Below are 72,089 nucleotides of genomic sequence, written 5' to 3' on the forward strand. Positions count from 1 at the left end.
AATAATATGTGTCGTTTAGGAAGAAAACTTTTGTCCAGAATAATTTTGTGTGGTATGGAGTTCCAAACTTTTCTAGTGTATTTTCTAAAACATTTGTTTTCTTCAGCATCAGGATATCTTCTACCTATAAAGGAGAAATTTCAGCACATGAAAGAGTGAAACTTTGGCCATTCATATGAATTTGCAACCATTATGCTAATCAGCAAGTAAAGACAACATAATCCCTTGATCCATATTAAACAAGTGTTCTCAGCAAGCAAAGACTTTTCATCTCAGAAAATGGACACATTTCTGAGGCTTAGAGTGTACAAATGTCCTTTCCTGGTCTTCATGAAAAGCAATATTTTTTTTTAGTAAGCACTTCTTATTTGCTATTAAAACATTCTTTTGTTTAAAAATATTTCAATTTAATTTTAAAAATAGGACAATCCTTGCAACGTGTTGCATTTTGAAAATTTTGTCATCATATTCCAATTTCTGATAATTGATATGAATAATTTAAATCAGTCACTAAGACTATTTGTTTCCTTCCAAAAGGGAAAAAAATCCTTTATGTATATTTATGACTATATTTGAACTTGCTTTGTGAAATTTTTTTACGTGAATGCCTAATTCTTTCTGGATTATGCAGGCCAGTAGTTAGAAAAGAAATCAGATTTTAAGAGGCTGTAACACTTGTGCTAAGTTTCATTAGAACACCTGCACTGTCTGTGAAGAAGAGTAGTCAATAAAATCAATGACATCTATCTTTAAATAAAATAGAAAGGCAAAATGAATTCATGATGTACCAGATAAAGGTCATGTGTTAGGGACGTTCAATATTTTAAAACCATAGAATAAGAGGAGAAAGTCAGTCTCAGAAGAAAAATCAAGATCTGTTTCTTCTTCTATACCATAGCTTCCTTTCTCTGCTTTTACTGACCTTGATGTTATTTTTTGTTATGTTACATGTAGTTTGCTGTGTTCAAAGAGTTTTCTGCACAGCATCACAACCATGCAAGTTTTGTAGATGCCATTTTTTTTGTCTCTAAAAGACAAACATGCACTTGCTTTTGATACTGAGGCTTATTTGTTTTCAATAACTCTGCTTTGCACTCAAAACCAAAGTTGGAGTCTATTAATCAAGTTAGTAAGAGGAAGAAGAATTGAGAAGGAAAGGAGAAGGCAATATGAGCCTGTATAATTTTGTGCAAATACTTGTTCTTCTTTTGTACAAGAGGATTTTTTCACAAGTGGGAAGTAGTGGGATCCAATAATCTTCAAGATGAACACAGCACATTACTTTCTATTTACGTGGCAAAAGACAGCAACCTTTGGATCAGCAAATACTGCAGGAACAATGTATTACCTTCTACCCATCAGAGCTTCCTGTTGGAGGTGCAGAAACCAGTGTATTTGGCAGCTGCTGCTTGTGAGAAGGAAGGGAGCACTATTGTGCTGGAGACAGGTAGAGCAGTCCCAAACCCCAGGTGTAACCTCATTTACTGTTTTGCTTGGATCACCCATGCTTTGGTGGCATGATGCCAATTTCTCACAGTGCAAGACAAATACAATCCTTGTTGAAATAGCTCAGAGTACAGTGAAATCAAATTAATCTGTGTATTTGGGGAACAAGTACAGAAGGAAATGTCTTCCTAATCCTCAGTGGAAAGTTAACCTAAAACACTACTTACATATACTGGCACAAGAAGAATGTTTCCAATAATATAAAATCTGAGGTCTGGCAAAATAAAGACTTATTTTTAATGATAAGGCAGCTGTACCTGCCCAAATTAATTGTAGCATCAAAGTTAGTCAACTACATCAAGGCATAAAGTATCTTGGTTTCACTTGTAACATATGTTCTGCCAAGATATTACAGTATAATATACGTAGACTTCTGTTTGTGATTACATTGCCTTAGTATTGTACAGTGCTGTCTTTTGGGGCATTTTTCAAGAGGTAGTTACTATGAACAGTAGTCCATACTGGAATGCATTAGGGATATGGTTTAGTGGTGGACTTGGCAATGCTAAGTTGAACTCCTTGATCTTAGAGGTTGTTTCTAATCTAAATGATTCTATGATCCAATATTGGGCAAAACTGCTAAGCTGTTAGGAGTGAAGAGCCAACTGGTAGTTATGAAATTAAAGTGCTCTCCAGCTCAATATTTTTGCAGATAAATATATGTAAATCACTTTTTTTGAAGTTATAGAATTACAAGATCACAGAATCATTCAAGCTGGAAGTGACCTTCAGCAATGTCTATTTCCATGTCCTACTCAAAACAGGGTCAGCTGCCCAGGTAGCTCAGGATTTCATCCAGAGTGATTTTGAACAGCCCTGAGGGTGGGGAATACAAAATCTGTTCCACTGCTTGACTGTTGTCATGGTGAAAAGGTTTTCTGACATCCGGTCAAGCCTGTTTTTTCAACTCCAGTCTGTTGTCTCTTACCCTCCAACCAAGCCCCACTGTAAAGGGCTCAACACTGTCTTCTTGCTGAATCTCCCTCCCAAGCCCCTCCCAGATGTTGAGGGTTGCTGTAAGGTCCTTCTGAAACTGTCTCTGCCCCAGACTGAGCCACCTCTGGTGCCTCAGCCCTTCCTCGACAGCTGCATGCTCCATCCCCGACCATCTTGGTAAACCTTGCTTTAGTTTACCAATGTACCAATCCTTTACCAGGGTACCTAAAACTGGACCAGTCTTCCAGATGCAGTTTAACTGTGCTAAGTAGAGAGGGATGTAATAGAAAACAAACATTTGCCAAGCTGTGGTTACAAGCACTGTGCCAAGGCTATCCCTATTTCTGACTGGTCAGCATGCAGATAAGATTATAAAGTTAATAAAATTTTGACTCACTTTGTAAAACTGATACTTTCACTCTTAAAACATCTACTTTCATATTTTTTCTGGACAATCAAGCACTTCACTTTTGCTTTGCTACAAGTACAGATTCTGAAAACAATTCTGTAAAAAATATCAAATGAAAACTTTACAATGATGCCATAACTGAGAGAGAAACAAAGCATCATTGTTACTATTAAGAGAGAACTGACCATGCTGAAGGTGTAGGTCTTTCTTTCTACAAGACCCACCCAATCCTTGGAAGCACATCTACAAATACTGTTTTAATAAACCTTTGTTCCTGAACAACTGTGCCATTATATAATATCTTCAGTTAAAAAGAGAAAGTAGAGTGACCTAAAACATGAACACTTTCAAGTTTATATAAATGTACAATATTTATACAACAAGAAGTTAGATAAGCACTTAGTTTAGACCCTGATATTTTTGTGAAGTAGCCTCCTGCACTTAGGAGCAGAGGCACATACAGATATTATAGCTTTTGGGAAAAATTATACAATGCACAAAATTCCTGCGGATCTCTAAGTACTGTAAATATTCCCATCTAGTGATCAAATTTGATTAAATTTTATTTCGATTTGATTCCAGTTAGTACCTCTGCTGCAGACAATAAATGAGGAAATAATTTTAGTTATGAAGAAAGTAGGAAATTCTCTGACTTGTGGATATGCAACCATTTTTGGTGGGGAGTGTCTAGTTATTGAACAGAGGACAGAAGTTCTTATACAAAACTCTTTTCAGTGTTGAAAAAGGCTCTAACAATTCACAGGCTTTAACAATTGTCTTTCACACTTGGTCTTAAAACGACTGAGGGCATTTCTGCAGCTTCAAAATTTGATAAAATTAATTTATGATTAAGGAAACTAAATTATTTTGGTGCTCATATTCCACTTTTTCACTTACAAATTTATCTCAATTGTCATTTGATACAATCTAAATAATATTCTATAGAGATTTAGCTTCTGAGTTTGTAGTAAGACATGCTTATATTGAAAATTAGCTATATTTAGAAATAGTAGAGCATATCATACTCAGACACCAGACAGAAAAAAGGGTTAATTTGGTCAGCTTTAAAATATATGTGTGCTTGTGTTTTTCAGGCAGTTTTGTCACACCACAACTAAATAAGAATTTAATTTCTTATTAAACATATGAAATGTGACAAACAAAACTTCAATGAGCAATAACAACAAATGGTGACAAATGAAAAATGACAGCCTCCTCCAGAAGGTTCCTCCAAACTGATTTCCCAAAAGAATCTGTATCTAACTCCTCTTTGGACACTCTTTGTTTATGGAGTGTTTATGATATGTTGTTCTTAGGATTGGAAAAAACTGCCTCCAGAAGGTATCAAATAACAGAATGCAAGGTTTTCATTTTCCTCATTTTCCAAACATGGCAACACACCTTACTCTGGATGTTGCCAAAGATTAAGGTGACACCTTGATAATGAAGGTGATTTTTGGCCTACCAGTTTGGGCAACACATATGTGTAGAATAGCAGGAGAGGGGCCACGACTAAAGGCTCCTTTTTATAGCTACAGATAAAGTTCTTCTACAGATAAAGGATTCAGATTGCAGAAAGACTCCTCTCTTAGTCAAACTTCTGATTCCAATGTCTGCAATGTACTTATGATCTCTCTATAAAATGATGGTGATCCTCTGAGAGTGCATCATGCAGAAAGTAAAATAGATGTCATTGACTGCTTGTGAACAAGAAAAGTAAAAATGCTGGAGAACCTCAGGACTGCCTCACCAGTCCAAGCAATAGCCCAAGGTAGTTTTGGCCTGTGTGAACTACCACTCACCAAAACTCTTCCTGGGCACATTTGGGAGTGAGCATGGGCCAGCAACTGCTCCCAGCAGGCATCAGACTTGAGGGCTGCAAGAGGTTTCAATGGTTTGGGCATGGGCTGATCCCTGACAGCTGGTCCCTGTGGGTGAGGTCATGGTCCTGGGAACATTTGGTGGACAAGTTTCACTTCTACTGCTCTGCCTATGCAGTAGTTGCAGGTCAGCATGCCCTGGTCCAAACTTGGGGAGCAAGGCCAGCACATATGGCCTGACTTTCACAAAAGCTTTGTAATGTGAGCTCAGCCCTGCCATGATACAGCCATGGCTTTGGGTTGTTTCCTAGAATGTTCAGGATATACAGCCCAGGACTGCATACAGGATATACAGGATACAGTCCAGGACTGTTTTTGTCATGCCATGTGTACAGCTTAGTTCACTTCCCAGGCAGCAGGATCACCTAAAAATACTTAAGTATGTTTGATAATTATCAAAATTGAAATCAGAGATGTGCTTTGCTTATGCTATGTCTGATGGCTTTTCCTAAACTCTGACCCTTTAGAAGCTATTAGTTTCTCTACAGAAACATATGCTTTGAATTTGTGCTAGTGTGTGTTCAAGTGACTTACTGTAGACTGATTAGATAATTTAATTGACACAATTAGCAGCAATATTTGGGGAAACAGCACATAATGCCTCACTTCTTGTGTCCTTGTTTTTGTCATGCCAATTATCCTCTGCTTTTCTAATCAAATGATTTTATAGGAGACTCAGAATGAGATACAGAGTGTGACATGAGACATTTTCTTTATCATTAAAGATGAAAATTCAACTCCTTGCTTTTCAAGGAGGTATTTCAGGACTAATCACTCTTTCTTATGCAAATCATTTACTACACCATCCTGGCACATAGAACCACTTGCAAGTCTTTTTGGTTTAAAAGAAAATGCTTAGCATTCATCAGAAAGGGAGGTGCTCATAGTACTGAATAGAGAGAACAATAGTGCAGCAGGTACTCTGGAAGATTCCCCACTGGGCTCTGCTGATAGAGTTGAAGTTTGACCTGCAGTGCCCTCTGCTATTTTATAGTCACTGGATGCCAATTAAGTTCATCACTAAAACTGCAGCAACCTGTTCACCACAGTTTGATATCTCTGTTGAGCAAACCATCTCATTCCCATGCAGTAGTTAATGAATGAGTGGACCAATATTCACCTGTTCAGCACACAATAAGATTGATTTTGAAATCAAGTAGCTGTATCTTTTATCAGCAAAGTCCATTTCTTCTATAAATGGAAACTAATACATCTGCTTAAACTGATGTGACAGTCAGAACATGATGCCATCCCAAAATATCTGTGCTCTGAACAGGTTTCTTAGGATAGAAATAGACATCTTGAGGCAGGAGCAGCCCATTTTTTGTGGGTAAGCTGGTGCTTGTTGCTGTTGTATGTGGTTTTCAGAGTTCTCCTCTGCAATAAGCCTACACATCTGGCAATGACACTGGGAGGGGTGAGTATACACACAGCTGGTCATGCAATAATTCAAGCATTTATGGATTTGGAAAATATAATGAGAGGGAAGGTGTTGTATATCTACTCATGATGTTTCTGTAATGCACATGTGTACACCAGATCATGAGGCAAGGGTATGACAAATTGCTGGGGAGAAGTTACAGCATGAGATACTGACATGGTCCCATCCCAGACTCTGTGGCTAGCACTGCCTGAAAGATTAGACATCTCTGTTTGCAGTTGATTCTCATAAGGAAGCAGAGCAGTGAATATACAATACACAAATTCTTCCCTTACCACAAAGATTTTATTCTTATGGGAAAATAATTGAGATGATGAAACTAAATACATCTTATTTTGTACTAGTGATTTTGTAACATAGCACTAACTCATCATGTGCACCACATAACACAACTATAGAATAGCAATTAGAAATTCCGTAACACCCTTCAAGTAAAAGAACTAAAATATTTTAGTTTTGTTTAAAAGTAACCAAATTTCTTTTATGTCCACAAGTTTTCTTTTCAACATCTGGACCTCAATTAAGAAGAAAAAACAATGTGTTTATAAGTCTGCAGAGTTTTCTCTATGTTTTTTTTTTCCTGTGCTGTTGCAGTATTTTTCAGTTGTAGCAGCTATTTTATGAACTCATGAGCTAAGCAGTTCCAAATTGGAAATGTACCAACCACTCCTACTATTCAACAAAATGTTTTCAAGAGCAGTTAAAAATACCAAGGAAAAAAAAAAATCCAACCCTCATTCTACATCAGATTCCAGCTTAGTAGTAACAAAAATAATCCTTTTGGGATCTAAGTTATCAAATAATAAGTTTAGCATTCTAAATCCACAGTCAGTTCTTGTTTAAACTGAGAATTTCTAAGAAATAAATTCTGATGGCTCTCCTCTCCTGGTATTGTCATTTGTGAGGGAGCACATGTAGGCAAGAGTCCACTGTCCTCATCTATTTTTACCATTATGTTTCTCCTTTCTATACATCTTGATCTGGTGGTAAAACCAGATTTGTTGGAAGGACTCTAGGCCTCAACATAGTTAATTTTCAAGCAAGTATAGAGGTTGACTAAACTAGTCCAAGCAGTTAACTACCTTTTTATGATTTCCACATCAAACACAAGAACAACAATTTTTAGATGAAGTCTCCAGCTGTTGCTGGAGATTGAAGACTGTAATGACACTGGTCAAAGTGATCTTTCCCATACCTGACCAAGTCTTTTGGCAATTAAGTTTTTTGCCGTGATGCTACTAGCTGTTTGATGGTGAAACACACAAAAATGAAATCAATTTGGTAGCCTCTTAGAGAAAGCCTGTAGGTCTGCACTGGTCTTTAGTTTGATTTTCTCTGAGACAGGCACTTACAGTTCATTCCTGTGTAGTAAGAAGTACATGAGAAATAAAGGTGGTGGGAATTAGTATTTTAACACTTTTAACTCTTCCAAAGCTTTTTCCACCTGAAGATTTGAACTATGTGTCTAATATTACCACAATCTTTCAAGCCCACAACATTTTTGTGCTGTGGTAACTAAGATTCCCACCGCAGAATATCCACCTACACCTCAGAGAGAATGGCATTATAGATACCAGAACTATATTGTACCTTTCCCTCTTGTCTGAAACTTATTCAAAACTCTGAAATTCAAAGCAGCATCTATATGCTAATGTAGTTGGTGTCCTACTTAAATTCATTAACTGCAATAAACAACGAAGTTATAGCCCTAGGTCCAATAGAGGACTTCAGCATCTCTAAAGACAAAGTCAGCAATGTCTTTCAGGCACTGCTATCCAATTTGGTATCTACAAGGATTTCAGCAGTATACAGTACAATGTGATCTCTCCCAAAATTACCAGGTATCACTGAAAAACACTGTGCAAGGGAAATCTCAGCTCCCATACTTCTTTTGAACAAAGGAAACCTGAGTCCATGAAATATTTGCTTTCATGTACCCTTGGAAGCTCAGAGCTCACTGCATTGCTTTTAGAAGCCAGATGATTTATAAGACTTGTGCCCACCATTTAGAGAGCAGTTTAGTTGTCAGAGAATTCACCTGCAAACTCAGAGACCTGCTCAGGCTAGGGTAACAAAAGGTGGAAAGGGGGCTGAGGTTCTCCTCACTAAAATGCCCTAAACTGTAGGCTGATACCTACTAGTTCTGTGTAGAAAGGGGATTAAAAGCAAAACTCTGTATAAAACTAGGTATCTCACCCACTCAAAGGAGGGATTTAGAGCTCCTCTTTTCTAAGGGAATCTTCAGTTAAGACAGGAATGTCCAACCTACTTAGCTGTACATAAAAAAATAATCTTCATTTGGTCAAAAGCCATATGATAACTTAGAGAGCCAAGGAAGCCACTGCAGGAGTGGTTATGTACAGAAGGTGACAAGTACTCTACAGGGGAGACACTGTCCCACTGCAGATCAGACCTGGTTCTAGCAGTTCCCACTGGCCAGAACTGAGATATACCAAATATCCTCATCCACACTTAATCTGATGCCACTGAAATTGTCCTCTCACTTTGGATCTTTGGGATATTATATTAACTGGCCACAGGCATAATCCCATACTGTGTTTAAAACAAAACCTGAAGTAAGTAAAAGTGCATTTTTAAAACCAGATCCTGTCAAAGTAAGTTGTCCACACTTAAATAAATTGAACAAATTGTGAATTTCTGCAGCATTCTACCTATCTTAAATTCCCACTGGGTTTTAAGCAAGGATTGTTTACCTAGGCCCCCAAGCTAAAACAGTGCAAGAAAGCACCTGGAGAACGAAATAGATCTTTCAGGGTTCCTGCTCTTAGGATACATTTGCAGTATCATGTTTAACCATTTTAGGTCTAGGCAGAATTTCATATTCAGCCTAAATCATGTCTTAGCACATATAATGTTGTTTGTTTTCTTGATATTTTTATGCTGTTCCTTTCGGCTAAGTCATCTCCTTTCTAAAGTCTATTATTCTCCCTGAACGTTTAGGGGTAGAAAGCCAAGAGAGGAAGAGGATCATTTCTGTCCTCTGTCTTCGTCTTCTTGAAAACTCCTCTGTAATGTCTTTTGGGAAGTCAGATGTTGCACTGAGGGCAAAATCTGATCTTAGTCAAATCAAAGGGAGGTTTGCATTGACTTCTCTGGAAATAGTATCGAGTCCTTAACCTACAAAGAACAGCTTTCTGAATCTGATTAAGCACACTCTGTAATAATTGTTCTGACAACTTTTACCTTCCTTTCCATGAGCTGACACTGAGCTCTGGGGTAATGTGGCTCCCAGTTAGATGGAGATTAAGTGATGCAGGAGATGTTATCTCATCTTTGACCTTCAGTACCACCTCCAGAGTGAGATACATTACTCTGATCTCTGGAAGGGGAAATCAGTCATATTTTGCTGACTAAAACTGGCTTTTTCTTAGCAAAATTACAAAAATACCTCAAGGAAAAAAAAGCGTACGTTATTGCTTTGCACCAGAGTTGGCAAAACTGCACATTTTGCCTGTTTGGATTTGAGATTTAACACACAACTCTGCACAGCCCTCCCCCTCCTCAGTGTTCTTCTGAACAGAATATCAATGTCACCAGAGAGGAGTCATCTTTCCCTTTTTTTTATTTCTTCTTTTCTGCTGTTACTCCTCACTGAGTTTAAATTTCATTTACTTTGGCAAGAGGTTTTTTTTTTTTTTTTTTCATTTAAAAGTTTTAATCCACCTTGTAACACCACCCAAAAAGAAGCGAAATTAAGCTGCAGTGTGTACTAGGAGAGAAAACCTACTTTATTTATCACCCAGTCCTACTTCACCATGCACTGACCTAATTACAGCCCACACCACGCAGGGTAGGAGGAGTAGCAGAAGGAGCGCTTCTGCCACCTAGTGATTCCTGTCCTCCCGCAGTCCCCAGCAGAATCCCTTTGTGGGATTGGCATTTTCCTGGCCCTGGCACTCGACAGCAAATGACCTTCCCCAGCCTGCCTGCCTGGATATCGGGCTTATCTGCATACTGCTCTCTTCTCCTCTTTTACTGCTCCAAAACAGCGCTCACGGATGAATACTGACCTACAGCTGGCAACACTCAGTAAGGCAGGTGGGGGCTTAAAAAATCACTTGGAATGATGTAAAGTACAGCAAAAAAAACCCAGAATGTTCAAACAGTGCTAATACATGTCTGAAAACAGAAAATATTTTGTATGCAAAGATGTAGGCTGGGGTTTTCAAAGGGAGCACAGAGAGCTGGGTGCCACTTTGACTGTCACAAACTGGATGCACAAATTATTATAGACTTAAGCACTTGTACAAGATTTTGCTTCTCCCTCTCCTGCAATTATATTTTTAGTACTCTTAATCCTGTAAAATGACAGGTGATCATGCACCAATTAGCCTATTTATTTATGATAACCTTTTCAGCATTACAATCTTGGACTGAAAATGGAAAAAATATTTTCCTATTGCTGGAGACATAAAAATATTACAGAGCAGAACGAAATTTGACTGTTGGAAAATTAAGGTATTTTTTCCATTATTTTTCTTTCAAAGCATGTCAATATTTTTGTTCAGAACTGCTCTGAAGGTCATTTTTCACAACTGGGATGTTAGTGTTGAATTAAACGTACACTATTGACACCACTTGCTATGCAAATGAGTGTATGTGAGCTCTTAAGGATTCCTGTAAGTAGATTTGAACATTTTTCCCCAACATATGCAGCTCAAGGGAAACATGAGGTATTATTTTAAACTCTGTTTATATAAAAAACTTTCATCCTTTTTTCAATTGTCCTTGTGAAGGGGTCCAATACAACCAATTTTTATACTATTTTTGATTTTACTTTTCATGTAAATTCTAGTGAATGAAAATTAAAGTTTCAGGATGCAGCATTATACAATCAAAAAATACCCTGACAATTGCCTTCCCAATTTCCAGCTGTTTCCAGTCATGTTTTTTTGGCACCCAAGACAGTATGTCCAGGGGTATTTTTAAAAAATGTGAAATGTATTCTGCAAATTTGCCTTCTTATTGTAAGGAATATTATCACTACCTTTCACAAAGATTTCATAATGAGACACTGATGTTAAACAGGGGATTAATAACATTCACTCTGCTCTCATAAATGCTCAGGTCATCCAGAAGGGTGCCTGGTTTGAATGTGACATGGTTTCCTTCCAGACCATATTCTTCTGCTGCCTCCCCAGAGCAGCCATGGTTCTGAGGCAAGGAGGGAAAGAAGGCTCTTGCCACAGAGCCAAAGTACAGCCAAAGGGCTCGTGTCCTCACAGGCACAGACATACTTTTTGCCTGTCTTCTCTCTATCCATCTCCACCTTGGGATCTGCTTTGCAGAAATATTGAGCACTCTTGTTTGTAGCTAAAGCTGGTCTTCACATTTAAATAGACTCCTCTGTCATACCTTAAGATGCAAATAATCACATGTTAAACATCTCAGATTAGCCACTCCACATTCAAGTACACTTTTCATGTTTACCTCTCTATTCCTCAGTTCTCTGTGCATAAGAAAGAGGCAATACTCTCAACAGAGGTGCTGTGATGATAAAGGAATTGTTTATGAAGCACTGATATATATCAGTATAGCACTGTAGAAAAAATAATACAAGGAACAGGTCAAAATTGTGTGCAGTAGATAACTTGCAGGAGTATCCACTGAACAGGAACATAAAGGTGCTGAAAAATGTTGGCTATGGGAGCATTCTGCATTCTGTACTTTGACTGGAACAGGAACACTATAGAAATATATAATGTAAATAATACATCTGTACACTATATAATATTCAGACCATAGGAAACCTACCCAAAATGAGTAAAACTGAAGAAATCGTTTCACTTCTGTCCCACATAGTTACAGATCTTATTAACATTCTAGGACCTTAAACATGTTTCAGGTTGTCTCCTTTGTTGCTTGTCATACCATAACCACTGTTGTGATCTTACAGGTCCAATTGAATCAGAAACTTCTTGCTCTTTCTATAGAAATTGATGGCTAGAAATTATTTGATAATGTAATCTAGAAATCTTCATTTGGTACATTTTTGAGTGCCTTAATATGCATAATTTTGACCCTGTTTATTTCCCTGGAATCTTAATTCTTTTTAGAACACATTTTTGATATGTGCCTTGGATTATATGATATGACAGGGTTAGGCACCATCTGATCTGTCAATGATGCCAGACATTTTATAAATATATCAGAAAATAAATAAAACCTCTCCTCTCACCCATAGAAGTTAGATCAAGAATATTTCCACTTGGGTTCTGAGTGTCCTGTATTAAGGAAAGGTAATATGGTAAAAGTTGAAAGGGGTGATATTTATGAGAGCAGCAAAATTATTTGAGAATCATCTGTGGCTCTTAGTCTGCTCCTGGGAAGGGCTCATTCTTGGTTTGGTTTACATGACTATTCAGTGCAAATCCTGAAATGGATCTAGGTTGAAAATAACATTCTCAGCACAAATTATTTTACCCGACTTGCTATTTTAGACAGCTACCAACTACCTGCCCATACAATTCTTATTGGTTTTGATATTATTCCTTGAGTGGGAAAAAATATGTATAATTTTCCAAGTATATAGAGGTGTTTTTGGAAAAATCAAGAAAGGCTTCAAACCAAATTTGATATTCAACTTAAAAAAAAAAAAGGGAAGGAACAAAATGAAATTAATTTTTAAATAATGGGATGAAGCAAACATTTGAGAGGGAAATTAAAACCTGTCTCTCACAGAAATTCAAATTTAACTGGAATTTGAGCCTCAAAGATTCAAATATTAGTGCCTAATTTCTTTCCATATTACCTAAAGTGTTCTGATTTATGTTGGGGTCATCACTTTTTTACAAAATATGTATTAAGTATATATATATATATATATTTAATGTACTATTTATATTTATAATTATTAATATTAATAATTTATAATTTTAATTATATTTATAATTATATTTCTATTTTTACAGATGTGTATATATCATCTGTATGTGTATAGATATATATGTGTGTGTGGGTGTGTGTGGTTGTATGCTGATATATTCATATCAATTATTTGGGAAAAACAATTTTTCTTATCCCAAAGTGTCATAGGTATAATCAATAAAAGACTTCAGTGCTTATAAATTAGTCGCAGTGAAGTCTTTCAGAACACCTGCTGGTGACCATCAGCAAATGTGTATATCTTGCCAAAACACAGAAATACAACAACAGCATCCTCAGCAAAAGCAGTTTTCTCTAGGTCCACTACAGGGAACTCACTTTAGGGAGTAACAAAAGTCCATAGACCAAAAAAAAAAAAAAAAAAAAAAAAAAGGCAGGTAGCTGTGCTAAGTGTCTGAAAGCACAACAGCTGAGAGGGGGAGCTTGTCAGTAAATTCATTGGACACTGTGTCTTGTGTAGGAAGAGGTCTGCTGATTGCTGGCCCAGATGTGCAAAGGGATGTTGCCTTCAGACAGGAAACGATATGTAAAGCAAAGGTCGTAATCTAATTACTGCTTTAAAAAAAAAAGCGTGCACTACTAGCTACTATTTTTAAGAAGTTTGCTTCTATCTCAGTGACTGAGTGAATGAATGAGAAAAAAACCATCAGTAGAAGCTTACTGGTTTTACTCTTACTCTTTTCTGGGTTATCCAAACAGAAGAGATGTCGGTTTAGAAGTATCTTGAAAAGTTTGCATGTCCTTTCTTCAGATGACATGCACTCACACAGTCTGGAGTCCCAAACTATCAGAGAATAAAAAGCATGTGGTCCTTTTCATAGAGTTTTAAGTTATACTTGAGTGCTAAAACTATCTGCTCTGACCTCAATACCAGGTGTCACGATCCAAGAAAGAACCAAGCTAAGTTTTTTAAGGATGCAGAGGGACCTCTAGGGGACTCTGAGTTGTTTTTATAGCTAGTGATCCATTTCCATAAAGTGATAGCAGACAAAGTTCCTCTGCCCTGGAAGCACATTCTGCATGCTGGAGCCAAAGAATTTGGTAAGAGCCTTGTAAAACCTAGAGGAACTTAGTGAAACCAGATGGGCTTGGCATATCAGTGTAAACGTTAAGGTTGGGATTACTCCAGGAGGAGCGCATTGGGACAATGCTCCATGGGGTAAGAGTTTGGGTTGCATTTTTTTCCTGAAGACTGCTCTGCAGAAACCTCTGGGGAAATTGTCCCAACACAGTGAGCAGTTAGGCAGACCGGATTTCCGTGCTTTAATTGGCAGATCTGATGGCTAGCCTAGTTGTGAGAAATCATTCCTACCTTTAAAACCACTTATTCCTGAAACTCATAAAGTAAAGAGAGCAACTCTTGTCTCCACTCAGATCAGGTCTAACATGACTGGTACTGTACAAACAGGCCAATCACTATTCATAATGAAACAGACTTCACACATAGTATCAGATAGCTATAGGAAAAGCAATCTCAATGAAAAGCCTCCCTAGATACAGTTAGAAGCTCTTAATTATGTCATCATTAGAACCAACCACACAAACATCTTCTAAATAATATAATTTGAAAACTATGATGTGTGATGATGTGTGATGAAAACTATGATGTGTGAATTCAGTGTATTTCTGGAGCAAAGCATAAGCATTTCCACCTGAGAGTAGTTGCTATAAATTATGTTGCCAAGTGATAATGAATATTAGCTTACTTAGCTTATAAGAAAGTGTTTATGTTTATATGGAAAAAGACAACACTTTTCTCACACCTTCTCTGCTGCAGTTTTACAAAAACGGTAGATGGTAGATGTAGCAGTGGTTCTGCTTTGTTGCAAAATTTGTTTTAGTATATCTTGCCTCTAAAATATTATGTGAAGCTTCATTATATTTTAAACTGCAGGTGGATTAGATAAAGGATGACCCATGGAAACAGATTTTTTTTTCCTTCTGATCTTTGAGTGGGAAAATGGTTTGAGGAAAAGTTCCTGCAACTGAGGAAACTTGCTTAAATATGTCACAATCACTAAGCCAGAATGATGCACAGATTTTGTGTAAATCCCATGATCACCAAATGAATCCACTTCTTGCTCACAGCATCTGTGACCTGCTGCTCTTCACCATTCTCATTTACAGAGAGACTCTACTGTCTTCGGTTTTGTCCCTCCATACGCTGTGTCCTTTAGCTGCTCCTGCAATGGGTGGCAAGTATATATGTAGAAAAGAAACCGTGGAAAAGTATTTAGACAGAATATAATTTCTGTTACAGAAACTATGCTACAGACTCAGAAGAAAAAGAAAGAAGCTGAGGAGGTATCTGATAATTTTAAATTTGGCTGACAGACAATCAAATTCAAACAATACTGTGGTATGTTATAGTTGTATTACATGCTACATTTAAAAGGAACTTTAAATTTTTCATAGTATGCCAAAAGATACTTCCCTTAATTTTGTGTTTGGTCATTCTTGATCTTTAGAGAATATTTTTGTTATATACATGACTCTTCTAAAGTGCCAAGTAACATGCCACATCCACTTTTCCTTTATCATATCCAGTTGGGGATTCTGGATTTCCCCTTTTGGAAAGATGCTATTTGATATCTCACCATCTCTGTGCAATTCATTGACTGAAGATACAGCCTGATGCATAGATAATTAAACATCTTTGTAATGTTTCCAATTTCAGGAAAATGTGGAAGTGAGGAGGCTTCTTCTCTTTTTCTCTACCAGCTTAAAATATTTTATGGGTAATTTGGCTTATATTTTGATCTGAAAGGTCTTTCTACAAAATGCATAAAATTCTGTGATCTAAAGACTGCAGAATACATACTTTTAGAATGTTTTCAGATCTAAATAGTGCTGAATGTTGCATCTATTTTAATGCTTTATCATTTTTGAATGACAATGACACATAATGATTTATTTTAAAGAATGCCTGCAATTAAACAGAAGTCTACATTGGCAATATACAGCTGGACAACTGAAACAAACATCTCACTTAGGTACTAGCTTTCTGACATTCAAATTACACCACAACTGCACTTTATAAATATATGATTCTTTTTTCTTTTTTCCTTTTGTTTTTTTTTACAGATGAAGGATGAAAAATATAAAAATATCTTCACTACAGACATATGCTAATCTTTCTCACACACTTCCTCTTTTGAAAGGTTTCTTCAGAGCACCAAAAATAATGCTTAAGCTACTGAGAACAACTGGAATGATTTGTGCTTGTTTCCAGTGTTGGAATGGGATTATCTTATTTTGATATTTCTGTTCCAGTGTGTTGGAGGTGTCTGAAATATCCTTGTAAGTGTATAATTTCTGAGTTGGTGCTATATTGACCCATGTCATACCCTAGGGATAGTGAGCTCTCTAAGCCACTCCTTTTCCAAGCATGATACACTTAATTAACCTTTCCAGCTTTCCTGTGAGTCGCAATTTTATTGTGTCCCCATACAACACACATTTTGTTATTCTGCAAACTGAAAAAAAATTTGCATTGTAATTCACCTTGGTCTAAATGATTCCAAGTCATGTGCATCCTCATGAAGGGCAGCTTTCTCAATTTGGTGGAGTGGTCAAATAATTTTTACTGAGAACAATCTTCCAACTGTTCTACTGCCATAATCTTGTAGCAGCCTGAGAGGACATCAAAAACAGGACTAAAACCCCATGGTCAGGATAAACGTTATGAATGAATGAATGAATGAATGAATGAATGAATGATTGATAAAGTTACTCAAGAGACATTATTAGAAATTACTGTCATAGAAGTCTGTTTCAGGAAAATATACTATATTCAAATGATATTGTTTATTTTTGCATCATAGCATTGCATTGTTGCAAAATTATGAGGGTTTGAGTATAATTTTTTTTTATTATTCTCTATATTTATATTTTATACTAACATTTTCACCTCGTACCATGTCATACATTATTACTTCAAAACTTAACATGGAAGTGTCAGAGTTCTTAAGATTTTTTTGAGTTATGAGGCAAAGCTGCTGTTTAGTACTGTTGCAGACATCTTTTCTTTTATCAACATGTTTTATAGCAAAATAAACAAAATACAATAGGTAATTAAGAATGCTTTCTGCTTTGAAGGAAATACTCTCTTGTTTATCTAGAATGAAGAAAAAAAAAACAGTCTGTCTTAAGCCTGGTCTTTATATTAATAGTATCTCAGGATTTCATTTAGTTTCAAATCTTTCCCTCACAAGGACTGTGGAGAACAGAACTGGGGAACAAACACACCTACAGTCTTTCCCTTGTTTAGATATTCCATCATTTTGACTGCCATTTGCCAATGAGGTAAAAAAATAGCTATTCCCAGGAAGTTGGATATTTTTACAGATATGGAATAAGGAGGAGAAGGTCTCAGACCAAGGCACTCCTTTTTCTTGGTAGAAGTGGTATCCCAGACTCAAGCAGACAAATATGATTTTTGCCTAAGTGGAAAACAAAAAATCCCTATGGGTTCAAAACCCAAACAGAACAAATAAAAACAGTACAAGATCAGTACAATAAATCAGCCAGCCAGGACAATGAAAGTAGCAAAAACATATTAAGGGAAATCACATCAAGGCAGAAAAAAAAAGTAATAAAAGGAGCATTCAGCTCCACGGAGAGAGACATAGTTAAATTAGCATGGAATCATTAAGAGAGAATAGGAAAAATACATTTTAAGACACCAGAAATGGAACAATATTATATTCTCACAGGTAAATTTACAAGGTTAGAAAGGAATGAGTAAAGTGCAGAGCTCAGTTCAAAATTTTATTATCATTGTGTCTATGATTATAATGTATTTACATCTAACATTCTTAATAAAGCAACAAAGTCAAAATATGCTCTGCAATAGTTTTTGCTACAAAGAGAGAACAAAATGAAAAAGTGAAAAAAACTTTTTAAGAAGAAATTAAAAGATGAGTGAAATCCATACAGGCAGCATTTAGAGGGTTAAAGTATGTAAGTATTGGTGTCTCAGATAAAATATATGAAATCTTAACAAAAAGACAAGGAAAGCTGAAAAAAAATCAGCTTTAGAAGGGAGTGAAATGGAGTCTATTCAGTTGAAAATGTATTCTTCAGAAAACTGAAGATGTGGCCATGTAGGAAAAAGAAAAATAAGATCCACTGATAGCAGAACAAGAAGGCTGATTCCAGTGTCATTGAAACACCTTAGGAGCAGGAAGACTGAGAGAGAGTTAACAATGTCAAAGTACAGAAGCATTTAGAAAGCATAGAGCTGCAGTGGAAAACTTGAAACATATTGGTCTTGTGTTCACCCCTTTGGGAACTGTTTTGCTTTTTTTTTTTTTTTCCCTGAGAGATAATGCAGATGAGGAAGAAATGCCTTTTGCAGTGAAGTAGCAAAGTCTTTAGGAATGAACACCATGGGGCCAAGTAACATTCTTGTAAGACTTCTTAGGGAGATTGAGATTAAATTTTACTTTAGTAAAGCCTTTGATACAAATTGCCATTGTATTCTCCTGGAAAAGCTGGCAGCCCATGGCTTGAACAGGTGCAGTCTTTGAGCTAAAAACTGACTGGATAACCAGGCCCAAAAGTGAGATGAATGATGCTGGTTAACAGCATCTAATTAGTAGATTCTCCAAGACTCAGTACTGGGACCAATCCAGATCATCTTTGTTGATGATCTGGACAAGGGGAGCAAGTACGTCCTCAGTAAGTTCATGGATGACACTTTGGGCAGGAGTGTTGATCTGCTGGAGGGCAGGAAGGCTCTGCAGAGGAAGCTGGACAGGCTGGACCGATGGACTGAGGCCAATGGTTTGGGGTACAATGAGGCCAAGTGTCAGGTCCTGTAGTTGGGTCACAATAGCCCCATGCAGGGCCACTGCCTGGGGAAGGGTGGCAGGAACGCTGCCCAGCAGAAAAGGACCTGGGGGTGCTGGTCAACAGCAGCTGAGTAAGACCAATGGCATCCTGGCCAGTATCAGCACTAGAGTGGCCAGCAGGACCAGGGCATTGATTGTTTATCATGAGTTTTCAATATTGATCTTTATTGATTAATTCTTCTGGCGTCACATTTCCTTGACCCTATCCTATTAGCATGAGCATTTAGAGCTGCCTTTCTTTCACCTTCAACATTAGGTGCTTATGTGGTATGGGAGATGTAGATTTAAGAAATAAAGATTTAATATAATTACAAAATTTTCCAGTGAGAATGCCACCATTTGTACAGTCTGGCTCTGAGACTGTGGAGACGGAATGATTTCAGATCTCAGGCATATCCTCTTCTTGACCATGGCAGTTTTTGACTATGACTTTTGTAATATGCAAAGAAACAAAATTACAAGTGACACACAATAAGGAAGTCACAGCATTGCTCTCTTTCCACCTTTAATAAAGTATATTAATTATTGTGTACAGTATTTTTAATCTAAATGCATTTCTAAAACATATTACATATTAAAATAATACTTTAAATGCATTATAACCCACTTATTCACACTTAATAACAAAATCTAAATACAAATAATAATTAAACTACCTCTACATGTTAAATTTAATAATTATATTTTGATTTGTGAGACAATTAATAAATCTCAAGAAATTACTTATAAATTTGAACATGAGCATAAGGAAATGGTAACAAAATACTTTTCTATCAGCATTTAAGATCACAGCAGAGGCAGTCTCATAGAAATTTGTTTTCATAAAATATTTTGTTTTGCTTCTTGAACAAAAGGGTATTTCAATATTTTGAGGTTGATAAATATAATTATACTTTGAGCATTTATTCATTCTTTTGCTATCAAGAGAAATAGCATTTTGAATTAAAAGACACCTCCCACTGGGTTTGAACTTCCTATCTCTAAATCATATGGTGTTATCAGTACCATTTTCTCATTTGATCTAAACCATTACAATAAGACTCAATACTTTTCAAGTATCTATAATTGCTTAAGGGAAAGAGAACACTTTAAAACATAATTTGAAATAAGCAGTTTTAAATAATGACTCTTATTTGTCAGAAAGTGATGATAATTGGAAGACAAGCTACAGCAGATAAATCTGTTTCTCTTCTTGTGCAACAAGAGGGAAGGGATATCTTGAATTATGGTTGTGGGTTAAGAGGGGGATAGAGCTCTTTTCTAATAGCTCCACAGAAAGATACTATCTTAAATGCCTTTGGTCTGATTTTGACTGCCTTAAAGTGTCCATGTACCATCGGGTCTCCCTCCCTCTGAAACATCTGGTCAGTGACAACTTTCCAGAATAAATGGATAACAACTCTGATCCGAGGCTGCAATTTCTCTCTTCTAATCCCCAGCAGCCTACTTGATTGATCCTTTATGCAGCTATGCTGCATGAAGATTAATATTCTATTTGTTGAGTATGAAACAGCAGTAGCTGATATCCAGCAGGCATCGCAGATGATTTCAGGAGCATCCTCAATCTTGGGTTGTCAAGTTGTGCATGCAATTCTTCTACAGAATAGTGAGAGGAAAAAACTGCAGGAGAAGAGAAGGGAAGACATACAGCCCAAGAGAACTGAGGCCTTGTGTAAAGGGCAGTCCTGTGGGATAGGCAGACACTCAAAATGGCTCTCATTTCCAAACCACATTTACAAAATCCCAGGCTGGGAAATCTGACTCACACTATTGTCACATGTCTAAACCCTCCAAACACTTTTTAACCTAGTGCTCCTTATTTGTTGCTCTGTACCCACTAGCCTCCCTCAGAGAAATAAAGATTTAAAATCTATTGCATTCTAATTAGGGCTGTCTCTGCAGATGTACTCGAAGAAAGTTACTCACCCTCAGTACTGTATGTTGGGCTGCTTCATTTTGGAGTAAAGTAATACATTGTTAATGATAACAGGTTATTTTGTGTTATAGCTGTATAAGCAGAACTAACAAATATCAAAATTGAAAGCTAACAGCAAGGTCTTTATATCTGAAGATTCTACATAGTTTTGATCAGTGGATTTCTTATAAGTGGTAAACAGCTTGTCATGTCACAGTGACTGAGCAGCCTATTATATTCTGGATTCAGTTCTGATTTCTTTGTAGATGAAAGTGATCTGAATTGTGCTTTTGTTGGTGTAGGATAGAGTTTCACTGTAATAGACACTTTTATAGCACTCATAGATAAACTCCTCCTGGCACTAGATGCATTAATACCTATTAATTTTAATGATTCCCTACAGTAATGTCTATTAAAGAAATTAAAATACTAATGTGTAACCTAAAACAAAGTTTCAGTGGGGAAGCAGACTACCCAAAAATGTAGTTAGCCTCATTTATTTCAATATCTGAAAAACTACATTTCCTCTCTCAAGGAAAAGGAATAAATGTTTCTAATCCTGAAAAATTGAGAAAGTTTGAAGATAGAAGTTTGAATGTCTCTTTTCCGTTCAAGCTGGGCATTCAGGTTATTAATGTGAAGCAACTGTTTGGCATCCTTTTATTAGCTGCCCCTGGAGTTCCTTGTGGCACTGGTGGTCTCCCCCTTTGCTCAAAGCCATGAGATTACTATTTCTTTTGGTAGTCTGACTTTATTCTTTCTTACCCACATCCACTTCTTCCTTGAATAGCCATGAAATATCTGATCATTTGGTAATTCTTGGCTGAAACTGAGAAATAACTGTGAGCTAGCTGTTTAAAATACAGAATTGATATTTCATGGAGATAAAAGGATGCCTGTGCCATAGCTAGATTTTGCCAGTATTCTTCATACTCTCATAGAAAAAAATTTGATGTTGTTATGTGACTGTAACCTTTTCTTTGGGTCAGGCTAAGTACTTGATCTTTCCAACACAGAATCCTAGAATCATAGAAAAATAGCTACTAGCAATTTTTGCTGTATTTTCACAGTGAGTACTTCACCTTGACATTTGCACCACACACTGGTGTCTCTCTCAGAAGTTGCCATCCCACTCAGCTTTGCAGCAGAAATATATATGTACTTATTTCTGCCCTGCTTCTTAAAGGTATTTCTGCCACCCTATTGTCTCAAACTCTGCTCTGTCCCTATGGCTCTTGCTCGTGTGAACTGTTGAATAATGATCTTTTCAGCATATTACACGTGGCAATATTACTTCAAGATCCGAACGGTATAGGAATGGAAGAGGGAAAATGTGATGCTGATGTTTAAACAGGGACTCCAGAGTTATCTGGGAAATGTGAGATATTATTTAATATGGTTAAAAGTGGTAAAACTGAAATTGCAAATCATTCATAGTTAAGCATAATATACCAATGAAGAGTTAAAGAGTTTTCTGTAAACATAAGTAATCCCTCCAAAATATGGGATTTTTTTATCTCAAAAAACTCCCAGCATATTAGATTTTTTAGAGGCATCAGTGAACCTCTGGGTTATTGTTACTTTAGTATTAACAGCTTTCAATATATTTTTAAAGTTTTCCACATTATTTGTAGAATTTACTAGGGGTAAAATGATACAGACTATAGAAATTCAAAAATCACACTAAAGTTCAAAATTGAGGAAGGTTTGTAAAATACCTATGTGAGAACTTGCACTATTCCATCATATTTTAAACAAGCTCATAAAGAAACATTAATAAATGGAATGATAAAGTTTGAAGACAATATATAGTTAATTTCGATTGCTAAAACTAAAGCAGACATTGAAAATTCAGACAGACATCATTAATGACTAAGTAATAAAATGAAACATGAGATTCAGGTCTTAATTTTTTTTTCCTTTATACTGTCCACTGTGGCTCTCTACATCTAAGCTAAAGCCACCTGAAGAACAGAACTGTGATGTCAGCTTGAGTCTTTTTCTATTTCACAGGGTCCAGTGTCCAAAAGCAATTGGAAAATCAGATAAAACAATATCAATAAGAACTAGTCCAAAGTCCAATGCAAAATAATATTAAAGAAATAATGTTCACTCACTGAAATTATCCTGTAGAAGTTTTAAAACCAAAGTTTTCATTGAAAGCATAGCTTTAAGTCCAGAATTGATTGATAGATGGTAGAGGTAAAAACTGTAAATTGTTTTGGAATACTACGCGATAATATTTGGGAGTATGATTAATGCACCAGTCTAAGTCTGTCAAACACAATGATCCCTCTTAGTTCAACAAGTCCTGAAAATGTGCATTGCTGGAAGGAAAAGACTATGCAAACCTCTTACATCTTCTGCCCAGGATTTGTTACTGACTACTGACACCGATACACAGCATACAGCTCCAAGTGGCCATTTTTATTCCAATTTTTATATAAGGCCACAGATTTTCCCTGAAGCTATCCCTCAAATAGATCCACAAAGCAAATGCTGTTGTAGCACCCAGCATCTCACTGTGCAAGCAGACTGTTGAAATGGAAGAACTTGGTGCTCTGAAGTGCACACTACATTTCTGCCTGCAGATGGTTTACATGGACACAAATATCCTTGAAGATGTTGTAGACTCCTTTAAGCTCTGCAGCTGCTGAACATGAAGGTCTTTAGCTGAAACTAGCTCAGAATGAAATAGAGAGAAAACACAGTGCTCTCTAAGGTATGTATTTCTGAGGGGTTTGACCTTAGCAGACACACACCAGCACACACATAAGCACACACACACACATGTGCACACATACACTTTTGTTCATCTGAAACCATCTGATTCTGTCAGTCCCTGGACACACTGTAAGGCTTTCAGGATGGAAAGCTGATGGAGCAGTTGAGTAATTGACATGTAAACTAGAGTAGACTGAAAAGTACTGATGATTTAATCCTGAATTACGTTATGTTTGATACAGTTCAGGGAACAAAACCTTCAGGGTTTCTGGGTCTGCTTAGTTAATAGAAAATAGTGCTTCTCTAAAGAATTAAACTGTTCCATTCAAAATGCAGTCTTCTTGTGCAGATAAGAGCTTGGTTAAACTTCAGCCCCTGTTACCCAGCAGTTTTTAATTGTGTGAGGTTTCTGCTGCATATTCACTCCTTCTAGGGAGTATTCTCAGGATACATCTATCCCTTTTCTAAGTCTTCCCTTCTTTGAAGTATGCCTTCTTTGTTATGATGATGGAAACACATATGCATTTGCTCAGACAAGTCTCCCTTTGCAGAGCAGACATGTGGTTTCCTTTTTTCCTTCTGTGGCAGTATATTTGTAGATTTGACTTTTAATATTTTCCCTTCCAACATGGATAGATATGTATATATCTTAAGAACAACTGCTCTAAATTAATTCATTTTCTCTAGATGAAAATTGCTTTTTAACACTTTCCTGAATGAGCCATCAATTAATATGCAGATCAGAATTGATCACTATTTCCTTGGAGTACAGCTCTCTTACTTGGTTAGTGATTAATTCACACTGGTGACCTCCCTGAGCTCTTGGGGATACAGATTTTAATTTTACCTTATTGGAGAATAAATGTTATGCAAATAATATATACAGATATATGAAGTATAGCAAGATTAATAGAGTAGAGGATGATCATCTGTGCTACATGGCATGCATTTGAAACAATCTCTTTTTTGCAAATTATCTCTGCTTATTAACTTTGTTTTTAAAAAACGTAACACCTGGTAAAGGAAATACCCCTTAACTTTTCACATTCTACTATTACTACTTCAGATAGTAACATGAATCAGTAAAATAACTGAAATGTAAGAACAGAGGCAGTTCGTTGGATTGTTTTTGGTTTTTTCCTGGATGATGAAGATGGTGCTGTCTTTGAACCCAGTTTTCCTAGGATATCTACTGTTCTTCCACCTGCATTATATTTTTCCACTGGCTCTCTCTTGGGTCAGAATCCCTAGTCTAATATTTTATTTTTCCTGGACAGAGGTGAGTGATGTCATTGAGCAAGAGCTATGACTTCAATGTTGCTCATTCAGTCTTTATACTGGATCCTCAGTTACTGAACATTTCAGTTTGGATTTCTCATATTGCACTCTGCTCTAAATACTCAAGCTGGTGCATCACTCACATATTTCACCGTGTGCCAGAATTTTCTTTTCATCTAAAGGATGTGCTACATTCCCAGATTTTCACCTAGCTGAACTGGCAAGAGTTTCACATGGCACATCTGATAGCAATTAACCAGGGTAGCAGCATCTGAAATGACTCTGCAATAACTGAGGCTTTGAGAAAGCAGCAGGGTTTCATGTGAACTGTAACCAACACGTGTGTGGGTTTCAGCAGATGAGATATGAATCACATATTTTCATTACCATTAAATATTTGCCTCAAGCTCCACCTCTGGTGTTTTTTCACCCCTCAGACAGGCACTTCCATTCACCTGCTCACAGTAGGTGTTACCACTGTAGGAAAGCTATTCACCACATTTTTAATCCTTCTATACCTGAACTGACCCCACCTTTCCCTTCTGCAACTCTCCTGAACCCCTTTTATTCTTGCAAAGCCCACATCAAAAACAAGCAGAAAAAGGACCACAAGGATCATGATCAACTCATGATGACAAAATAAAAGTGAGAGTTAAATTAAAGGAGTGAGCAGGAATATTTTAATTGAATATTCCACTTCCTGAGAATATCTCCTGTTCCAAAATGTACTTTCTGTTGGAGAAGTTTCTTAACTACAGAGTGGGATTTCTGGACTTATCCTGAGAAATATCCACAGCCCCATGAAAAGCAAATCTCTGTGAGATGGACTCAAGTTCCTGTTCTGCAGCTGGGACTCAAACCATGTCTTTTCTATTATGGAGGACTCCTTTTTGCCAAGTCTGTTAAATACAAAACTGTTAGTGTGGTAAATGTGATAACCTGTCCACTTACCTTAGTTTTTTTTATTCTCCAAAAATATAAAATATTTAAGTCCATGAAGCTTTGTTTTCTGATGCAGAACCAACCTTTTGAACTTCATTCTCTTTAACAGAACTGCACATGAAATCATGCAGCAAGACTTGCATCCTGCTAGGACAACCATCTGCATCTTCTGGATGCAGATTGATGTAGGATATTAACTACATCCCGAAACCCATGGAATTCACCACACTGAGTGGTGGATTATAACTGAAGTAAAGAGTTTGTCCAAGAAGTATTTCTGTCTCATGTTATTAGTGGCATTCAGTTTCTGGTTGCAACATGCAACATCTTCATGTTTCTCAAAAAGCTTTCTTGCATCTGCAATCCATCTTTGATATATGTGGGATATATTTTGGTGGGATGAAAGATCATGGTAAGGGAAGGATACCCATTTACAAGTTTGAAGTAAGTTGTTATCAGTCTCTGAAGTAAGTTGTTATCAGTCTCTTTGAAGTAAGTTGTTATCTACTGAAAGATTCACTCCTATTATATTCCTATGTATTATTTTCCTATTATATTTCATATATATTATATTCCTATTATATTCCACCATTAGTAGTGAACTCCTGCTGATCTAGGCAGGAACAGGCAAATGCCTGTCTCTGGCTGGACCTCAGAGCAGCTGCTTTTGGAAACAAGGCCAGTGCAAAGCAATTTATTCCCTGATGCACTGTGCCAGCAAGCAGCACTCATCAGTTCAGGGACTTCTTCACTGAAGGTCAGCTACACACACCATGTTTACGTGGCTAATGAACCCATTCACCAAGATTGCCTGTTGCCCTTTATGAGCCATTTGTAATTTGTCTATTCCAGCTCCAGTATGTGGCCTGCCAGGACATAGCTGGTAATGTCCTGATCTAGCCAAAACCAGTACTAGAAACAAGGAGGGTAAACTGAGCATGTTGAAGCTCACCACCAGTATCTCAAAAAGGAATGTCCTGAAAATGGTTTTCAACCTATTCCACCTATCACCCTTAGGTTAAACATGTTCTGACATGCCATATCCAGCATCTGCCCTTGGAGTTAAAATACAGTTTTAAATAAAGTTGTAAGATTAATATTGACTTCCTCCTATAAAAGCACAAAATTCTAGCAATATAATTACTTCCCAAAGCTTATTTTCCCTCCTGTGTGCTGTGCCATGCCAGGGAAAATTTCCATTCCTTCCAAATGAACTAAATATGGAACAGGCAAATAACTGAACATTTTCTGATTTATGGAAACATTATTTTTTACTAGAGAAAAATATTCAAGTCTATAGGGGAATAAATCAATTATTCTATTACTTTATATTATTAGCACCCAAACAATATTTCCCATTCATTAAAATTGTCTGTTATCTCATTAAGTATTTTTGAACAGAAGAATAAAGAGGTCAGATACAGAAAAACATTTTGCTTAGATTTTTTTTTTTAATTGGAACTTTGTACTAAGACTGGAAGTTTCTGTGCTTGATAAACCAGAGATCAGTGCTATACAGACTGATTTTCTGACAGAACTTCAGGATTATATGTCAAAACTGGCATTTACCTTTGAAAAATATTAAGGGAAGTGATTAGCTCATTGAGACATAGTTTAAGTTCACAGCCATTTCTGCTTATGACTTTAATCTAATTTTGTGTCTGGCACAAGCATTAATTGTGAATTTTGTAATTGTAAAATTATTTATGTATTAAGATTTCAATGGGAATAAAAGTATTATACTTACTTTGAAGTGCAGACTGTCTGTCTGTGATAGCCTCAGGGGCCAATTCTCACCTGACTAAGACTTCCCTTTAGGAATGGTATTTATCTGCCCATATGTAGAAGGCTGCAGCAATCCAACCCAGTTAATCTGGGCTTCCTCTATGACTGGTAAAAAATGCTTCATAATTAGAGACATGGTGGAAGAATTAGCGTAGAAAATAATCTCACTCCCCATATTGAATTAATGGTTTGAGGGTTTTTTCCTTATCCTTATAAATAGGCACAATCTCCCACTTTTTTATGTTATCTCATATGTAAAAATAGCAAATGTGATTTTACTTTCTTCTACTGCTACTCCAGTTAACACAGGTTGGTAGGGTGGGGAATGAAGCAGAAGGGAAGAGAAAATAACTCAAATACAGGAGTTAGCATGAAGCTGAGTTGTGTGTTTGGTGTTTTGGTGTGATGTGTCCCATTTCTCAGCTGGAACTTCAGCTCTGCACATTGTCCAGAACAAGGAGCTTCTATAAATTCAGGCCAAGAACAGAATGAAATCTGAACAGCTGGCTAATCTGCCCAGCCTATGGCAAAGGAAATTGAAAATAAAAGTAATCAATAAAAGACATAGCAACTGATATATGCCATAACTTAATCTAGAGGTTATTGTATTCAACTGCAGGAGTGATATTTGTCCAGTTTGGACCAGTTGTCAGAATTGTTTTGCACTGCCACTAAAAGCCTTCAAACATTTAAAGATGTCATTTCTCTCCATTCTCTTTCTATGAACTTAGTACAACATTTAGGATGACTCTAAAGCATTATGAATTTTTACTGAGTAAATTATGAGGTACTCATTTACAATTAGTCAATGAGGCTAAATATAAATTTAGAGGCTGATACAGCTATTTCCAGGCTCTCAATATAATTCAACCTCATTTATTGGAGAGCAGGAACTTCTCATGTCAATGTAATTGAAAATGGAGCATTTGTTAAGGTAAAGAAGTAGACACTTCCTGCCAACTTCCCCTGCCCTAGACTTCTGGATCCACCTAACTGAAAGGTTTATTTTTTCCTTTTTATTCTGTCCTTTTCCCCCCATGTTCCCTCTTCCTTCCTCGCTCTCTGTTTCAATCCCTCAATTTGTCAAAAATTTCCTCCAAGTATATAGTTCTTTTCAACCAATACCTTCACTTTAACACAGTTGTGAAAGTTAGCCAATGTTGGAACCATTCTGACACAGGCTGACAGGTTGCAGTTTAATGACAAACTATCACAACATGAGAAAACCTTCCACAAAGGGTTCATGTCATGTAACTGCACACAATACAGCTCTAGCTTCATCTAGAACTGAAATGTTTTCTTCTCACCACTGAGCTTTCAATGAGAATTTATTCTTGGCACAGCTTAAAGATGCTGGATGCAATTAAATCTGGCACAAGACAACTGGCATTAGCAGAATAATATCAGAGATGCATTTTGCCTCTTCTGCATTGAACAGTCTGATAAATTTTTGGATAGCAGGTACCTCAGCAAGAAACTGAAGTTATTTCACAATACCCTTTAAAAAAATTTAAAATATTGATGTCTGAGTAAACAAATTTGAATATTAAGGCCAATTCATTATCAAGGTAATTTGGTTGGCTTCATTCCCCTTGAAGGAGACGTGCCAATTTATAGCAATAAAGTGTTTCATTCTGGCTGGAGATGACAAGAATGTACTATGCAAGAGCCTGAATTATGGGCAAGGACTGCACTGTGCACAAATAGAGAAGGGAAAAAAAATGACTTTTGCGAAAGGTCTTTCCAGTCTAAACTTTAGAAAATAGACTAAAGGATGATGACAGGCAATTGGAGAAAAAACTTCAGTAAACAACAGCAGAATAAATTAATAAAAAGGTGAATAAATTTTGACGTGTCATGAAGTTTATTTTTTGTTTTAATGTGATGGTGATATTCTGCTCTTTTTGAAGGATGAGGACTGAAATCCAGCCCCACTGATATTCTGGGAGGCATACTACTGGTTTCTGTGGGACCACAGTGGTTCCTTTTCTCTTCTTATTTAAAAGAAGACTAATTTAAATAATAGCCTTATAAAAATGTATGTTTTCTTTTCTTTGCCTCTGGCTTTCCTATACCTCTTCTTTGATCAGAATCAGATGTTCATTATTTGTCCAGCAAATGAATAATCTGCTAATTAACTGCACTTGTTATGTGATTAATATTCAATTACCATAATGGCAAGGGGAAGAAGATGTATCATACCTATGCAAATTAATTTGTTGTTGGGCAATGAATTTGCATCCACCTGGTTGCAATTGCTCACTCTGAAAAGTTATCCAGGTGTGTTTTATTTGAGAATTAAAGGAGTACACAGCCCATTTGCAGCCATATACAAAAGGTCAATACCTTTTTCTCTGAGTCTTTTAACAGGATTATTCAAATGAATTCAGAGATAACTTGTGTTCTGTTTAGTGATAAGAAAAAGGAATTATCAAGTGAATTAAATTTATTTCCTGTCTTTGAAAAATGGTAGCCCTCTCAGATCATGTTAACCAAGAAGTGAGAGCATCCCCAATGGAAAAACAGGCGAAACTCTTCCTGCACTAAAGACTACAATATATATTTAAGTATGTAAGTCTAAATCTCATTGTTTCACTCTTCTTGGTGGTGTCTAAGACAGTACCAAAAGTATCTAGTATGAAATGTTACAAAGCCAGCATAATGGTCCATATTCTAATCATCAAGGTAAATCCAATTAACATAGCAAAGGACAAAAGGGAACCAAGTCCCTTGAAAAGAGAACCAAGTTCATAGAACAGAATGGTGACATTTCTGTCCATGGGAGAGACTGCCTGTCTGACGCTTCTGCCCATCCTGTTCCCTCAAATTTAGAGTGGAGTTATTATTAGTACAGTGTGACAAAGTCCTCCATCTAAGTTATCTGTGACCTGGAACATTCCTACCACAGCCTCCACACTAGTGTTATACCGTATATCCATAGAACAGCTGCTTTACAAGGATGACTGCTTTTTCTCTATTCACTGCCAATTAAGGATCATTGTGGTATCGTATGGGACACAACAGTAACACTGGAAATGATCCAAATTTAATCCATAATACTTCTCTAACTTAAGGAGAAAGTAAAAAGGGGGGAAAAAACCTATAGCAGAAAATTATGCAGTATTAGAGTGAAGAATTGAATTACTGATGGTGTATCATCAAGCTCTCTGGCCAAGTGCTGTGGAGAATAATCTCATTTCTCCTTTGGGAGGGAGAGAAATCTAAACAAAACCAAACCTGCTGACATAAATTAATTCACATAGAAATACTACTCATAAATCCTAGAGAATCTCTTCATGACTTAGATTTTCTTAGTGGTAACCATCACTTGATGGTTAAAGGAGAAAAAAGAGGGAAGAAAGATATTGAGGTTTAAGACCAAAGTATATTTCTTGACAGTTGTAGTTCAGCACAGTGGTTTTCAACACTTAAAATATGAAATGGTGCTTCAGGTTTATTCTATAAAGTACAATGCAGAGGGAGTTTGCAGACACTAGAGAAGGTGCCTGGATTCTTACAAACATCTGTCTACACACCTTCCTCACCAGAGTCAGTGTGGGATAACATGGGGCAGTACCTCAAAACAGATCAGAAAATAGTTGTGGTAAGGCAGATCCCAATGCATTTCTGATATAAAGAAAGATTAAAAGAAGTGTCAGTAGTTGATTACTTTTTTTGACTTTATTTTTTCAATGGAAAATATTTGAATCAATTTCTAATACAGTGTTCATATTTTACAAGTTTTCACTTGGAACTTTTTTAATTTCTGGTTTCCATTAAATAAAAATATAGAAATCTAATGAAAAAATAATGCCATTTTAAATAGTAGAAACCTCTTTTAGAATGCTTTGAGTTTCCAATAAAAAGTATTCTCAGGGCGGATAAAGAGCTTTCGTCTTCCTTTTTGTCTTTATAAAAAAATTTCTATTCAGAAAAATGTCTGCCAGCTATAATGGCAATAAATGTCATTGACTGAGAAGTATAAAAGTCCCCTAGATAGTTCTGACTCTGTCCCTGACAGAGGTTAAGTTCTTTGTCAAGAAGTCATTGAGTTTACGTGCTATTAAAGCAGCATGCATCCCAGCCTATATTTAGCTGTTTGAGTGTAGGTTATGTATGTTAGGATGAGGGTGATAAAGCAGTTGTAGACTGCAACATAAGGCGATTTTCTTTACTGCACAATTAAGGTTTATGTTACCATAAAGCTTTTGCCAGGGATGAAATTTGGGGAGGATTAAAGGAAATGCTATAAAACATATCAAAGTGGATTGCATAAACAATTGCCATGCTCTGGGAAATGGCTGATTAATTGACTGAAGTGAGACATCTGCAGGATGTTGGCACTATGGATATATCAAAGGATCTCAACCGCCTTGTTTGCTTTAATAAAAGTTGCTTAATTTGTTCCAACAGTACGAAACCTCCTGTTATACCTGATTTGTCACCCTCATTGTTAAGGGAAAGAGCCCTACACCTTAAAGTACAATAGTCTTCCCACAGCCAGACCTCCTTGCGCATTCCTCTGTGCAGAGACAAGACCTCAAAAATTGAGAGGAAAGATTTAACAAGCAAAACGTACTTGTTTTACACACATAAAAGTGTGTGTATGTTTGGAAAAAACTTTACCTGCTTCATTGACCTCTGGCTTCTCTTTGACCAATATTAGCAAAATAAAGCTCTTATGGTCCTTTCATCTGTCTTCCAAACTTATTCTTCCCTTGTGACAATAGTGCTTTACAATCTTCAGTGACCATTTTCAGCTAGCCACTGCTATTCCATTCCCTGATAAGAAACTTACTCACAGACAAAATAAGGCCCATAATGCCAGTGATCTCCTGTGTAAGTGCCTAGCTCTGACTGAAAACTGTGCACAGTTTAGATGTACTGACCAGAAAATTTTTCAGGAGAGAGTTTTTTTATACTGTCTTTTGACATTATCTTGGAGGCAATGGTTTATCCTTTCTTCTGAAATCCCAACTATCATGTATATACATGTGTATATGTGTATATTGTGTGTATATGTATATATTTGTGTATATAACCTCGGGATCTCTGACTGTTTCATGCTGATTAAGCACATAAGTAATGCAAAAATCCAAGGAAGATAAACAACCACTATCTTGAAAGTGGAAAAAAATTGGTCCTAATCACAGTCCCAAGCTGTGTATTTTTTGGAGAGATGCTGAATCTTTTTTACATTTTGATTTTGTGTGTAAATGGGAGAAAGGGAGTTGTATGTGCATTTCCTACTATGTCATCATCGCTATGATATGCAGTAGTGATATCTACTACTGCAGATAGCAGTAAATATTTTTGTTACTACCCTGTTAAGAAAGGAAAATGAATATAGAATTGCTGGAAATTCTTCCTGGCTAGAAAAATATCTATATTTTCTAGGGTTTTGCAGGACTATTTGAAAAATCATTTCAAATAAAGAAAAAAAAATGAAATAGCAAAACAAGTATGGAGAAGATTGAGTAACATGAAGTGGTTTTCATACAATTATGTGAAAAGAGTAATTTCCTTACTTTTTCCAAACCCTGCTGATTGACAGGTTTTCATTTACCTGCTTCCTTTAAACAACAGAAAATTATTAGGATACTCTGTTAATATTTTGTAAATTACTTACATTTAGCACAATGCCAGTTTCTCCGGTACTCGCCTTCTATCTGCTGCAGTTTTAAAAAACATTCCAAAAGTGCATAAACATATGTAAATCTTCATAGTATAGCTTATTGCTAAAATGTCATAGATGAAAATATTTCTAAATATTTCATTAAATCCAGTAACTGTTAGGAAAATTTAGAACTTTAGGATGCAATTAGCAAATGTGACATATTATAAATGATTATCAAGAAATCAAACCACTGACCTAGAAAATCAGCTCCTAATGATAGATGTTGCTGTAGCACAAATACTCCAGAGACAAGGTAGGAAAAAAAAGCCAACATGATAGAATTAAAGTAGAATTAATTTTATGCTTTAGAAATAAGATGTTGTGATTGTGATAGGCAAATTTTGAGTAGTGCTAAAGAATTATTCACAGAGGTTTAAAACAGCCACAATTGTTTCTTCTACCATGGTTAAATTTCCTCACCAAGATACAGGATTTATATTGCAGGTATAACTATGCAAATATATATACTGGTTTAGCTGTGGCAGCAAGATCCTTTTCTTTAGAGGCAGAGTATGTTGACAGAAGGAGTTTTTCTGCCTGCATAGTTGTGCAACTTTTCCAAACACCCAGAGGTCAGCCCATAAAGCTCTTCTTTGTCAGCATTGCTGTGTCCACATGGGGTTTTTTGGCTGGCATAGCTATTTTGGCAAAGAATATGTGAGTTTTTTCACACTCTTCACTGACATAGCTATGTGGATAAAACATTGTAGAGCAGAAGAAGCATGTACACACAATATGTCTCTCCGTCCTCAGTCTGCCTTTGCTTTTCACCTCTTCATAAATTAGTAACTTGAGGCATGGTTTGCTGAAGCAAGGAATAAACACAGGGAGTTTAAAGTATCACTTCACTGTTACCCCCAGATACTACTAGCAGATCATGGGAGACAGGAAATAGATGAATGAGTAGCGCAAGTAAAATTTCGAGAGTTTCCTTTTTTTTTTGTTGGGTTTTTTTTTTTTATAATGATGTTAGACACTGATTTAAAAAGTAACATATAGGCTTAGCACTAAACATTTTTGAGAATAGGCTCACCATGTTAAATATACATGGATAGGAAAAAGAATCATCAAGGTACTAATGATTCACCAAAGCATATTGAAGAGTGCACTTTTAATGAACTGGGAGCCTCACAACTGGGTTCATTAAGACTGGACTCAGTTTGGGTTTCTCTGCCAGCATTCAGGAAATTCTAATCAAAGGAGAAGAATTAATATGTAGACTTTACATCCAGGGTACCCTATCAGCCCCACATGGCTCCTAGCATCCCATGACCATTTGAGAAAGGGGTTTTCAAAGCACTGGTTTTTAGCAAAAGGCCACTGAAATTTGACTCTCTTTTGCAGAGCCAAGTAGGTGTCATTACTTGTAGCAGCAGGAGAAAAACCAGCACTATCTTGCCTTCAGCTCCCGTTTACCCATGAGAAATGGGTAAAAAAAATCCGGCTTTTCTGATCCACATACCAAGTGTTCATGTGTCACCAAAGTACTATCCCAAGTGTTCAGCTGCTAAAAGATCTAGGTATTATGTTTGTCTTTTTTATGCTTGTCTGCTCCGTTCTATCTCCTGCTGAGAGCCCCTTTTTCCAGTGTTATGTGGGCTGAGTCTCAGTGAGCAGCCAAAATGATTCTATAGGGTGACAGAAAGTCATAAATACTAATTCCTAGGACAAATTATGCCTCTCTAGGAACATATTCTTTTATCCAGTATGTTACTAAATAGCAAGTGGTAGGTAGAATTAAAATAACTGTGATGCTTGTATGTTGCCAGACATACTTTTCTCCTCCTCCCATTTTTTAATTTCATCTCTCATCCCTTAATGCCATACTTGAACTTCTCTCAAGTGGGTCAATGAATAGTAAGTAGTTTCAATATTAGTAAAAGAGGTCTGTACTCCAGATGAGATTTTACCTCATTCCTTAGGAAGACAAGACATCATTTCTTTTCTACAAAAACTCCTAAGAACAGGAATGTTCTGGTATGAACAAAAGAGTGTTCTACAGTAATAAGTGTTTTCTGAAGAAACAGAACAGTAAGTATTTACATAGAATACATTTCTATATAAACCAGGCAGCTAGAAAATAAATCTATGCCAACAGTTCTGTGTAAATCCTTTTGCTTGGACTAGCTGACCAGCTGGGGGCAGAAGGAAGCAGAAACATCCATTATTCTATTTATTTATTAGAATTAATTCCCTTCCCAAAGAAAGCCATTTATAAATGCATGTGTCATTAATGAAATAGGTTCAGGAATAACAAATGGAAGAAAAAATAGAACATAATTAAACAGGTTTTGCACTGTTTCATCTTGCATACTATTTGCATCTCTTACAAAAAAAAACCACTAGTATGACAAATATGAAAAGAAGAGCCTCAAATTCAAAAATAATCTTTTACCATGATAAGATAACTTCTAAGAAAGGAGTGGAGTAAAAAAAAAACCCAAAAATAATAACAAAGCAGGTCCAAAACTACTAGTGTAAAAAGAGATCATTTATTCAAGTTATGACTAATGCATTCCTCTAATCATATTGTGATAACTGAAATCAAATTCCAGTGTATTACTGAGGTTATAGAGGTCTGCTGCATTTATTATAACTGTATCACTTGATAGACATTTCAGCAAACCTGAAAAAAAAAAAAAAGAATGGCTTGAGCTGTTTTTCATTTTACCTCAACTGACTTGGTCAGACCAATCTGATTAAACCAGCAGGATTATTTGTCTTATGGGCCATAGAAAGCAGGGTTTCAGTAGCAGAAACCAGGGCTTATGGTATTGATCTCACCAACAGGATTGACAGTGATTGCCTTCTAAGCTTGTAGCCTGATAGGTGAGAAAAATAAAGGAAAAATTCTTCAGTCAACTAGAAAATGTCAGCTAAGAGTCCTGGTGACAAAACTGCTACATTCCTGGATTGTTTTACACTGACACAGTGTAAAATGAGCAAGTAGTGGAGGATCATTTGTTTGCCTTGAAGGTACTATTGCAACTTATTTATTTAAGAATGGCAGCTTGATACCTTTCTTGTGCATGAAAAAAAAAAAATACTAACCAGAGCAAGTTACTCAAACTGTAGTGAGCTTTGGTCAGTGAAGAATCCACAAAACTAGCACGTGTTGGTCATCTAGTCATCTAGTCCACTAGCACGTGTTGGTGTTTGAAAGTGCTGCTTTTTATTTAACTGCAATAGAACTTAATTTATTTTATACTCTGGTACACAATCTATAAAATACTTGCTTTCTTGTGCACTCATTTTTTAAAAAATAACTTTGGAAGTTTTGATTGTTTCACCAACCTAGTGGCCTTCTGTGATGGAACTATGTCAGTGGAGAATCAATGAGTTACCTGTATAGTTTACCTGGACTTCTGTAAAGCCTTTGACATGGTCTTCCACAACATCCTTCTCTGAAAATTAGAGAGAGATGGATTTGATGACTGGACTGTTAGATGGATAAGAAATTGGTTGGATGGTCACATCCAGAGGGTTGTGGCCCACAGCCCAGAGTCCTGATGGACATCAGTGAGAAGTGGTGTCCCTTGGGGGTCTATATAGGGCCAGTGTTATTTCATATCTCCATTAAGAACACAGAAGAAAGGATCGAGTGCATCCTCAGCAAGTTTACAGATGACACCAAGCTGAGTGGTGCAGCTGACACACATGGAGGGTGGGATGGCATCCATAGTGACCTGAAAAATTTCAAGAAATAGGCCCATGGGAATCTCATGAGGTCTAACAGGACCAGGTACAAGGTGCTGCACCTGGGTCATGGCAACCCACGGTACCAACACAGGCCAGGGAATGAACAGAAGGAGTGCAGCTCTGCCAAGAAGGACTTGTGGATGCTGGTGGATGGGAGCCGGCAATGTGTGCTCACAGCCCAGAATGCCCAGAAAACCTGAAGTGAGCTTACAAGAGAAGCAGAGAGAGATTATTTGCAAGGGCATGTAGTGATAGTACAAGAGGGAATGGTTTCAAACTGACAATGGGTTTAGAGTAGATGTTAGGAAAAAATTCTTTCCTGTGAGTGTGGTGAGTCACTGTAATAGGCTGCTTGGATAAGTTTTGGGTGCCCCATTCCTGCAACTGTTCAAGGTCAGGTTGGAGTGGGCTCTGAGCAACCTGGCATGGTGAAAGTTGCCCCTGCTACTGGCATAAGCTGCACACAACCACTTCACCTTGAAATACTGTACACCAGCCCCCTGCCTGTTCATACAACTGTCCATGCCTTCCTTCACTCCTGGAGTTATTACTTTATGCATCCTTTTCAGTTTCTAAGCCTAGTGCTTAATTTAGCATGCAAGATTCTTTTATATTGAAGGACTATCCTTAACCATGAGCAATATTTTATAATTTGTTTTCTAGGTAGCATTTTCAAATTCTGCAAATGAAATGATTAAAACTAAGAAATAGGTCACAACCTTGGCAACCATCTGATGTGAGACAGTGTAATCTGCTAGCACACTGGTTGTCATGGAAACTAACAATATTGGATTTTTCCTTCAATGCAACCTGTTTTATGCATAAATAATTATCAGCATATTATTAACATATTAAATCTAAGGCACTGGCCCTTCCAAGCAGATCACCCATGTGTTTTATCTGTGTCTATGAGTAACTTAAACACATTCTTATTGGCTTTGAGGAGAGGGCTCGTCAGCTGAGGACTCTGACAGAGGAAAGAGTTTTTAGATTGGACTGGCTTTTGAGATGAAGAGATCTCAGGCTCTATCCCATTTACTTAATGACCCATCCAAGAGTTTTGTATTCCAATGCTTATTTGCTTTGCCTTTTTTTTCACTGTCAATCACCTCAGAGTTAAAAGTTTGATTGATGTAATACAAAATTTATGAGATACTTTGAAAATTTATATATGTTTTAGTTTACTTTTGTCTCAGCTGGAATGAAAACAAAATCTTCTGGTCTCTTTGAGAGAAAGCAAACAATTCATTCTGAGCTGTTTATTTCTTCCCCACCCAGCCAGGAGTTAAAATTCCTTTTTTAAACTCAAGGACTAGTGCTCAGCTCTTACTCTCATCTTCCTCAATTAGCAAATTGCTAAGCTGTAGCCTCTCTTCCTGTGTTGGGTTCATCTGTTCTGTATTAGTCTGCAGTACATATTGGTTGCAAAGTAGCATTTCTGAATGACAAAAGATTTACTTCATAATTTTATTTTATTTTCCCCAGCCTAAGGCTGTGTGTATAGTAACTTCAACTGTAGCAAAAATCCAGAGGCATGAAATGAGACCATTAACCCATTGCCAAAGAACAACTGTCATACAGCATATCATCTCAGCTGACATCCACGTCTCTTTCTTCTGTAAAAAACATCTTGCCCTTAAGAAAAAAGTTTGGAAGTTGAAACCAAAGGACTGAAAAATGAACTGAATTTCATCTGTAAACCTTTGAAAACAGACAGGGTGACAGCCTATCACCTTTCCTTCCTGCAAACCCTTGGTATGGCAATAACACCTCATGACCTGGAATTCTTTTTCTCATAGTGTTCATAATCCACTTTGCCTTCCCAATAAGAACTGTCTTTCCTATTATTCATAAAAGTCAAATTTGAGCTGTAAGAAGGAGTGTATAAGATGTATGTCAGGAGACATAGGAGGGGTTAGTCTAGGTCACAAAGTAGAACATGAATGTATTTTTAGGCACCAAGGAAAGTTCATCCAAAATATATAGTGGATTCGCAAATTATGCAAGTAATTTTTCTGGATCATATTTTTGTGTTTTCTCTTAAAAAGTTGTGTAAAGTCAGTACAGAGACCAAAGAATGTCCATCTTCCTCAAATGTCTCCTGTCTCATTCTGAAAGATTTATGAAATCAGCTGTACAAATTTTGGTTCTTACATTATCCGCCCTTTGGATATGGCTAACTTACAGAAATTTCATTCACTATCATAATTAGATACAATTCCTTACCTTGAAGATGGTACAAGTGGTGTCTCTTCATGTCACCCTTCACATATGAAACTCTTCATGTTTCCTACACATTATATCAAGCACCTACCTGTACTACTCTTGGTGTCAGAAGGAATATTCTGTATTTGCAAGTTTCATCAAAACTTTGTCTTCCCCCACAATATTGCTTTAGTATAAAAAATAAATATGTATTAGCCAGAATTAAAGATTCTTGCTACAATTTTTTTTTTTTTTTAAGAACACAGAAGACATATTTTCTTGCTATTCACCATAATGATTAAATTAGGTAAATATTTCTGCTTTTCCACTATGACATTTTAATGGTCACTTTTTCTGATTTCTCTCTATAATGCTAAGGTTCATATTAATAAGATAAATATTAAGGTTCATATAAATAATATTCCTCTTTGGTCTCTGTTGAATGTATTGGATCTATTTTGAATGCATATCAGGTAAGGCATGGGAGGGTGTTTCTTGGTTTTTAATTTCCTTCTTTGTTTTTCCCCCCCAATAAGCTAATGAATAGCTGTTTAAAAGTTCCAGTTGTGGAGGGTAAAGACTATTTGTTTATGTTTCTAAATGAGAAGACAAGAATCTTGTTTTCCCTTGTTCTATTTCCTCTCTGAAGTTACAGGAGCATGTTGCCTTCATTTCTATGATTTTCATTATATCACTTCAACTCAATAACATGCAGAAGCAGCAAATCTAGAAACTGTGTTAATGAAGTAAAACAGGATTTCCTATAATCTTTTGATATGTCACTATAGCATTTTCTGATATTGATTTTTCCAATGTAATTAACAAAGGTGAAAAGAGTGTTACTGCAGAATCAACAAAATGTCCAGATTTTATTTGTGATCCAGAAACATGGGATTTTTTTCCAAATCGTTATATTTAGAAATGGCAAAAAAGAAGACTAGTCAGACCTCAAATTATAGTTTTTTAAGTAGTTTTGGGAACCTTTTTTTCCAACCCATCCTGCCAACTATGTCACAGGACAGATTTTTTAGCTGACAGAGGGGTTCTGGGGGGTTTATCATTTCAAGATCTTAGTCGTGGCAAAGCAAGCACAGATATATTAAATAAGCAACTGTATTTTAGTACTTATTGAGATGCCTCTTAGCTAGATTATTGTGTAGCTTCTCAAGTGTAACTCCCATTAGATCTAATCTCCATAGAAAGTAATCCATCATAAACAAACACACAGAGGGACAGACCATAGCCATAACAAAAGAATAGAGTTTTGTTTTCTTTCATTTTGTTTTGTTTTCCCACTGTTCTCACAGTGGCTTTCAAAGCCTTCTTTATTGTCATTTTGTTTTATCAAGATTGATCAGAGACCTTGGTGGCAAGCCAAAACTAAGAGGATTAATCTCAGGTTGAAATAAGAGAGAATTAGAAATGGGTAAAGCATAATGTATTTAAAAGGATTTTAACTAACTCCAATTCCCAAGTTTTTTGTCAGTTTACTTGACTGCTTTTGGTATGTTATTGCAAATGACTTTTCCTACGCATTTTGGAGGGGGAAAATTTGGTTTCATTTGTTTTTAATAATTTGAGAAGGTGGTATATAAGAAATTCAACTTATATCAACAAGTGAGAAGACAACTCTCAAACTTGATCATTGCCTTTGGACAAGAGTAAAGCGATGAGTTCTTGCATGCCTTTCTGTTCCTCAACTTGTTATCCTTGATGAACTCTCTTACTTGCTGTAACTTCAGATCATTCCACTAAAATATTCTTAGTCACCTGTCACTTTTTTCTGCTATTCCACCCTTTTCCCACCAGATGGTAGGCAATAAAAACAGGAAACAGAAGCTTATCTGCTACTGTATACTTAAAAGGAATCAAACAAAATTAAATAAAGTGATCCAGAACTGTGAAGCAATTCTCCATATGCTGGTCTGCTTTTTATGTTTGCAGCTAAAAGACAGCACTGGAAGAGATCTGGTCAGTGCTTGCAGGTAGTTGATTAATGGCATAAGTAAGGCCTACATGAGCATATGCTACATATGCTACTGCATATTGAAAAGATGCTATTGTGTCTCCTGTTCTGTTGTTCTCTAGTTGTAAACAAAACTAATTATTATCAGGATATGCATTTTCTGTCAATTCCTTTAAGGAAAAACATTTATTCCACTTATCCTGCTGTAACCAGATAAATGGAATTGTCTCCCCAATGTGTAAATTTCTTCTCCTGCCTTGTTAGTGCTGTCTTGTACATGAAATACTCATTTAGTTGCAAAAACCAATTATCATCCCTGTCTGGATACATTAAGAATTTTCCTACATGACTTTTTCTCTCTATCACATTTTAAGCAACAGTGTACATGAATTATTCATATTGCCCATCTTGCAGGCAGGTTTTTTTATTATTAAATTCGATCATAATAATAGTTATTACCACAGTCATGGCAGTTTTATGAGTATTCTTCAATGCCATTACCTGGAAAGTTTTCAATCAAGACATATAAAAGATGCAAATCAATTTCCATAATAAAATTAAACTGTACCATCTACTCTTTCATCCTTGCAATAGAGTTGATTGACAACTTCTCCCTGATAGTTGCAGCTGATAACTTGCAGGCAAAGTAATGGAGAATGGCAGATTCTTTTACTCTAATATCCTAAGAAATTCAGTATTTTTCTTGTCTTGTCAGTATTTAATGCTCGTGTCTTCGCGCAAACACAGTGTTTAAGATGCAAACATTCAGTTCACAAATATTCCTCCCAAACAAGAGAATTATTTCTCTCTGGCAATATAAGATTTGCTTTTTACTAACCAAAGGCTGTGCTGAATAAATGAAATTATTTAATTAATTTTGGGAACAAATTAAACAGTTTTTATGTTCTGAGTAGTGCTGTTCTCCACAAAGAGGTCTTTTTCCACGGAGGATGTTTTCCAGGTTATTCTCCTAACTTCATGCTGCACTTTTTTATCTTTCTCTCTTACTTGTTTTAGCACTGCTTCAGCACAGACTTTAATGACCACCTGATGTTCTTCTCTGATCCCTTTCTGTGTAAGCATTTGATAACTTGTTCCTACTTCCTTGTTTGTTTACCACTTCTCTTTCTCTGTTTGCTCCCCATTTATCATTTCCTTGTGCTTTAGATCAAAGGTGCTGTCTAAATAAAACATAAAATGTAATGTCCACTGGTGCTAGTATTAACTGCTGTATAATTTTACCTTTACTCTGGAGGTGGATTAAATCTTAATAAAAGTTTCAAATCTTGACTTCAGATCCATTTTCATCAATTGCAAGGCAGAACAATGAATTCATATTCAGGAAGTTACTTTGAAATGATACTGGAGTAATTAAGATGAGAATATAAACAGCATTAATAGGGATAAATGTGTCTTCTCTCTTCAATTAGGAAGTGAGACCAAACAATACAAAACATCAATCAACCCTAATACCTTGGGAAATAAAGTGATCACAATATAGAATCAAGAAGAAATTTATTTTCATGATACAGATTCAGACAATTCTATACATTATGTAAAGGTTAATGTTCCTACTCAAGTTTCTGTTTCTGGCATCTGTTCAGAGACTCCTGGAGGAGAGACACTCTTGCTCCATTCCAATATAAAATCCTTATACTCCTAAGAACTTCCTCTTTCATGCTCAGAAACACTTAGAAAGATACATTACATCACACTTCAAGAAAATAAATCATGCAAGACTGCTCTGATGTCTGTTATGTAATTCAATTTATTACAGCAGGGCTTCAGAATTAATGAGTGAATTACAATTTTTCCCATAAGCAATTTTTTATTTCTGCTAAGGTCATGTTAGGACTACTATTGTCATTTTTGAAGATGCATGATGAAAAATTAAATAAACTGCACATTTTCCATATAAATTTTCTATTTTCAAATCTATTTAGATGTGGTCTAGATTGCCATTTAAATTATTCACTAGTTTCACCTGCTTATTATGGCATCTGTCAAAATCAATTTCTGCTGAGAAATAATTTCTTTCTTCATCTGCAACATATCCTGAGAAATTTATTGATTTTTATCCAACCGATGTATAGCTAAGTATTAGTCATCTGTAACAAAATTTCAGTTTCTACATTCACAACTCTCCCTTCCCATGACCATTTTACTGGTTAGAATAATAAATTATTCCATCAAGTTTTCAAAAATTATTCTAACTCTGAATATAGCGTTTGGAATTGATAGTAGCACAGTAGCCCATGTGTAAAATATGCAGTTCATGAGTACCACGAGATGTTAGAACAAATGCTGTCATTACTGCTTTGGGATAAACTGCCTTCTATGCCACAGATCATTAGAAAATCCTGGAGGTGTTGGCATTTTCCACAGAGCTGGAAGTTCATTTGGAATTTGGTTCTCTTTGCCTTTGAAATAAACAAGTCCCTTGCAAATGACAGAAAAATATAGCAATCTATTAGCAGCTTATGTTCCTTAAGTTTAGATTTTGAAGCTATTCTTCTATGTCACCTGAATGCAATATAGAAAACAAGAATGTTCAAGAGACACATTTTCTCTCTCTCCACACAACCTGATATGCTCAAAGCTCTTTTTCAAACTGCAAAAGTATGGTACATTCATCCTTCATTGCCTCATCTGAAACATGCAAAACCTCCTGTCTGTGTCATACATCATCTAAAATGGTATCAGTGGTTATCAGAGCTAAGTAGTCATGGGTCAGCCAAATTATTTTCTGTCCTTATCCATGTTGTTCCATCTCCATCAGAAATCTGTCAAGTCCATGTTTGTTACTGAGAGCTTTGCAAATATGCCAGTCAGAAATCATTGGTAATTTACTTTTCTTCTTAAATGAATTTGCTCATTTCCTGCCAGGAAACTTAAATTTAAACAAAATCAATGATTTTCCCAACACTTTTTTCTTAACTATGTTGTCAGAGAAAGGAAAAGTTTGTCTGAAGACTGCATGGGGGAGGATTTTTTAATAATATGCAGTGGCTTTAGCATCTGTGTTGTCACCACACATCCTTACACAATTCCAACAGGTACAATGCCATACCCGGTTACATTTTGGTTCTCAAGAGGCCTTGTCATGGTCACTTTAATCACATTGTCCTTCAGAGATCTGTCCATATCTATCTATCTATCTATCAATTTGACCATCCTTGTACCTATCTGAAGCCAGATAAAAGCCTAAATAAAAGGTAAGTTTTGCCACAATCTGAAAATTCAACACAGGAAAGGTAACTTAATTATTTAGAAATTTATTTCTTTGGAAAAATAAGAAGTAGAAAGAAGCTAGCCATATTTGTGACATTGGATTCTAATGAAATAGTTCAACTACTGTCCTAAATTGTGATGACTTAGTTAAAATACTGTAATCACAGAAGGAATGTTCTTCTAAATGGAATTGCTTTGAGTTCAAAATTGGATTTTAAATTGTACTATTCTAATGTAATATTTTATTCATTGTTTGGTAAAAGATAACTTGATATCACACATGTTTTCTGAGGCTCTGCCTTAGTCTGCCATTTTCCATGGCCCAGTTTCTAACTACTGTCCTATAAATTCTTACACACCAGGTAAGGGAAAATGTGAGGAGAAGACTAAATAGTCTGCTCAGGAATTCATGACTATATTGTGGTTTACCTAAATGGGCTTTTTCTCCCATATGTCATTGAATATATTCATCTTAAGTTTCATATTTGCAGCTGAAGTCCCTTTGACTGACCTACTGTAATTGAGATTCCAAGCAGATAGAGACCCCCTGTGCTTGCTTGTCTGAACCATTCCTTCTGATCCTGGCTCTCCCTGTTTCCAAATCATTATTTCACTTTTTCTATTAAAACTTGATATGACTAACAATATAGTTTTCAGAACTAGACTCATTTCTCATGAATGACAGATATCTCTTTATTTCTGCTATGAATATTGTAAAAGAGGAAAAAAATTAGAGATCTTGAAGAAGTTGCATGATATCAAAAATTGCACTTTGCTTTATAATAGTAATGCTTTGTAGTTATCCATCAGTCTTCAAACACTAATCAATTTTAAGTTATTACAAGGTTTATAATAGAATATATCATTTGTACTTCTCTTATCTTCCCTGGAATTCATTCAAGTAGATTTTTTTTTTTTAATTTAAACTCTCTAACAGCTATTCTTTTGCTCTGACTTAATAACCAGAGAGGTCTGCCCTCATCTTAAAATAGAGTGACAATGGTTATGTCTTCCTGCTCTTACCATCCATTTCACTGTTCCATTTTTTAAGTGGAATAGACCACACCTTTTGATAGATATCAAAGGAAAGCCTCAGAGAAATATTTTTGAAGATTAAAGGGATGGAATTACAAATGAGTAAAAGTAGTTTGATTTAATAAACCTGGTCTGAGGGAAAGAGTCTGAGTCCCAAGCAGTGCAATATCCTAAGAAAATCCTTTACAGCCAGCTGGGGCAAAGCAAAAGAAAATGCTGAATTTGAGCTTTGAATATAAGCACTCAGCTTTGAGGCTGCAACTCAAACCAGTCCCACATTAGATCTAATACAAATCTTACGTTAATATTTGGAAGAGAAAGATGTTCACATATGGGGAAAATCTGGCACTAGGTCATTGGTTGTGTGCTTTTTTGGATGTGGAGGTAGAAGCTAGAAGAAAATGGAAAGAGTAAAGGTCTGGGTAAAAGAGCAGGTGTAGAGGGTGTCTCAGTCTGGACATTATGCAATGAAATGCACACTAGTTATGTGGGGAATCAACATCATTTTATTGCTGTGAAGTGGGATTCTAATTAAAAGGAGTAACTTCATTAATTACTGTAATAAGCTGGATTTTATATGTTTGGAAAAATAAATATCAGATTTAGGATAAATTTTGCAAATCTCAGATGATCAGTTACATCTAGAGCCATCCAGGGACTTCCAAATCTCAGCACTGCATGGGATTACCTCAATCACCACTGCTTAAACACTGATCTTTGAAACCTATATTTATATCTGCCACAAAAACTAAAAATGCCAGTGTTTCTGCTGATAAAGTTGCTAAAGACAGCTTCTGAGGCTAGGTTGGTTGGCACCTGAGCCCAAAGAGGTATTTCACTCTCACTGTTTCAACTTGGGTGTTGTGTGTGAGGCTTGACCTAGTAGGAGTGATCAGGGTAAACCAGATGGATTTCATGTTGCAGCGAATACAGCCAAGGCAAGATGTTTCAAGGCTGGATGGTTTATGAACATGATTTACCCAGGAATAATCACTTATATAAGGCATTTGTGGCATTTACTTCTAAGTCTCTTGCTGCTTGATTTAAACAGGTTTTCTTAACTTCGAAGTGCTCCAGTCAGCTGTTTCTGGAGACCTTTTTGTCTGATAAACATTCAGCTACCTAAAGTAGGGTATGCAAGGATTCTGGTGGGAAGGAATGGCAGTGACTGATAATGAAATCCCAGCATGTTTGCTGGGACTATTTACTTCATTATAAAGACAGGGAGCTGTGTAAAAATTTTCAGCTTTCATTCCAAAACAGGCATGTTTGAGAACATATCCCATCTCTGGCAGAAAAATTCTCTTCCATAAGTATTGGATGTTCTTACAACTTTTCTTCCCCTTTCACTGGGAAAAAAAAAAAAAAGGATTAAATCATATAAGTTCTATTAATAGTTCTTTACTTATTGTCTTCAGGCTCAATTTAAGGTAAATCTCCACCTGAATCAGTGAATCTGAGACAAAGATTTCTAAGCAAATCCAGCTGGCAATAGATTTTGCAAATATATACTTTTTTTTTGCATTTTGTCAATCTTCCTTGAAGAAGGAAAGCAATTACTTCTTATTTCTTTGTCCATTTACTAAGAAAACTGGGTAATTTTGACTCCATGTGTACGTGCATTTGGTTTCTAGAATAAGTTCAGCTAATAATGAAATGGGTCTTTTTTGAACTTTGAAATACTGAAGCATTTGAAGTTTTCTTGGCTTTCTTGTTTTACTGCTGTGTTGACGTGGTCTTGAGGACTTAATGTCCTCACAGAGAAGCATATGATGAAGTTAGGGTATGTATGGGAAATCCATATTAAAAATAATTAGATCCTATTCTAATAATTATAATTAACATTATGAAAAATAGGGTTTAAATTCTATACTTGTTAGTACAAAAATACACTGTTAGTATAAAAATGAATCTTCCCATGTTGTTTGAATGCTCTTGTACAGTAAAAGATCATTCTTCTTCAAATAAGAAAATAAGTTTTTGTTGTGTTCTTTTTATTACTTTTTGACAAAGTTAAAACCCTAAAACTGTTTAAAGAGAGACAGAAAAAAAAAAAAAAAAAAAGAAAACTTGAAAGAATTATCTGAAAATAGTCACTAAAAAAGAATGACTTTTCCTAAATGCTCTCTGGATTTATAGTTGTCTTCTGGAATAAAGTGAACAGGTTTTATAGGGCAAGATTGATAATCAGAGACTGGACTAGTTAATATGTGAGACATTTCAGAATACTCTTTACAACATCTCCACACTTGATGATATGCTTATTTGTTTCGTTTACACTGGAAAGAAGACTTGTTTTCAAGTATTTTTGCCCCTGCAGGGCATCATCCTCCATGGGAATTCACATTTGATGCTTCCAGAAAGAAAAGGGGTCCTGCTTTTCTCTCAGCCTCCCCACAGTGTGAAGGTGTGTGGTTTTATAGAGGCTTCAGTTCTGCTAGCCCAGTCAAATGCTGTAGGATCTTAAAACTTGAAGTTTTAAAGAACACTGCAGCTACTCTGAGGCATCATCTCCCTTGCCTCTCACCCAAAAGAGATGTGAGACATTCTGTTGCTGAGAGCAAAAGAATGATGAAATTCTTTACAGCTCTCAAATAGTTTCAGGACACATCATTTTCTTTATTAATGAAAGGAAAAGGGGTGACTAAGAGGATGACTAATGCTGACTAAAAGGCAGACTCTGTGCTATGAATCTCTATGAACTTTCTTGGAGGAAGGGATTGTGCATGTCTCAGGCTCTATTTCCATAGTTACCCCTCTCTTAGACCTATATAAAAACCCTTTTTGCACTACCAAATGGTGGTAGCTTTCAGCAGCATTTCAGTTTACTGAGACTTTAATTCTTGCTTTAGTCAAGTCCCACAGGAAATGCTTGAATTTTGTGGTTTGGGTTTGTTTGTTTGTTTGTTTGTTTTTAAATATTAATTGAGTTTTTACTAGAACAGTCTGCTGTTCTACAAATCTTGTAAGAGAGTGTATTCTCATGAGAACCCTAGCCCAATTCTGTAAAATTCAGGTTTGTACAGTGTAAATATAAAATCCCGTGTGTATTCTCTGAAACAGAATAAACCTGTTGTACTCAACTTTGTACTGCTGCAAAGAGTGTTCCAATGAGGATGTTATACTGTAACACAGCAACGGTCAGTCATTTTGAACTCTGTTAAGAGAGAAATTTCTGGTTCCTCAGCATGACTGGTGGGCATGAAAATGTTTTATTAAACTCTGTTTAATGACAAATCTGGAGTACTAATATAAACAATAATATTTTCATTTCAGTTATTTTTATTCATCAGATTTGGTGAATCTTGAGGAAGATTAAAAAAATAGAGGGTATTTGTTATGCTGAGACATTATGAGAAGCTTTAAAATTAATAATTAAAATTATTAAATATTTAATAATTAAATTAAATAAATTAAATAATTAAAATTAAAATAATTTAAATTGTTTTACTTCAGTTATCCTAATGAATATGCTTCACAGCTTAGTCTGTTATCATTTTGGTTGCAAAATGTGCATGTTGTACCAGTGAACAAAAAAATAGATATTGCACCATATAGATATTGCACAAGGTAAAAAATTCCAAAGAAATTTCTGAGTATCTATCCCAAGCTAGTTTTAGAGCTCAAAATGTTTGTTTTGTTTTGTTTTCATGAGCCTGCTGATTAATCTGCAATTTTCTTGAGCTTACTTGGAATACAGTGTTGGTAAAGTTTTCTTGCAGCATCTTGGACTTGTCTGTCTAGAAGGGAACACCGGAAACGCCACGATTAAAAATGGGAAAAAAAAAAAAAAAAAAAGGCATGGAAAACTGCAGAAAGGTTCTTGGAGTTTGGGGTAAAGATGGGGGTTTTATGGGGCAAAAGGAGTTTTGTGGTTTCTGGTTTTCTGTTGCGCTGCCGCCTCTTTTTCGGAATCTGCGCGCCCCCTGCGGGCCGCTCCCGCACCCGCAAGCCACCGGAGCGGCCCCATTCCAGGAGTATCAAAATTGCTCCATCCATTACCAAATTGATTATTGAACCTTATAGCAGGAAATATTGAAACAAAAACACTTTCTTCTCGGCTACAGACACATTCACAAGGAAAGCGATCATTCTTTGTCCTGCCCTGCGGATTTTTATTAATATATTGATCTTAAACCTCAGTAGGTTTCATTGTTCTTTTTTTTTTTTTCTCTAGTCAATTTAATTTGTACTGAATCAGTTTTACATCTGCAGTAAAATATTACTAAAATTTTCTATAAATTTTTATGGAGTGAAGATTTTCTTCATATGCTTTATTAGGTAATTTAAGGAAATCCATTCTGCACCATTTGTGTCTTTTTAAGTGCTCTCTCTTCATTTCACTGGAGTCATAAGTGTCCTCTTATGCCTTTTGTTAAGTATAGTCTGTAGAACTGCGCATTTGTTAAAAAAGGTTTTTTATTTTATACCTTGTTTCTGAGCATTCCTGCCCTTCACTCTCACTTTTGAGCACATTATTTTAATCTGTGAAGGACTGATAAATGTGAAATGATAGCAGAGTATTTGGTATTTTCCTAACATGGGAGAATGCAACTTATTCTCCATTAGCATACAGAGTCTCCAGCTGTATGCAAATACACACCTATCAAAACCAGTCATTTAATGTCACATTTGAGCATATTGTTAGAATCTGTTTTCTAAATCCTTTTGTAATCACAAAAGAAAGCTGTAAGTCATTCCCATTTCCAACTTTTCTTTTTTTAAATTAAATTAATTACTACACTTGATTTCTATACCTATGAAATACACTAAAGAAACACAAATAACTGTAAAAGATGAAGCTATTGGCTCCCCTGAAGCCTAATATCTAATCTGAACTTTTTCTGGTTCAGCTTAAAATCGTTTCTCCTTATGCTTTCACTTGAGACATGATAGAAGAAGCCATCCCCACCTGGCTACACCCTCTATTCAGGCAGTTGTAGAGAAGAATGAGGTCTCCCCTGGGTTTCCTCTTCCCCAGACTGAACATCCCCAGATATTAGCAATATTAGCAACACCACTAATGATCTACCACAGACATTAGCATCCATTAACAAATCTCCCTTTTGCTTTTCAGATTGACTCAGTCTTGTCACCACTGTAAAAATTTAGCTGTCTTCCTGGTCAATGTAACCAACGTTTTGTTGGTGCTTGTGAAGACTCACAAACCTGTGAACGCGTCCATGAACACACAAACACACACACACACGTTGTAGTGAATTGATTTGTGTTGATTTGCTGGCCTTTAATTCTGAGTATTTTGTCAGGCCTCTTTACTAGCAGTGTTACAGATTTACTACCACATTTTGTGATCAGAACACATTTTACAATCAGAACCTTCATAAACTTAAGTTTAAATTCAGTGATTTCCTTGTCTCTGTAGATTCTTACTAATTTGACAAGATGAACCCCTAATATTTCTTCAAGTAACTTCTCCCAAAATATGAGTTCCTTAGCAGGCCATAACCAGCCAGATTTGCTGTTCTGTAAGACACAAGTCTTCCAATGTTTATGTCTTTCCTTTTGGATGTTGTGGGGCTTTTTCTTTCTAAACAGTATACATATATATTAAATTTTTATCTTGGACATTGAATGTCTTCAATAGCTGCCTAGTCAGCAACCCTTGACAAAATTAAGCAAGAAATCCTAAATCATCAAAGATTCAAATAAACTGCTGTCATTATTAGGATTATCATATGGTGACCTGTCTTTCAGTTGAGTTCTCTTGGTTGAGAATAAAGGATGAAATGTTTTAAACCTCTCTTTTTAATTTCTGCTGTGTCAGACACCTCCAAGAGAATCTATTCACTGCTCTGTTCTTCCCCTCAGAGGATTGCCACTGATCCATTTTATGCCAGATGTCACATGGGTTTCAAATGTTGTCAAAGGCTTACCAAATCTGTAAAGGAGCTGCTTCACAATGCATGGAGTTCCATGGAGCTTAACCATTAAACAGTCTAGTGACAGGAAGGACACAAGGAATGAGACTCATTCAGTTCTGACTAATAACTGAATTACTCACTTTTGCTCTAGAATGTTCCACAGCATGACCTGCCTCTTTTATAATGGAAATTTTTCCATGGTTTTACTGTTCCCCATAATGTTCTTTCACTGAATCTCTATTAGTAATGTAATACAGCTGCATTCACTTGTCACTTCCTCTTTTGTGTAATCTGTATTATACAGCATACATGTAGTGCAAGAAAGAAATCTCTTTTGTTTTTTACCTAGACTGGTGGGGGTGTCCTTGCACATGGCAGGGGGAGTAGACTAGATGAGATTTAAGGCTCCTTCCAGCCCAAACTATCCTATGATTTATGTCTTATTGGCTCCACATCACACGATTGATCATTTTCTCTACTCTACATAGCAGAAAAGTCTACCGAGAGATCTGTTTCCCAAACTCTGTCTATGGGAGTCTATATAACTTCAGGACACTCCAGCTTTAGGTCTCATGCCTAGAAAAATACTGGTTTATTAACATATATTTTCTTTATGGAAAATATGTGTGGGTTCATTTGCCATGTACTACACTAGCTTCTTTATTACTACTGATAGTAGACTATTTTAAATTAAAGAATAATGATTTCCTCTCCATATTTTACACATTATTTTATATTTACATTTATCATACTATAATACGTCTATTTTACGCTCCAAGAAACCTTTTATTTTAACATCCAAGAATATAAGAAAGTAACAATTATTAATGTAACATTGGAATAACACTGGAATAACACTTTCCCATCATGTTTGTTGTGTATTCAAAAGTACATTACAATTACTAACCACAAGATGGCTCAATAGGAGAGGGAAATGTAGCTTTTTTACATCACAAACCCACATCATTTCTGCATTTTAAAACAACATAATCTTGGCTCCTCAGACACTAGGATTGAATACATCCAGTTCACCCCATTATCAAAACAGAAACACTATATTGTTAACCCAGTTTAGATAAAAGGCAACCATGACTTTTAGTTTCCTTCACTATAAAGTTTAAAAATGCAAGGTTTTTTCAGATCTGAGGAAAAAAATAAACAAGAATGTTTGAAGGAATCAAGCATTTAAAGGCAAAAATTCATTGAAAAACTGCTTTATGTTGCAGAGACTGAATAAGTCCTCAGTCATCATCAATAAAATATTTTAATTATTCTATATGAATCAGGCTTATACTCTTATTAATGTCACATAAATTGCTAATACATAGAGTTCTGATCATTTAGTTGTCATTAAGACATAAACTGTTCATCCCTCTCTCTTTGCCAGTTATCCATGATTTTACTTCAAATGCAGTTGCATGCAGAATCACTTAATATCAATATAGAAAACAATTTTCCTTTCTTTGCTTATAGAATAGATGCTTAGAAACTCTTATTTTGGTTGAAAAGGGACTTCTTCAAACTTGTGTATAATGCTGGAGAGGTTTCTGCCCATTTCTTAGTGACTGAAGCAAAATCATCACAAAGGAAACAGAATCACCTTGTTTGGATCAGCTCATTTCTCTAAAAGTGAGAGATCCAGAAGTATCAGCTCCTGCATTGTACTCTGTTAAGATTAATAGGAAGCATCAGTATTTTCTCTTAGGAAGAAGTAGACTGATTCAATGGGAAGATGTTTGTGGATAACCTGGGAGATGCATATTATGCCTACTCCCACACTGGTAAGTCATAAATAATTCACACATGGCCACACTTGTTCCAGCTGTGCCCTTTGCCCCCAAAATATTGGAAAGCAAGTTGCCAGACAGCATGCCCCAACGCTGATTTCATGTTAATCCATTGTTCATATGCAAAACACTGCAAGCACTCTAGATAGTCCCTTGAGCCACATTGAACCATTTCTAGCAGGTAGCCCTCCAAAACCTCTGTGAGAGCATGGATCACATGACAGTGTGGTTCTTGAAGCAAGAATAATCTCTGCTCTTTGGTTATTGAAGATGATGAATATATATCTAGGAATTAACTGAGTATGTCAGAAGGAATATGCTTAAATGTTGATGTCTGTTCTAGTATGAAGTAGTAACTGCAATGAAAAAATGAAAAAGCATAGCTTCCCAAGGATAAAAGAAAAAGAACTGGGAATGAAGGAGTGAGATCATACTCTCCTTGTCTCTTTAAGGCTTGCCTACTTTCCCCCACACTCCTACACCAAAGTCCTTTCAAGGCAGATGTGATTATTTTCATCATGTCTCCTCAGAGTTTCAAAGCTCTCTTTGACTTTTCCTGTATACTAGCTGATGGCCTTGCCTGCATGCCTTTTGGGAAACACCCTTCCCCTGTAGTGTGCATACTGCTCTTGCACTTTGGTGAGGGTAGTTAGACTTGGAGAAGGCAGGAAATGTGATTCTACATTCAGCTTATGAGGAAGGGGAGAAGAAACTGAGAAGAACATATTTGCTTTTTGCTCACTGAAGAGCTTCCAGGGAGTAGTAGAAAGGGAAGGAAGCTCCATGGGAACTTTGTGAGTAGCAGCTGCAGCTGAAGAGGGGGGAAAATTGATAAAGCTTATGGAAGAAGCAGGCAGAAGAGAGCTGGCTGATTAGACTCTGGAGTTACGGAAATCAACCCTTTCATCATCTGAGTTACTTTTTCCTCCAACATCTGGCTCACCAGCTGCTGCCTCAGGAGCACAGTTTTGCAGCACTAAAGAACCAGAAAGTCTCCAGAAAGCATTTTAGCAGCTCCCACCACCTCTACCGAGTGTCTTCTGCCTCTGCCGGTCTGCTTTCTAGACACTGAAATTCCTGTCAAACTGCAAGGCGCTGAGTGTTCTGCTACCAGCTCCACAGACTACCCTCTCTTTCTTTTCTGGTTGGATTTTTTCACAGGACCATCTGACCAGACACTGACCAGAACAATTGTCTGATCAAGTCCTACACCTGATCAACTCTATTTGCCTGTATGATTGTTCTCCTCTCTCTGTGTCTGACATTTATGATGCTTCAAGTTAGACTAGCTGGGAGAGTAGGACAAGTTTTGGGGACCAGCTACAGGAGACACTTTGTGTTCGCATGTGTGTGTGACTCTAACAAACTTCAAGTTGGTCTAGCTGGAGTTTAGGCTTAGGGCTTTAGGGGCTGAATACTGAAGGGACCGTATGTTTCTGACAGATACCAGAGAGTCTCAAATAAAATCTCCTGGTGAGCTCTGAATGTCATTGGCCACAAGACAGAGAAGAATTGGGCGATTTGTTCTGTTCATTTTTACATGAGCATGCACGTATTTGTGTATATGTGATGCCTGTACAAGAACTGTAGTCCTGTCTGTGTTTATCTCTAAATGGTTGATCATGCTTTTGTGTAACAGAGGACACAGAAAGAGAGCTGCTGGCACAAACCTTGCAAGAATGCTGTAAGATGCAGCTTTGCAGGTGTTTTCTGCTGAGACAGGGCTGCACACTCATGAGGTTTCTCATATTTTCCAGCCCTGGGAAGTCACTTCAGGAGTGTGAATGTGAGTTATTCCTCCAGCCAAAGACCTCTCAAGTGCTCAAGGAACAAGTGTGTATCTTCAAAGCATGACTTCAACGATGCTGCCATCATTGTACTGAGTTCTGTGCTGTGTACCTGGAAACAGTCATCTTTCACACACAGATGTTTAACAACCCCTGCTACTGCCAAAGGCTCTTTTTCCTAGGATTTTCTGAACGATGAAGTGAATAGCGTTGACATGGCAAAAATATGTGGAAAAAAATTTAATCATTTTAAATGTTATTAAAAGTTCATCTGAACATTAAGATGTTCAGTGAGATCAGTGGAGTTCAGACAACAGCAGAAATAGGATGAGAGAGGAGCAACAGAGTCAGAAGAATGATCTGAAGTCTGGCAGCAGAGAGCAAGCAGAAAGACTTTCACAGCCTCTGTCCCTCTATATTGCTTTAGAAATATTCCAGCTTGTTGTGAGCTCTCGAGATTGATCAGGAGCTGTCTGCTACTCACTTCAGAGGGTCTTGGGGGAGCATGAGTCACACTGGCTAAGAGTCTTTTGGAGTACAACTCATAGTTTAGTTCCCCATGGAGAGAATTTAGCTCTTCGGCATTAAAATCACCCTGAAGAGTCAGCCCTGTCCCCAAGTAAATATAGACTGTCAGGGCTTCAAAACCAAGCTGCTGCTCTGAGCCAAGTTGCTAATGAAGGCACAATCTAATGCAGTTTATTCTTTCTCTCTAAAATTAGTGGGGCCAGTGTCTGTCACCTTTAAGGAATCAACATATCAGCTGATGAAGAAAAATGATAACATAAAATGTGCAAGGGCAAGAAGCTGCATGTATATTCCTTCCGTCAGTGATGACTCACAGCAGCGCCTCGAGTGAGCGGTGTGTGGGCACCACCATCCTACCACAGGAAGCAGAGACATTCAGGAGACAGACTTTCTCAATGAATTTCCAGCCTCCTTACCTTTGTCATCAGAGGATGGCTCCATACATATTTCATGAGCTTGGATATTGTCTTTTCTAGCTAAGTAAAAATAACTTGCACACTCTGGTAAGACAAAGAAAAAGTGAAATCAATCCCTTTTAAATATATTTTCTCGCAGCCATTACTTGAATATTGATTTTTAGTGAGATCTTCCAGAACAGTACATTCTGACCTGCCTGTGCTCAACTGCCATGACTGAAGTACAATATGTTTAAAACCCAGATTTATCTAATTAAATGGGGTATGTATTTTTATAGGACATAATCTCTTAAAGTTGGAAAAGGTCGTGCATTCAGAAAAACTGAGAGGAACTTGTTCTAAATTATAGACATTACAACTTAATAATATAAATTATTTGAATTTATATAAAAATACTTATATAAAGGTGTTTGGTATTTCAAACAGCTTTTAAAGGCCTTTAAAGAATCTTCATTTTCTAATCTAGATGCTTGTACATAGTTTTCAACTTTGAACTATAACAATTACTGAAATAAATGGTCAGGTGTAAGTGTTTAATGGAAAATTTTAAAACTTATTTCCTTCAATTATATAAAAGTTCTCACTTCTAATGCCTCAAAACACAAACTCTCATCTTTCAGATACCATTAGAGCAATCTATATGTAATACTCAAGATACCTATGCTTCATTCATCCATTGTTTTTTAAATGCATGTTTCTACCTGGAAACCATCACCTCTAACAAATGAAAATAAAAATTTTAAGTAACTAAATAAATAAATAAATAAGCCAAGCAGAAAGCCAAAATAGTTACAATGCAATCTAAGGGTAATTTTAATTACATGGTCCAAAAGGAGAAATGAAGAAATTTTTTTAATAAGATGATGAAAAAATATTAAAATCCAATACAATCAAAAAAATTTTGCTGGCATAGTTAGGGCTATGATTTTGGTTAGTTGATTAGTGTCTTGAGTCAAATTTATAGTTAGAGCTCTGCTCAAGGAAACCCTATAGCTATTTTGAATTTCATATGCTCAGAGAAGCAAGACCTCAGAGGTCATTATGCCCTTGAATGTATCCAGAGCAGCAAAGGCAGCAAAGCTGGTGCAAGGGCTAGAAGGAATGGCTGAGAACTCTGGGTTTGCCCAATTTGGAGAGAAGAAGGCTGAGTGGGAGCTCACTGCTCTCTGCAACTTCCTGAGGATGTGATGTGGAGGTGCTTATCTCTTCTCCCTGGAATCTCTTGACAGGACACATGGGAATGGTTCAAAGCTGCACCAGAGGAATTTTAGACTGGGCAATGGGAAGCATTTCTTTACCAAGAGGGTGGTCAAATGCTGGAACAGACTCCCTAGGAAGGTGGTCAATACCTCAAGCTCAAGCTCAGCTTTTACTTTTCTAACCCCCACCACTGCATGCCCTGGCAATGCCCTTGAAGTTCCCAATGGGTATTTGTCCACATTTCCATCTCTGGTGCACCTCTCTTTTGATTTTGAACAGACTCAGAAGCTCAGAAGTGGTCACTTTCTCTGGCTATTTCCCATACCTCTGAAGGGGATGAACTGTTTCTGTGCTTCCAGGAGCACACTCCTGAAGCATTCCCAGCATTAACTGGCTCTTTAATTTTCCATGGGAGTTTCCCATGGAATGCATCCCAGAACCCAAAATCCACAATATTTTTATCATTGCATCCAAGACTATTGAGGTATTAAGAGCTTTATATATTCAAAAATTTTAAATTCTCTGCTTCTTTTGTGTTATGTATTTGTTTTTATTTATGAAGGTTGCAAATCTAGGGACTGCTCAGCCTGAATAGAAAGCTCCAGGGGCATATGATCAATGGATATAAATATTTAGTGGGAGGAAATTAAGAAGAAGGAGTCATGGTCTTCTGAATGGTATTACGAATAGGACAAAAGGCAACTGGAACAAATTAAAACTCATGAAAATCCATCTGAACACAACAAAACACTGTTTTATTATGAGACTGGTCAAACATGGGATCATGTTGCCTGGCTGGACATGATGTTGGGGGTTCTGCTCTAGCTGGCTCTGATTGAGCAGGAGGGTTGGACTAGATATAATCAAAAGGTGCTTTCTGATATACAGGTTTCTCTGATGTTGTGATTCTGAGATATATTTCCCTCCTTCTTTGAGAATTCGCCAGTACACTATCTGAAAGAAGGTCTCTAGTGCGCTAGTTTTGGCTGGGATAGAGTTGTTTTTCTTCACCATGGCTAGTATGAGACTACATTTGGACAGCTTTGTCTAGGAAGTTTTAAAGGATAATTTTCAAATTTTGCCTTAAGTCAGTGACAACAGTTCAGTCAATAATAAGCGCTTTAAAAAAATCAAATACAACTAAACAATTATGAACTGGTTTTTAATGAAAATGCATTCAAAATTATTTACAGATTTTTAATGATCAAAAGACAATTATTCATAACTTCTGTAATTCAACTATCTTTCAGTTCAAGACAAAAAGATGATTTTGTATAGGAAAGCTATAGTTTCTTAGTCATAAAAAAATAATATCTGTCAGGGTTTATTTCGTACCATATTCACCCTCAATTTTCTACTGTTTGAATGGTAAGTAATTAGAAATGTTCAGAAGCACATTTAAATAGAAAATGTAATGCATCACAGCTGTTTAGCTGTTGGTGTTTTCCTCTTTTAGTTTTGGGCTGGTTTTTTTTTTTTTTTCTTTTTTCTTTTGGTTACTCCACTTATTTAGTTTTATGCCTTCTATCCTGAGTTAGCATAACTCTTATGCATGGTGTACTGAGTATATTGTTTGGTTAAAATTTTCTTGTAAAGTGTAGAGCTAAATGAATTCCAAAGGATGTAAACAACAGCTTTTCTATGGTTCCGCAGAAACTAATTTTGTTTTTCTCTTACAAATGTTACCATAATATCAGCAACATGATTAGCATATTCCCAATTGTAGTATTTTTATCAGTTAGAAGTGAATCATATATATTCCAGCCTAGTTTAACACAGTTGCTGATTTTCAAGGACTGCGAGCTAATCTCTAACTCATTAAAATATTGTAAAGCATGAGGAATAAATGAAATTAATTTGAAGTATTCATCCATGAATTCTTAATTGCTTTAGCTTGACTAAAGCTTGGCTGGTATCTAAATGAGCTTAAGAACAAGATCTTGGCTTTTACCAGTATCTATCAGCCAGAGTTAATTTTTGACCCTCTTCATGCCACAGGTCTGGAAATTTTGCTGGGAGGTACTTGGCTCCCTGCCCAAGAGCTGATCAGCTGGGTCATGAACCAGACTGATGTTATTACAAATAGGAGAAAAAGAATAAGCTTTGTACGAGCAGTAGACGCATACAGCCAAGCAGGGTCTTTCAACAGCAGAGCCTGTTATCTTGAGAAGGTAATTTCAGATATGAAAGGTGCATAGCAATAGACATGCAAAAATTTCCCATGGCTTGGAAAGCTCTTGTTTATGGATTTTGAAAGTAAAAATGCAGATTTCTCTTTTCAGCTGGAGAACTTCTAGAACCATACATTGTTGATATGCAGAAAAGGGTATTTGATATCAAAGTATTCTACTTTGGCATTCTCTGTTTTTCATACAATCAGTGCTTGATTACAGTTCAAAGCAGAAAGCTAAAATAAAATTAAAATGGTAAATCATGGACTAGGTGTGAACAGCAGGTTTCTGGGTCCTTGAGAATGTGGGAAAAAAAAAAAAAAAGTTAGAATTGACCAGAAATTAAAATTATTGTTAAAATCTGAAACCAAAAATAATCTTTACCCCCACCATACTCTGCCCATTCTCCTTGTTTCTCTTAGCTTTTATTGCTGAGCATGATGTCATACGGTATGGAGTGGAGTACCCCTTTTGTCAGTTTGGGCCACCTGTCCCAGCTGTGTCCCCTACCAGGTTCTTGCTCATCCAAAGCCTACTGGCCTTTGTGGAGGAGTGTGCCAGCAATACTCAGAAGTGGCCAAAGCATTGGTGTGTTATCAACTTCCTCCCAACTACAGCTACAAAGCACTGTCAGAGCTGCTATGGGGAAAACTAACTCAATCCAAGCCACTCCAAATGCACTCATGCGCCTACTGATTATTGCAAATACTTTTTTTTTAACTGCATTTCTTCTCTTTTTATTTTCCTTATTCCCTGCTATGCCATTTGAATCTAGAAAATCAGAAAAAAACAACGCTCGGTAAGAGATAAAACATATGTCTGGTTTTTGTTTGGGGTTTTTTTGGGTTTTTTTTGGTTTTTTTTGTTTTGTTTTTTGGGTTTTTTTTTTTTTTTTGGGTTTTTTTTTTTTTTTTGAGAATACCTTTGTTGAGAATACCTTCCCTTAGGAAACAGGAAAGGGTTTTTTTCAGAAATCAGTATTATACTCAACCATTACATGTCAAAACAAAATTGCAGGGTGTTGGGAAAGGTGACAGGAGAACAAACAGATCTGCAGACTGCATACAAGATGTTCTGTAAATATCCTGAATCCTCCTGGGCCTCTGAAGTCACATAAAATTACTGTGGCTAAGAGCTGAATTTACTCATTTTTGGAAAGACTTTTCTGACATTGTTTCCAGCTTGTTCCATGTGAGACTTCTGGTAGGAGTTGAAATGTTTAATTGTTGTTGTTGCTATAGTTTTCTCATTATTTAACATGTCCATCTTAATTTCTGGTTGCTCAAAGCAACTGTCTTTACATTTTGATCACAGTAAAATATTCTATAACAACATCTATCATCAGCTCTGAAATAAGCAATCCCTAAATATGCTTTAGCACAATTTCAGTTGAGTTTCTGCTATCCATAATGAAAGAATATTATTCAGACTGAAATAGAATTAATATTATACAGACAGAAATATCAGTTAAGCACACGTTTAACCATGATCCTGAGTCCTCTTGCACTCGGTGCTCTGTGCAAATGTAAACTTCTCTTTTTTCAGATTTCTAATATATTTGGTTGTGTGTTAGTAGAGATAAGTACTGCACTAATTTTTGGTCACTCAGACAACCATCAGTTCAGTCAGTGGCTCAGGCAGAACAGACAACACCTATGACTACTTCAGGTCTACTCACTGTTGAGTTCACTCTGAGCAAGAAGGCAACAGAAAAGAAAGAAAAGCTGGAAATTTGACAGACACTGCAAGTTCAGATATTGCAGTATGGGTATCTCTACTTTCTCTTTATCTCCATAAACACACTGAGGCCACATCAAAGTCTCTCATACTTCATCTTTTGCACTTCCTGGAAAAGGCTTCAGTGCTGACAATAAACTCCTAACGTATTGATGAAAAGCAAACTATGAACCAAGTAAAAACTGCCTCCCTCATAGGGCTATTTACTTCATTTTATTACACCCCATGGCTCTTTTCACTGCAGCTTTTTGAGCTATTTCTTTGAATAATGGAAGAATACAGAGAAAAAATCTAAACAGACTGACTTGATAGCAATAAATAGCTACCTGTTCATCTGGTTTTACAAAAAATTGGTTTCAGACAGCATGGAAAGTCCCTTGAAGTTTTTTTAATTAATTCATTCCCTTTTCCATGTTTTTGTTAAGAAGAGTTTTTCTTAACTTGACTATTAATTTAGAAAAATACTGATTTAATAAAAGTATAGTGAACTGAGAAATATTAGAAAAGTTTGGTTTTTTTCTTTAAAAATATATTATGATTTTCTGGTTACTATTCTATTTATGTGAAATAATTTCTTTGAGAAAAAGAGGATTTCTAAAGTTCTCTATTTTTTTTGTTCAAGCATCACAACTGTTTCCTACTCCTTAAACTTTCATTTAGCATATCTATACTGATTACTTAGAAGTCAGCATGGGTAATAGGGCTCAAATAAATAGCAGTAATGAGTGAAATTTAGAGTAAAATGTTTCCTTTCTGAATTTTGTTAATATTTTATTTTGCCCTAAAATAACTGAAAAATTAAATGGTGGATAAAAAGGAATAGTTCTTAAATTTTAGTAGAAAGACTAATTAATTTTTTCAAAATCCTGTTGTTCTCATATGACCAATTCTGTTTCCTGCAAAGCCGATGGGAAACACTGTAAAATTCAACAGTAGCAAATTTTTTTTTTTTTATGTTTTCCTTTGCCTTTCCTTTCGAATTGCTTGTGATCTATTAAAAGAAATTATTTCCTCAAGGAAAAAAATCTAGTGATCCTGAACTGGGTAAGATGCTTTTAATTAAAAGATTTGCTGTACCTTTTCGCTGAACAAAAATACATTTCATCTAAATAATTGTTATCATTTTCTAAATATGCTGAATCCCTCATGTTTTAAAAAATCCATTGTGATAAAACAGTTGTAAACCAAAATCATATAAGTATTGAGTGATGGAAATGACTAGTAAACTCATTAAAAGATAATAAAAATAAGGGAGATGTTAGGACTGTAGAAGTTCTGGATATTGACTGGGAGATCAGCAATGTTTCTTTTTTCTTTTTTCCTTTATAAGTGAATTTTGGGGTTTCCTCTGTGCTTTTACACACATAGTCTAATTGCTATGATAGTTTGGTAGGGTCTTTTACTACTTGATTTCTATTCTGGAGAGGCAGAATAAGTGACAGTGAAATGGAGTAAGTATTTGAACAGCAGGAGCAGAAAATTGCCTGAAGCTCTGCCAGTTCCAGCTGTGAGGAAATGCATCTGTTTGGCTAAGTAGAGTTAGATCAGTATTCAGATATAATTTTTTTAAAGAACAAGACTCAGAAATTTTGTGTGGGGTATGCACCAACTGAGCTTCATGGTGATGAATATGTGGTGTTCTCACCTTGGAACTGGCTAACATTTTTGAAAGATTGCAAATAAATAATATACAATGTGTCAAATCTCTATCACACCTGTTGCGTTCATGTTGGGTTTTTCTACCTACACCTTATGCCACAGAAACTTAGTTTTGTTTGCCTTCTTGTTTTCAGGAAGCAACTCTGATGACCTCTGATCAAATTTTTAAATCTCTGAACATAAGAAATATTCACAAGCTTGTATTAATAGAAAGCAAATAACAGGGAAACAAAATAATTTACACTGCAAAACTGATGATTCCTAACACTTAAGCTGTACATAACTGAATGTTGCTTCAACATATATAACTCCTGAAGAATATGAGTGTTTGATATCAGCTGCCATTTCATTTATTAAATAGTTTAATGTCCAATGCATTCAGATGAGGAGAGAAAATTTTCTTTGAAAGACTGTTGGAAGGCAGAAATTTTAACTCTGGGATTGAAGAAACTTTAATAAACCTTTTTCCTCTGTACAGATTGTTGATATAATACTGATATATTAGAAAGACCCACTTCTTGAACACATATCCTATCTGCATCTGAAACACAATTAACCTAGCTCAGGAGCTTAAATCAGTGTAGAAAATCCATACAAAATGCCTTCTAGTCTGGCACCCAGTAAGGTCATACTTAGTAAAATAGATATACTGTACTGTGAAGGAAACAATAGCTACCTTCAGAATGGCATGAATGATTGCTTTGTTAGAGGGGACACTCAAATGCAGTGATGGCCCACTAAGGATCACAATTGGTTCATTCTAGTTTTGAAAGAGGAAATTCCAAGTGCAACAGAGAATTAGTGTGAATGGAGGAATCCAGAAGGCAATGCTGGTACACAAAACGAGGGTTGCTGCCTCAGGCTTGTCTAAAATTTAAATTTAAATATGTTTGTCATATTTAAAGTATATGGCAAACAAATTTGAATACAAATATGGGAAAACAAACGTAGAAACAGCCAGAAAACACATATATTCTAAGTAGCAACATTAAAAAGAAAGGATAGGTAAAGGGATTTAAATTAAATAAATGTGAAACCTTTCAAAATAGGAAGAATATGTAATCAAAGTCTTAACAAATGCAAAATTTGATTTAGTTGAGTGATTTTATATGATTTTACAGAAATTAAATTATATCTTTTGGGATTTATTTTAGCCCTGATGATGTATGAAATTTTCATGTCCCTGAAATCCAAGCCTGTGCTCCCCACTCTGGCTGAAACTCAAATATGCTGCTTTCAGGGCTCTCTGATACAGGTCATGGTCTTCATTTCGCTTCCCACTTCACTCACATCGCTTTTCTAAAAGAGGGAGAAATACATATCTTTTGTGCGGAGACTGAGCTGTTAGACCTTTTCAGAACAAACTTTCATGTCCAAACATCTCATAACATGTTGTTGCATCCTGGGATTGGGTTTTAGGGGTTCTTATTTGTGTTAGCTAGCCGAGTCCTGTGTACGCCCGTGTTTCCCCCGTGTTGTTCCCCCCCGCGGTTTCTGGCCCCACGCTGCCTGCTGCCGGATCTTCCCCCTCTGCCACTCCCGTAACCACCCCCTCGTCCGGCCCCGGGAAACCCCGTGCTGGTCACCCCAAGCCACACGATCCCGCTCAGCCCGCGGCTCGGTGCCCGCCCCTGCGGGGTTCTCTGGTTGGTCGCTGTTGTGGCGTCACCGCCACGGCAGCCGCCCCTATTGGCCGCCCCTCCATAAAGCCCTATCCCGCCGGCACCCAGGCGCCATTTTCTCCCATGCAAGTGCTGGGAGCAGTCATGTCTTTCCATCGAACCGCGCCACGTGACCAATAAACCGTTCCTGCCAAGCACGGAGTAAATGGACAAAATTCCTTACCTCTTTGCCGGATCGCTAGCGCACAGTAACAGAGGCTGGCCAGCCCACGCGCCCGAGACACGGAGCCGTGTCCGGGAACCCGCGGCAGAAAACCCCGGCAGTACGTGGAAGCTACGCCACAGCCGGGCTCCCAAGAGCCGCGTGCAGCCAGGGAGAGCAAAAACCCACACTGCAACATGTAGCTAAAAGAAGAATCCCATTTCCCCCAAAAATAATCCAAAATGTGAAATCATTAGGCCTTATAAAGTAACAGCATTCTGTTCATGCTGAAATAGCTAGATACACATTATAGGAAATCATATGGGCAAAGATGAAGAGCCAAGATGTATTCTGGATTGAACAATGGCTGAGTATGAATTTTCAAGATCTTATTAAAACACTTGTTTTCTACCCTGCTCACATTTTAGGGAATTAATTCTGAAAACTCGCAACTCATCATATAGGGGTGTTTTTTCATTGACAATTTTCTAAAGCTACACTTTGGTTTAGCTTTACAACAACTGAAAGCTGGTAGATGGCAACTTTTTCTCCCTAAGTCACATTTTTGATGCCACATTTCAGTAATATGTGAAGCTGTTTTCTCATAGGTACTGTCTTTATTTCCATTCTATCTCGACATTGCACACACCGTTTTCTTCAAACACGTTCACAACAGCATATGGCAAACTAAAGAAGTCCACCCAAAGCACTGCAGTCATTCACTCTGAGACACCACAATTCTCCAGGAAGCAAAGATAAACAGCCTTTGCTATGCAGACCAGATAGTGAATCATTTCTATTTTCTGATTCACCTTATCAGCTGGGTATCATTGGACACAACTGGGATTACTTGGAATATTTTGAATATCAGCCAGACACATACAGATGAAGCATAATTGCTTAACATTTTAGGAGATGAGCTAAGCAGTTTAAGTGAAGTAGCCTCCTAACCCACCATTTCCTTGTGCAGCAATGCCTTTTTCTTCCCATTGTTGGACCAGGGAATCAAACCAAACCCAAAATTAAAAAAAAAAAAAAAACACTCTCTGATAGATTATATCTGAGATATAATAATAGATTCAAATAGATTATATTTTTGAGTTAGCAGTAAAATATTTTAAACTCTGAAGTGCTGAATCCTAAATAGCCATTTTGGGACATTTTACATGATATTGCATGTCCTGAATGAAACCTTTGTTAGGATGATCTAGTTGGCATTTATTTGCAGTACTTCTCATGGCTAGAGATTGAAAACCACTCAGTATTACCTATACTAAATATTTTATTTTTCCCTAGCTAGAAATATGTTACTTCAAATATGCATACCTTCCAAACTTGTCTGACTTTATGACGGGAATGCCAATTGATTTTCTACAGGAGTGGTGTCTTAAAAACAAAGCAGTAACTGACGCATTTAAAGCTTCAGCACAAACAGAAGAGATTGTATGAACACAGAGATTGATCTATGTATGCTATTTTCTTTCATTAAACATGTTCCTCTAGGTGCCTTCTAGGAAAAATAATGTGGAGACAACTTTTGATTGTAGAGTGAATGAAATGAGGATTTTAGGCTTCACAGCCATAAATCTGGTATATTTGAAGAGCAGTATAACAAACTTTAAAACTTAAAGAAAAAAAAATACTCCTATATTTCTTCAGTCAAACTGTATTTATATAACAGGAATTAATAAAAATAAGCTTCAATAACTTAGGTATAGATTTATTCTATGTCAGTTTTTTGAGCAATTTAGAATAAAAACAGCAGTGAGGAGCACTGTCATTTTATTTTCAGTTACAGATTACAGATTGTTTTCTTAATCTGGAATTCAAACAAAAACATATTTTCTTGTGAACTATAGTGAGCAAAAAAGACATATATGTAGTCAGTGAAAAAATGTCAGGGTTTTTTCTCACTAGCCAGGCCACAAGCAAAATGAGGTGTTTAGTCTTGTAGGAGGGCAAAGTGGATATATATTCTGAATTTTTCTCCAGAAAAATACATTGTGTTTTCTTGCAGATCTGGTAAGAAATCCTTCTATAACTCTTTTTCCCATTCAGCCTGCTGTGTACAGTATGTAAGACTAGGAGAAAACAATTTTTGAGCATCTTTCTTGCCTTTAATGCTGTTATTTAAATAAATACTATGGTTGAAGTGCAATAGCCTCACAATCTTCCCAGGCAACTTTGTCACCACATACTGTAAGCAGTATGCCAAAACAAAATTAGCTTTACGGATTCTATCAGTTCGCATTCTCTGTAATTCATTTGAAACTGAAATGCAGACTACTACATATCTAAATTCAGAATGCTGTTGTCAGAATCAGACCTTATAATAGATTTATGCTTTATCTGCTGCAGTACCATAAATTAAAAAGCAATATAAATTAATTTCAAAATAAAGTCATCATTAGGCCTAACTATAGCACCAGACACAATTGTAGCATAATTTTTCTATTTTATTGTCGTCCTCTTCAATGTCAAAAACTTTATTCTACATGAGGAAGAGAAAATCTTCAGTCATGAATACTGAATTTGGGTTTTAATTTATTATTTTGATAATCAGAATCTACTTAAGGTACATAAGCATGTTGCTCTCATATTTCATACCAGTTTAAATATGCTTCTGCAACTGAAAATATAGATAAAACTTTGTAAATTCCTCAGCTCCTGTCTTTTTCTGTGAGCCTCTTCTGGCAGTCTAATATTCTCTTGAACTCCATGGGAGTGTCTGTGTCTATATATAAGGTCTCTATCTTCAAATAAACACTGAGGTTAGTGCTAAAATAATGTAGTATAATACAAATTGGCAAAATTAACTTTCTGTGTGAGAGAGTGACAAAATCTACTCCTCTTTGGAAAGGTTCAACCTGAGAGAAGATGTTCCTTTAGCCGATACTGCTTTTCCTCTTTGCATTGCTTGGAAAAGAAAAATATGCTTTTGTACAAACACTCTCTACTACTTTATGTCCTTGTTTTCCCATCTTCTCTCCTATACATGGGCAAAACTAAAGAATATCCAGGCATTTTTTAATGACCCTGGATAAATCTTATCTCAGAAGCTGTCAGACAACAGAAGGTTACTCTACGCACTTTAAGTAACAAGCTGCCTCCAGCATTTTTAAATTCTGAATAGCTCATCCAATTTAAATGCTGTTTTAATCCAAGCTATTTTGCATAATCCCATTGGATCATAAGACAGATGTTTCTTGTTCACACAACCAATTAATTACATGCAGACAACAAACATCCAACTTCAGAAATAGTCAATGTGTATATGTAAAAAGCCAGTCCTTACCACTTTCCATCACTGTGATGAGGTTTGCATTTAAAGTTGAGTACCTGCTTACAAGGAGACATTCCAACATCAATATTTTTAAAGCTATTTATATGCCAAAGGATTTTCAAATTAAAAAATTACTAGTTAGTTGAGTGGGTCATTCTTTTTCCCAGAAGTCATCTGCAGATAAATGTACAAAGATAGTGTCTGTTATGAGATATACCCTCTGTTGATGGTCCATAATTCAAAGTTATTGACTCACGATGATTCAAATGACACAGTACTGATATCAATAACAGCAGAATAAGATAAAAATCCCTGTCAAAGGAAATAGATTTTTAATCTGATTTTGGCCTGGTTTCATAAGGGAAATATGTTTTTGCTATCATACTGTCCATCAACAAGCCAGTCATAAAAGTTCAAGTAATTTTGGTCATACTCAGCCAAATTATTCTTTCAAAGATTAGCAATTAGATGAAGGAAGGATGTTAAATTATCTGAGGTGAAGCTGGCAGAGCTTTCATGATAAGTTCCACTTAAAAGCACCTGATCAGAGAACCACTGCTGACATGCTGGTGACAGAGCTCTAAGAAAGCAAAAGCTTTTGTGTTGTACAGTTAGGGCATCTTAGAAGATCTGTGCAAAAGAGAATCTTGGGAAAATGGAACACATGGATAGATATCTGAAAGAAATGAGTTTTTTTCTGATCCAGAAGTGACTCAATGATTCTTCAGCTGAAGTAATCATGGGTGTTTAACATGGTAGTTACATGCTGAAAAATCTTTCACAGTAATGTTCCTTTTAGGTCTCTGAACATGTGACTGAATTGTTTACAGAAGTCTGCTGAGAATTAGATTCTAACAATACGAAAATACCAGCAGAATTATTTACATTATATTCTAAAGTTTTCTTTAGCATTCATTTTGGATTAGAGAAAGATACCTGCTAAGCATGCCTATGGTTATTAGTGAGAGAAAAATGTTATTTGGTTTTTGTAGCAGTTGATTCCCAAAGTGTTTTCCCTTCAAACATATCTATTAAATAATAGCCTGGTGACTCCACTGATGACAAGACATTGCCTCTTCTCTCCACTCGAAATAGGGGAATTTTCTTAATTATTCTGAAAATAACTCCAAATTTTAAAAAATATCCAAATGGGATGTTTCTCTCTATCTTCCAGTAAAAATCCCAGCAAACCATATTCAGGATAACCCAGACAAAAACAGTATGGCACATGACAACTTCAGAGCCATTTTCTTAATCAAAAAACACAGTAAAATCTATAGCAAGGATCTGCATGTGATGCTCTTATTTTCTTCCCACTGATGAAACCCAACTTTTCGAGATAACTTTCACCTGTTAATCTTAGTTGCATACATGGGACAAAAAATATGTCAGGTAGGTTTCCACTGCATTACCCCAAGCTTGGAAAAGTCCTTGAATTACAATATGTGTTAGACATTGAATGTGTAAAAGGTCAGAATCATTAAGCAAAACACTCTGGTCTAGTTGAGGAAAAGTGATTCCAGGAGGTGCTCCTGGTCAGAAAAAATACCCCTCCATTTTTTTTAAGAAAGATTCCTATACACTCTGCTTTCTCAAATTGACTTCAACTTCCCTAATTCACAGAGTAATCAAGCCTTGGAACTGTTCCAACCGCCTTTAAAAGATTTTTGCTATCCATTTCATATCATGGAAACTCCCCAGCTAAAGGCAAAAGCCCTAATGAGTGTGGGTGCTTGCTATCTTTCAATTTTATAGATATTGAACCCAGAAGCATTGCATTTCTCTCATGCTGCATTCACTAGGCATTTGCAACTACGCATTGTGTCCCTGTTCACATCTTTCAACTGGTAATATAATCCTGAGCTGATGCTAAGCACTTGCATGCCTTTACCCACAGTGCAAAGTCAATTATTCTCATGGATTCTCACAGGGCACATATGCTCTATTACAGTTTTGTGAATTTACTTGCTCACATAAAGCTTAATACAGGAAGTTTTCTGTGTTAAAAAGTTGTGTATAAAATATCCCTGAAGAGTGTGGTTTTTAGTTGAGTAGGTGGGTGCTAGAACTTGATAGCTCTTGATGAATACCTGTTTAATGTCAGATGGCTTTTAAAGGTCCCCTCCAACCCAATTCATTCTAAGATTCCATGACTCTATGATATTGTCAGGAAGTTGGATCAAGATATAAGACACTATCACAAACACTTTGTCAAGACTGAATCAGAGCTGCTGCCAGTTAAGTGTCTGGATAGAGACAAAGCTTGTGCAAGGCACACACAGAATTCTGACCAGCAAGCACAGACCCTCACAGCAGCACCAAAGAAAAAATACAATTAACAAAACATTTGGCAGAACTACATTTTCTTAAAAACTGAAACACACCCAGAGCAAGGCTGGGAATCTAATTAAAATTTGCAATCAAATCCTACAAAAATTTAGAATGAATGGGAATTTTAGAAGTTTTCTTGTCCAGCCTCCAAGGTGCATATTCTAAGGTCCCAGTTTGCTGCAAGGCCAACCATGATGATTCAACTGCAGCATCAGGTCCTCAAGATTTGAAATGTCCAAGGATGCAATTTCCACAAGTTCTCTGGGCACCTATTCCAATATTTCACTACCTAAGCATGAAAAGCAAAATTCAAAATTTCATCTTTCCAAGCAGAGATTAAGGACTTATACTAGGTCATTTTGCAAGTAGTCCATAAATTTCTTATATGTGGTTTTATTCACAGAAGGCACTAATTTCATGGTAGAAGTCTGTGTCCACATTTTACTACAAAGTCCTCTTTTTTATATGAAAACATAACTTTTTCTACACTTATAAATTAGAAAGCATTTCTCATTATGAAAAGATTTCTTGGAGAAATAAACAGTGATATTGCTGTTCTATGAAATAGAAATAATATTTCTTTCAGTGGATCCTTAAAGAACTTTTGAGGTTATTTAAAAACCTTCACTGTGTCTGGAAAATAACTGCACTGTAATATTTGATGAAATTTTCTAGGACCCGTCTGAAACTTGAATTACGGTGCAAACAGTGAAAGGAATTCCTCCTAAATTGCAGAGTGCTTTTATAATGTTAATTATTCAACAAAATTATTACTGATTTGTTATCAGAAGATAACTTTTGTTAAACAGAAGAAAAAATCAGACACAGTGAATTCGGATTTCTTAAACTGTTTATGGCCTTTAAAAATGTGTGTATGCCTTTGACTATGACTAGCTAATGAATGGATTCCATTTTGCACTTAGAAATATCAACAATTAATTCTTAGATCTACACTAATGATTCTGTGTCTGTTACTTCAGAGATCAAATAAATAGTGGAAAGCTCCTCTGACAGTAATTAGGTTTATTTTTTTATATATTTATTTATTAATAAACAGCACATAAACTTTAGATACTCCTTAGCACATTTTTATTGCAAAGTGAGATATTTAAGTAATTTAATATTCAGCCATTATTTCTCCAACCTCCAAACTGCCTAGAGAAAATATTTATGCTAAAGAACTGCACATAATATGAGGAGAAACAGTTTCCTCACAATAACTATAATCCTTGCTTAGATTTACCAGCTGACACATGGAAATTATTTAAGGACTGAATTACTTCAGATTAGATCGCTAATTACAATTTGTGTAATTGCTTACAAAAATTCCAAGGTATTCAAAATTTTAAAGTATGTAAAACTCTACCAGCTATTTTTCTCTATATTCTTTGTCTCCCAAAGACATTTGTATCAATTGAAATCCAAGATTCTGTCTACAACTGAAATGATTTTGTGGATTTCAAATCCACCTTTTAGAAATCAGAATAAAACTATCTTTTCAGAGGACAATGAGGGCCAAAACATGTCTGACATTTGAGAGTTAGAATATTTATGAGTTCAGGCATTTAGCTTTGAGTATTTGGAATTGGAAAACATGATTTTGACTGGCTGATAGGCATAGAAGTAAAAAAAATCAATGCTTGCAATTCTTTTGTTACCATGACAACTATATAATTAGCAACAGTGAATTATATCATTGTACCACCAAGAAACATTTTAATTGGTAGGGCTGTTTTCAAATTATACACAAGTCATTAAGCAACAAGACAGTGGACAAGGGATTCCTACTGTTGATTCAGTACCTTAGAAGAGGTAATGAGACCTGACATAGTCAAAAAATCAAAACCTGCTGTTCAGATGCTCTCTGGGGATGACCATGCTGATAGAACTAATTGGAATGAAGGAAAAGCCTGAGCTCAAATGCTCTGTGCGCACATGGCAGCTGAGTGACCTGAAAGGGGAACAGTAAATGCTTGAGACACTGTCACAGAAAAGGCTTGTACTTGAGCACAAAAGTGGTGCCTGCCAAATAAGATTAGCAAATCATAGAATCATAGAATGGTTTGGGTTGGAAGGAACCTTAAATATCATCCA

The sequence above is a fragment of the Vidua chalybeata genome, chromosome 3 (genome assembly GCF_026979565.1).
Source record: "Vidua chalybeata isolate OUT-0048 chromosome 3, bVidCha1 merged haplotype, whole genome shotgun sequence".
NCBI classification, from domain to species: Eukaryota; Metazoa; Chordata; class Aves; order Passeriformes; family Viduidae; genus Vidua; species Vidua chalybeata.